Consider the following 72,089-nt stretch of genomic DNA (forward strand, 5'->3'; position numbering starts at 1 on the left):
AGTCTACTCCATCAAAAAGTAAGCACAACTACAAGCCAAGTATACCTTTCTATAGGCCTATATTGCAAGAATACTTAATTATACTTTTCTTAAGTATATCTTGATCAAAGAATTAAGTACAAGTAGGCCTATAAGCCAAGTATGCTTAGACTTTTCTGTGTACTTGTCAGTATGAGTTAAGTATACTTAGACTTTTCTGTATACTTGTCAGTATGAGTTAAGTATACTTAGACTTTTCTGTATACTTGTCAGTATGAGATAAGTATGCTTAGACTTTTCTGTATACTTGTCAGTATGAGCCAAGTATACTTCGACTTTTCTGTATACTTGTCAGTATGAGTTAAGTATGCTTAGACTTTTCTGTATACTTTTCAGTATGAGCCAAGTATACTTAGACTTTTCTGTATACTTGTCAGTATGAGTTAAGTATACTTAGACTTTTCTGTATACTTATGTATACTTTTTGATAAGTACATAAAAAGTAAACTAACTGATAGTATACTCTCTTATTTTAAGTTTAAAATAAGTATACTAATAGCACACTTGAATAAACTTTTTGGTAAGGGTTTACAATATAGGCTATCACGCTTGTTGTATTGTATTGTATTGCGTTACTGCATATTGTATTGTAGTTAATTGTATTTCTATTCTTTTCTTACAGTTTTAGATGATGTGAGTTGTTCGCTTTTGACTCCGAGCTGTCGCATGCTCGGACACCTCAAACACACTTCCTGTCAACAGTTTAATTACTGTTACAAATCAGTGCTCTTGGCAATCCAGCTCATATTTGACTGCACATGCTGTAACCATGGCAACAATAAACCTTGCACAACATTGATGGTGAAACTAAACCAAAGATACTCACATTACACTTGCCAAGATTTTCAGTTTTTTTCTTATCTGCTTCATTTGGTGCAGCTTTCAGTGCTGATAATATCGTATTATTGTTTTGGACTGCATTACACTGAAATGTATAATATTGTGGTGTGACACGGTTTGTGTTGGTTCTGGTGGCGTGAATCCACCTGCCGTCTCTCTCTCTCTCTCTCTCTCTCTCTCAGGGCTTTTTTGTGAATGGAGGCTTGCTGTGCTATGACGAGAGGGATGGATGAATGGGAGGCAGCGACGGACGGATGAATGGGAGGGATGGAGGGACGCGTGTGGCGAGGGAGGGAGAGATGTGCATGGAGGCTACGTCACATTACGTTTCCGCAGTGCATCAAGGGAACTGGTCTGTCTGTGACTCATACTGTCAGGATGGGGCGGGGAGGGGGTGATGGAGAGGAGAGAGAGAGAGAGAGAGAGAGAGAGAAGGGCAGAGGGAGGAGGAAGAGGAGGAGGAGACAGAGAGGAAGAGGATGAGGAAGAGAGAGAAGGAAAGGAGGGGTCTGGTCTTTTTTTGTCCTACCTTTCGTTTTCTTTTCCATCGCTCCATCCCCCATCAGTGATGTAATACAGGTGACCTATTCATCACAGGGAGGAAGCCTTCCTCCTCTTCCTCTTCCTCTCCTCTCCTCTCATTTTATCTCTGTCTCCCCTCCTCCCTTCCTCTCTCCTCGCTCAGCTGACTGGCTGAATGCATGAATGAACAGGCCTCTCTCCTTTTATAGCGGTGGGGGGAGGGGATGACACAGGAAGCCATGAGGCAGATGCAGAGCAGGAGAGGAGGAAAGAGTGAGCGATAAAGAAGAAAGAGAGGGAGGAGGAGGAGGAGGAGAGAGAGTTCCCATGGCATCTCGACGGATACACATCGACTGCTGATCTCATCCTTTACGTGTGAAGCTGTTGCTATTATCTGTCCGTCTGTGCGTGTGTGTGTGTGTGTGTGTGTGCAGGCATACGCGTTGTGATGTATGAATGGATGCAACCTATTGAGAAATCCATGTGCACATTCTCTGTCTAGTGCAGACACTTCCTCTTTGTGTACTGCTTTACAGTTACTATGAAAGAATGAAGTCTAAAATATTGAATGGTGGAAATATGGTAGAAGGTGCAACTTGAATTATCCTACTGTAAACCAGTGTTTAGGGAGTTTAACAGTGTGGTGGAGGAAGGAGGTGCAGCACGTTTTCAACTTTATTCAGTGACTTATATTTATTTATTTAAAAGGATCCCCATTAGCTGAGGCGAATGGTGCCAGCTAGTCTTCCTGGGGTCTGTCAACATTTTTTGCGCTTTGTTCAACCAAACATTCATTCATTTCACATTCATTTACATCATCTATAATTAGTTAGCCTCAAGGGCCATTATCAGGGAAAAATAAGTACTATCTTATTTATCATATACATACTTAATACAACATCACATGTTGTGATATGCTATGTACACGTGTTTCACATGGCCTAGTCCCTTCTAGACCCAAGAGCTAACGTAAGTCAACAATAATACACTACAAGGTTCCCTGATACACAAAAATAATGGAAAAGGCGGCGAAGAACACAAAGATGTAAAGCAGGTGTTTCCTCTGCTGGGTCCTTTACTTTCTATTTCAGCACATCTTGGTGTGCAGTGTCACATTTATGGCCACTTACACAGACAAAACGAGAGCTCAAATTATTTTTAATATTAATTTAAAAAAAATTACTGTAATTTAAATTTAATTTAATTTTAAAATGTCTGTTTACTACAAGTGTGTAGAAATTTAAGCTGCACAAATCAGTGTTTTCCTATTAACAATATGTCAAATATATACACAAAATATATATAAATATAAATAACATGAAATGTGTTGCTCGTTGTGACGAACCCACACAGAATTATCACCAGACTCTGCAGTTCCCCTCAGCTATACCAGCCCGATCTCATTCCCAGGGCGTCAACGCTTTGTCACACCTCTCGCTGTGATACTGACAGACAAGGTGCTCTTTAGCGTCTGTATGAGACGCACTATGTAACCCCATCCGCGTCAATATTAAACGCTCAGAGAAAGTGGTCGGGGAGTGTGGTGGCGTAGTTTTAAGAGCAAAACAACACACATAGGGTGGGCGGGAGTGGTGATGGATGGGTCCACCAAACACAGGGCTTTAACCCAGCAGACCGCTGTTTGCGTCCCGTGCATTTAGTTTCACTATTACTCTACAATCAGCTATTCGTTCATGTTCACAAAATTAAGTTTAATTTTCACTTTACAAATGTAGTAATTTTAAGCCAAACCTTGATGTTTTTTCCTAAACCTAACTAAGTGGTTTTGTTGCCTAAACCTAAGCGTCATAGATTGAAGTGCTGGGCGACCCAGTGCATTAGAAAGTGACGCCAAGGGGTCCTGACAAAGCGTCAGTATGTGACGAGTTGGGATGAGAACATGTTCGCTATACGGAGCATTTTAGTGTCTTTCAGCTCATTGTTTTGGGATTTTACGGCCCACAACTTTACTGTTTCCTTCAGTCTCTTACAAACTTCTGTCCAGTAGCAGCCTGCCCAGCACCAAACAGCAAAGTTAGTGACTAGCTGGTGAACATAGTGGAGCACTTAGCAACCAAAGAGCCAGATATTTCCCTCAGGAGTTGGTAGAGTTGGTTTACAGCTTTCTTCCACTGCCCTGAAGTGGCGATGGTAGTAATGCTTTATGTCCCAAGTTTTTATCTCGCACAATGTTTAATTGTGATGGACTTGAAGCTCAAACTGGTCTTCTTGTATGTGAGTTCTCAACAGCAGATATAGCTGAAGACAGTTCAACTCATGGTTAGGTCCAGTGGTGTTGTGGTCGTTGATGAGATGGGTGTACTAGGTAGATGGGTGGTAGGTTACCGAGGAGGAAGTGGGTGTACTCTCCTATATATTCAAATGGCTTTTTGGCTGGTAGGTGGGTATACTGTAAAACCGTCAGAAAAAGAGGTGGATATACTCCATATACCTGCGTATACCCTCCACTACACCACTGGTTAGACCTGTTTCACCAGCAAGACTTGATGGTAATGGTAGCGCAACATAGAAGTGCTGTTCCTATGGTTACCTTCAATTTAATATACGTTGCGCACTGACTTAGAACAGTGTTTAAACTGTTAACCAGAACTATGCTTGATATTATTCTAAACACCTCTCAGGCAATCAGACATGAATATTTTCAGTAGCCATGGAATAAATCAATTTTAGGTTTATCCAATAACCTTTTGAGTTTGTTTTTTTGAAGGACATAGAAAACAAAAATGTTCTCAAAAATTATCTGAAATAGCCATAAATAAATATGTAATACTGGAAACTGACTTCTGTTTATGGTTAAGTATGCACAGTGCTATATGTCGTATAGGCTATGCATATGTGTATTATGTCCATACCTGTTTACTTTGCTATATAGACCATATGAGTGTATGCATGTGCGCCTGTGTGTGTGCGTGTGTGTGTGTGTGTGTGTGTGTGTGTGCACGCTCATTGCCAGTCTTCAGACCCTGGTTGTCTCTGCCTCCACCTTGTATGAGTCAGAGCTGCAGTACAGTGTGGGAGGGGCTGGGATTGGATATCCTGCTGGTGGCTCGTCCACACATATGCACACACACACACACACACACACACTCACACACACACACACACATACACACACACACACACACACACACACACACACTTTTGTATTGTTATACTTGTGAGGACCTTCAGTAATGGAATACATTCCCAAACATTTAGAAGTGAGCAAGATATCCACTGTGAGGGGATAAAACTCAAGCTGCTCCTAGATTAGATGTAAAAGAACATATGAACACATATACTGTACATGGACACACACTCCTCATGTGCAGGAAGACATACAAGGAGACAAACAGCAACATATAGTCTGCACTTAACACACATAAGCACACACAAACACAGCATGCTGTCACATCCGGCCCTGCGCTCCACAGCGTGGCCTATAATTAGCTGCCTGCAAAGCTGACTGCCTGGAGATGAGATGAGCTAACCAGAGAGAGAAGGAGGAGAGGAAGAAAAGGAGATGAGCTAACCACATGGAGGTAGATGCTTGCTGCTCCACCGAGAGAGGACGTAGAGGAGGGTATAGAGGAAGAAAAATGTTGGGAGGGCGGGAGGGAATGTGAGGAGGGAGAAACAACCAAATAGAGGTGAATCTTCATAAAGGGAAAGCCACATATGATAGAGGAGAATTACAGTACTATGGGTGCACAGTGTGGGTGGCCCCAGCAGGGATTAAACACCTAGCAGTGACACACACTCGTCCACGACCCATTCAGCTATACACGACGACCAAATAAGGGATTGGACATGTGTGTGTGTGCCTTCCTCTGCAGAGATTGGAGCATTTTTTTATGAATGGGGCTCCGGCAGCCAGAGCGGTAAAGTATGTCATAGCACTATAATGAGAGCAGCGATGGTCTCTTAAGTAGCACGATTTCATCTGTATAACAAAAGTAGGCTTGAGACTCGGCTGTGAATGAATGAGTCAGGATCGACGTAACCCGGCTACGTCGGCACTGTAGGCAGGAGGGGAGAGGGCGAGGGAGGGAGGGAGATAGAGAAGGAGAGAGGGAGGGGTTTATGTATGACTCATACTCTCTCCTCTCTCATTGTCACTCCACTGCAGTAGCATTGGAGGACTTCTGGCCTGCTGTGGGCTCTCCCTCCTTTATCTCCATCTCCCTCTCTGTCTGCCTCTCCATTCGCTCCACACACTTTCTCCGCCACTGCATTGTTGCTCTGTCTCATCCACGTGTCTGTTCTCTACTTTTAAGATCTTTCACCTCTCACCGTCATCATCATCATCATTTATTTATTTATTTATATCTCGGAGTGATCATTGAGGACAGACCCTCATTTACAATGACGCCGAGTTAAATAACAGTCAGATAAAACCAAACAAAGTTCACTAACAAAGACCACGCTAATATTGGTATGGGTTTGGAATAGTTTATTACGTATTGGAGATAGAGGGGAGCAAGAGGGGTCGTAGAAGGATGGATGGAGGAGAGCAATGGTGGACTGGTGACGGCTGGAGGAGGAGGGTATCGGGGGGAGTTGAGACCCAATTGTTCCTGTAATCAAATGAGAGAGAAAGAAGGGTAAGATAAAAGAAAAAAAATAGGTTTGAGGGAGGGGGATGTGAAAGCTGAGTCAAGGGGAAGTGAATGGATCAGGTGTGCTTAAATACTTTTGCTGTGGAAATGGGATGTCTACGAGGCGTGGTCTTTGTTCTCCAACTTAGTTATAAAACTTAATTTAAATAATTGTATATAAGGATTAAAAACAATGATAATAATAAAGACAGCTAAAAAACAATTACACACTGACACACCGTGGCCCGGGATCATGGCCCTGAACTGTCCATAGGTTGGAAGAGCACTGATCTTCAAGTTGTGCTGGAGTTCGTCCCATGAGATGGGAGAAATTATTTTTTCAAGAGCATAACGTGTTCATGGGACCTTAAGCATAAAGCCAGTCACGAGAGCATGTTAGATAAGGTCCGAGGTCCCAATCCAGCATTGCTGTGATGTAAGGTGGTAGCAAAAACTGAGCACTTATTTTCATCTAATGTGGTCATGTCTATTGATCACAACGTCATGGTCTTCTGTTCTTACAGAGATTGAGAAATTGCTTAAAACGGATCCAAAACTGTGTATTCTCCTTGTGTTCAAAAAGCAAAAAATGCCAAGTATCATGTTGTATGCTGCACGCCTTTCTATATATATATTTGCAATTGTACTGTTAACTATTTATGTAGTTATTATCATTCTATTGGTGGTAATTTAGATTAAGACTTATTTTTGTAGCATAAGCCTCTACATTTATGTAAACACGTATGTAGGTCTATCATTTATCATTGTAAAATGAATTTAATTCATTATTTATCAAAGTTGATTTTCCATAAACTTTCATTTTTTAACTGATAGTAGTTAATATCAATATACTTTTGTGTGAATAAACAGTAGTAGGTTATGTGTAATTTGTACACATGTAATTTATGTCGTCACTTCCTGAGAGCCTCCTTGCTGGTTGGAAATGTGTAACCATGGTAACCCGTGCAAACCTCATGTGACCAAAATGACGTTTTTGTGAAAATCAAAGTCTGAATTAATTTAAAATATATATTACTTAAAGCAAAGTGAGATCTTATATACTTACAGTTAAATTTAAGTGTTATTGATGTTACAGTGCTGTCCGTCAATGTCCGTTTTGAACGTTTATTCTCACTACCGCACTGCATCGTGGGATATGTATGCCGCCGTAGTGTCCATGGTTTGCATACTGTAATATTTCACCGGAAATAGAATGCAATTTGCATACAATTGGTTACATAACAAGGTTTCGGACGTAGTAAGTATCTCACATACTGTTTTAGCGTATTAAGCGCATCATGTTAGTATGGAATTTCGGACGTAGACTAACCGAAATAAGCCTGTTTTAATGGGTAAACTCGATTTAAGCAACGGCCTCCTGGTCACAATGGGAGTGTCCGATACATCCGGTCCACACGGGGGCGCTAGTGAGCCTGAACAATGGTTGAGTTTAGGCTGTGGCAGACAGAAGAAGCTGTAATTTATGTCAGGTGCTCCAGTGAGTTCTTTTAATTACATCCATGTCCAGTGCTCAGTCACTTCTAGTGGAGTTAAAAACAGAGTCAAATATGTTAGGTTAAAATGTTAAAATAGTTCCAGAGGAGATTCAAATTGTCAATAAAAGCTATGTTGCCGAGTGTAGCTACATGTTGACTGCAGCCAGGTGTGGAAGCTAAAAGAGTGCGACTAAAACAACACATTGAATGGAGGTATGGGACCGGAGATAAAAAATCAGGCATCAGACCCTCGGGGCACAGGATGTGTTGGTTTTGCTGGACCGAAGATGATGGTATCCATGAACTTCTCAGGACGCAGCTGACACAGCCAGGTGTGGAGGTGAGTGGAGCCCTTTGTTTATAGGTGAGGTGGCTGGGTAACAGAAAAAGAGTGGATGCCAGTACAGAGCTAAAAGTGGATGGCGTTAGGTTAGTGCTTAAACGCTAGGGCTGCAGTGGTCAGGTAGTCCAAAATGCCAAAGACTGTCACTTTTTCCTCAATAAATATTGGCATACAAACTATAAGGATGCTGCTTTTTACAGCTTGTACTGGGTTAAACGCCAAGGTTTTCATGGCGTGCAAAGGTGAAACTGCACTTTTCATGGCCCTTAAAGGTGAAACGCAGCTTTTGACGGTGTAAAAACTCATAAAATGCCGCTTTTTACAGCGTTCTGGTGAGGACACTAGGGGATCCTTTCAACTGGTCGCTCAAGTGGTGACGTACCCCAAATGCACCTGATTGGTCCCTGGTTTTCTGCTTGCCGATTCAAACAGGAAACAACATGGGGGCCTGCTGTTAGACTTTCAGTTATTTCATCTAAACAATTTTCTGAAAATATTTACATGAGAAATAGACTATGCCACTGCTGAATCTCGTTTCATTTCCGAATTACATCAATTAGTTTGACAGCTTGGTCCAAGTTTCGTGAGCCAGATGTGTCGCGCTGGACGGGCTCATTTGCATAACGTTGAGATTTATCACTCCCACCATGCACTGGGCGACTGCTTCTTCTGCTTTCCATAGGATCTGTCACCGGATCTGGTGGAAATGCGCCGTTAAACCCACTGACCCTGTTGGTGGGTCAGTCAGTAAAACCTCATTGTCAAAACTGACAGAAATTTTAAATTCAAGTGGAGATATCAAATATGTCAGCCTTGATTTTGGTGAAATTAGTATAAAATTATGCCAAAGATGGGATGGTGCAACCATAAATACATCTTGAGTCTTTAGTGGTGTAAACATCAGATAGCTCCAATAAAGAAGTGGAACAATTTTAACAACTGCTCCCAGTGAAAATCTCAAAGGCCAACTGCTGTCTTCAACCTTTACTGGACGTGTGTTTAACTAGAATGCATAGCCACATGTGCAATGTTAAAGCTTCTGTCTTTCACAGCAACCTTAGCATTCTCCACTCAGTCCCCTGACATCACATGAAATAAATGCTGAATGATAAAAAAACATAAAATTAACACAAACTTACTGCTGTTCAAAGCTGCCAGTGTAGCTGTGAGGAAATCATTTCCCTCTGATTTTCCACTCTCTTAAATGTGCTGTTCAATCTAGCATCTGCCTTGCAATGCCATTATTTTGCCTTTAAATAATAATGATGATAATAATAATAATAATAATAACTGTAATAATAGTGTGGAGTCTTTCTTATTTTATCCAAGAAGGCAGACTAAATACTGGGAGAAGCCAGACGCAGCACGGCATGACATGGTGAAAGACTTTATAGCTGGAAGCAGGACTGCTTTCATTTAAAACAATAATAAAAAACGTAAAAAGCGAGAAGCTTTTACAAAAAACTTGTATAAAAGACCTCAAAATCAGCAGAAAGATGAGCAAACCAAATGCTGGACTACGATCAGACACTGACGTAACCATGGTGATTAATAATGATGATGACAAATATGATGAAAGATGACGTCTAGAAGATGTAAAGTAAAACTCGGAACAACCTTTTGGGACACAGAAATAAGAAAGAAGTGATTTTCTTTTCTGCCGTTGCGGTTGGTCCACGTCATAGCACTGAAAACCTCCCTTCTTGATAGGAGGATGGCGAGATCTGTTGAAGTGAGAGGGACATACATTTTACATGATGGAAATACCTCCTGGAAACTCACCGGTGGTGGCGAAGGCGGTGGTGGTGGTGGTGGTGGGGGGACTTTACTTGCTCATGCGTGTGAGGTGCGTTCATTATTATTCCATGCCTTCCTCGGCTTGACTAATGGGTGCACTGGGCCCTGTGCTTTCACGCTGGGCTGGAGGAGGCATGGAAATAAGATACAGGGTGTGTGTGAGTCAGTCAGTGGTCATTACAAATTAACAGCTGGTAACCTAAAGACTGTATGCAACCAAAACCGCTGATATTCAATTAGGAGAACTTGGAAAGGCGTATAAGTTAAGTTCTGTGTCTCCATGTTCTGTCTGGTGATTAATTATCATGTGCAGGATTGCTAATTATTAGCTATGAGGGAATTATAGGCTACTTTATTATGCGATACAGTGTCAGTTTACTATTGCAGAGAGTCGATTAGTCGACTAATCAGTCGTTTTGGTCTTAGTCGACTAAGATTTCTTTAGTCGATTATTAATTCTTTATGTTTTTTTCATGCTGAATGACTTTTTTTCTTGTGAGCACATCTCCGGTAAACATAAGATTAAAAGTGGTGCTATTGTGTGATTCCTTGTGGAGAAACTCAGTTTTACAGATCTGTCGATGAAATTAACTAATCGATTAGTCGGCAGAATCGTATGAGTATTAGTCGACTAAGAATTTCATTGATCTGGGTCTTTTTAAAGTTAAACCCTTGATTTAACTATTACCATAATGAGTTTCACTGCATTTGGTGGCCTTTTTGGTGACCTCTTTTATCAGGGCACGGGAAGTTATTTTTTTTAACATTTAGCATTTAAGATACTACCTTTCAGTGTGCTCTTTAACATTAAACACAGTATAAAGGCCTGCATATGTTAAATAAGCACCTTAAAAGGGCTCAACTATAAGCTACAATGTCCTTTCTGACTTTCGTTTTCCAGTAGTTATAGTTTTATGCAAGTGCTGTCCATTGGAACGAAGAGAAATGTCCCGAAAACAGTTATATATTTCAGGGAACTTACAATCGGCTCAGTCACTCGTCCATTGATTTGCACTGCGCGTTGCAAAGCGTCGAAAAAATGTTCAAGATAATTCAACTCTGGCAGCGGGCGGGCGTGTGCGGGAGGCGACCACGGCCGGTTCACTGGATTGCGCCCGATTGCGGCTCCGCCTCCGATTGAAAGTGAATTACGAGGCGCGTCAATCGCTCTCTGTGTGAATGGCCCATTATTCAGCGTTCGGTTGTACCTAGCTCCACCCTCTCATGTCAGTTCTGGTTGCAAAAAACCAAGATGGCGATGGCCAAAATCCCAAACTCGATGCTTCAAAACCATGATCAAAACGGTAGTCCACAAACCAATGGGTGATTCCACTTCTTATATATAGTCTAAGGTTAGCATGCCAACATTTGTCACTTTCGTTTTTTCGCCACACGAGAAGCTGTTCAGTGCAAACAGTGTATTTAAAGAGCCACACAAATACTGATCTGAATGTAGGCCTATTTTATATGATTATTATGCTATTTAGTACCCTAAATTTTCATAGGTTGATTTTTCAACATATTCGTGGACCAAGTTCCTGTAGTTGAGCACTAATCACATTATAACCACTGTTCAGTGGTCTTTATTCAAACTGCAGAAGAAACTGATCCATCAATGATTAACTTTCTCCTCTGTGTACACGGCTCCCACGCTGCCTCGCACAGGATTACGTTACACTGCGTTCGTCTGGAACTTCTTCAAAAATCATACAGAGCTTTGGAACTTTAATTTGAGTCACATCGTCGAACTCTATGAAATAACAGAAAACAGACTTCTCAGGCTGATATTGTGTCATATACCAGACCCCAATGAATCATGATTAGCGCTCCGTTTTATAGTTCCCATGATGAGCATCTTTCTATCAGACTGTTTTATAATTTTACCTCCCCACTCGTTTTTGACACGTTCGACTTTCCAGTCCAGCAGAGACGATGTGTAAAGATCTCTCTGGAAATGGAGCCAACGGAGTGAGCCAAAAAGAAAGCTCAAAGCTGATCATTGTTCTCGTAAATTACCCTAGTATTTGTAAAGTGATATTGTTTAAATTATTACCTAATACGACTTATTAATGACTGTGATTTAGTAACGAAAAATTGCCTTTCTTGAAACGACTCCTGACAAAATATGATTTCTGGTTTCCACTGTTCCCTGGCAGACCATAACACAAGTTCAACATAACCCTGCGGTTAATGCTGCGCAGGGCAAAGATCTAGACATGAAACTAATCTCAGGATATTTTATAGTTTAATCGCTTGCGTCAGATTGGATTGCAAGATTTTTCTGGTTTCAATAAATGCAATCTTTTCAGGATAATATAACTTTTTTCAGGGAAATTACATCAAACACACACAAATTGTCTTGAGGCATTTTTTTTTTAAATCGATTACGTGTTTTTGATATGGTTTTAAAGACACATTACTGTGTCGAATACGTTCAATTAAACTGGAATTTGCAAAACGATGCCCCTGCGCAGTAACATAATGCAATGAAAAAAAAAAAAACACACAGCTGGCAAGATTGGATGATAAAATTACATTTCAGGCTTGTCATTTTTTGCAGTGTATAAACAAGCCCTTATAATGATTAACTGCTCCTTACATAACGCCTCCTGGGCCTTATGTGCTCATGTCTTTGTACCTGTTATTTGTCACTTGTACAACAATTTAGTGAGTAACTGCCATAAAGCAAGTTGTCATTCGAGGATAACAAAGCACTACTATGATTATACTGTAGTATAGCTGTACATTAAATATTTTTGCCTATTGTAAAAAAAAAAATAGTAGCTTGCAAGCATAAAATAGAAGCAGTATTGTGGTTTCATTATTTAAAACTTCCTAAATAGGTGCAACATTTATGAGCAGACTGGTCAGCTGCTAACAGATGTGAGGTGTCACAGGAACAGCGAGTCATTGTGAAGCAGTGGCCAGAGGAAGAGAGGAAGAGGAGAGGTAATGAAGGTGTAATTTGCTAACCATCTGTGAGGTGCCTGGCTGCCCCGGGGGTTTCCTCTTCCCCGGAACTCCCCCTCCGCAGGGGCACAGGTGCTGGAGAGAGGAGGAGGAGGAGGAGGAGGAGGAGGAGGAGGAGGTGAAGGCGACTGGTAAAGAGGGAAGGGAGGCGTAAGGTAGGAAATATAAAGGAGGAAAAAACAGGCAGATCAGGAGGGCAAAAGATGGAAAATGGATCAGGAGGAAAAAATGGCAGAAGTGTGAGGGAGGAAATAAGGAAGAGAAGGGAGGGAGGCAACAAAATAGGCAAAAGGATGGTGGGATTATTGGGTTGGATTGATTTTTAGGAAATGAAATGACATCCTCAATGGTCAAGCTATCATGTTGGTCTTTATTGTATAATCCCAATTTTCCCAAAGGCATCATTAAAGGTGCTACATTTGCTATCCAGAGCATTAATATAGCAGCAAACAACAATTTGCAATACAAAGATATAGAGGAGTAATGTCTACCTGAGCAGAGAATGAAGTCACCCTCCTTCTGTATGTGTTAATCAGAGCTTTTCCGTGCTTTGTCGACATCACCAAATATACAAGAGGTATGATGGTGAAGAATGAAATCTAGGAAAAAAATCTGATACGGTCAGAATATTCCTAACACTGGTTTAGTTTTTTATTTTGAAAATGGGACAGGAAGTGGCCTGCACCACTTTGTCCCAGCTGCCGTCAACAGTTCAACTCTATCTCTCTTTTGTTTATGCCTTTACTGTTCAACAGCCAAGCCATTTTCCCTTCCATCAAACCCTCCTTTTCCATCCTTCACCTCCTACTTTCCATCCTTAAGCTCTGCTATAACTCACCACCATCACTTCCTCTCTTCCAGCTCCATCCTATTCCCACCACCATACTGAGCAAATATCTAACAGTACAACTTTGACATTTTTAGATTATATGAAAAATCACACTTTTATTAATAGTCAAAGTCAGGATTTTTTAAAAATGAGAAAAAACACGTTTTTGTTAAATGTTTTCCACATTAAATATTTGTTTACACTGCATATGTGTGCATATCTTGCCTGTTTTACACACTTTGACCAACAGGTGGTTTGGTGTGCACATGAAGCCTTGTGAAATGAACCCTTTTGCGGACCCAAAAGGTTAAAACAAAACAGGACAATTAGTCCATCAGTATAAATATTCTGGCAATTAACCAAAACAAAAGCCCCAACAAACTAATATACTGCTAAAGAAATAAAAAAATCTCTTAACTAGGAGATTAACATACTGGTGTATGTTGGCGATGTGGCGGCACTTGGTACATGATTGGCCATTTCCTGTATTTAAGAGCTCTGCTTTATGGGGTTCATCTTTGGCTCCAGCCTGACAAGATGTCCAACCAGCATTGACACCTTCAGCATTGGTAACTCAAGGTAATACAAACTAGAATAACTTAAGGTGAACTCATCTAGACTATAAAGTGTACAAAAGTGAACTAAATTCATGCACTACAAATAGAAACTAGTATGCTGCCAACATTTATCTGTTTGCTGATGTGTCCATGTGGTCAAAAGTTCAACAAACTCAATGAGGAGAAATGAACTATTAAGTGTAAACTAAAAGGTGTGTGCAGGAGGATTTAAATCAGCTGTGTTATCGGCAGCAGGTGTGGCCATCACACATCCAAACACCCTTGTATTTCTGCTCATCCTCCCTGATCACCCTGCCCCCATTTCACCCTGTAAAATCCTCACTTCCCCTCTGAACATGCATGCTGGTGGAGGTGGAGGTGGTGGCTGGGCTCCTTCCTGCTTTGAAGCGCTCCAGTCAGCTATGTTGCCTCTGACTGCCTCTCTCTGAGGGGCATATAATGGCTTTAAGACGTCCTGACTTCCTCCATAATAACTGCTTCCTCTTGCTCTTGTCCTGTCCTGGCCACCTGGTTGGCTGGCTGAGTGTGTGGGTGGCTGGCTGACCAACGCTTAGCTCACATCTGTAGTATATGATTTTAGTACCAATCGGTCCAAGTAACTTGTCCCTGTGCTTGGTATTGCTCTCTTTATGTCACAAGCTGATGTTGCAAAAATGTCTGCTTGCTTGCAGATTATTTAAGTAGTAAATCCCACTAAACTGGCTAACTGGTTAGTCGTCTTGCTGATTAACCGACAGGATGGATGGCCACTTTACCGCCTGGCTCTTTGACCGACTGGCTGATTAAAAGCTGGCTCCTTAAGTAGCTGACTTATTGGCTGAGGAATGCAGCAGGTGGTTCAAAATCGGAATGTTTTTTTTTTTTGCGGTTGTGTGTGCATACGTGCACGTTTATGTTGTGTGTGTGTGCGTGTCTCGGTGCGTGTTTTTTCCCATGGTTGAAGCCATTGAGTTTGTCTGCAGGCCCTCCGATTGCTTCTCTAATCTGGCATGTTTCACATTCCCAATTTCCTCCGCTGGTGCATGACTCCTCCGCTCTGTGTTTCGACTGGAGACTGCAGAGAGGAAAGCACGACAACTGCCTGCCTGTCCGACTGTCTTTCTCTCTCTCTGTCTCTCTCTCTCTACTCTGCTGGAGCTCTTCCTCCTTGCTGATGTGTCACACCTACTGTATTTGTTTTCTCTAATCTCCTGTTTGTCGATCTGACTGCACTTTAGCCTGTTTTCCCACACAGAGAAATCAGTGGAGGTATAAATCATCTCTTATTGAACGTTATGTTTTTTTGCTTGACAAAGAAACGTTGCAAAGAAATCTCTCTTTGTCTCTACGCTGCACAATAGCGTACAACAGTTTTAAACTGGGTGGATCCACGGAAGCTGTTTAACCAACTTGTCTGCAGGCGTTTAACTTGTATTCAGAGTGTTCTTGAACCTGGGAAAACCTGATGGCCTCTCTTACCTCAAGGCCTTTCCTGATACATGTTTAAACATTTCGTTCAGGAAGTGGTTGTAGGTAATACTTTGACCTTGTGGGAGTGTCAATGTGTGTCCCACGTTCTAAAGCATACCCTGCTTTATGGTCTATTTGACTCTAAATGGGACCATAATTTACTAAATGAACATCATGCTGTATTGAAGAAGACTTGAAACTAGCGATTGAGACTAGGGATGCTAATTTTGAAAACTTTTCTTAACCGATAACCGACCCTTGTTAACCGATTATTAACCGTTAACCAACAAGATTTTTGTGCTACCTTAGGAGCTCTAGCATTGCCAGAGGCTCGCTGCCGCACACGTAGTCTGCGTAACTTTAGCGAGTTTCCAACAGACCGTGTGTGTGTTTGCGGTGAGTGTGAGGTTGTTGGTGGCGTTATAGCTGTGAACGTAGGTGTAGCAGTGTGCGTACAGTTTATTTGTCGGTGAATAAATGCTACGAAACTACAACTCTTTCGCTCCGCTCAAGTGAGGCAGAGACCGGATCCGACTTCCTATATATCCTGCAACTCTGGCTCCGCGTCTTGAAGTGGGCTGTTAAGGTGGACCAGCTTTTCTCCTTAAAGTGACGAGCCGCTCCTCTGAGCCTCTCAGCTTTGTGAGTTAATTATTAACATGTCTTTTAACCGTTTTAACCGCTAGCGTTAACAGTTAAACAGTTAATTATGGACATCCCTAGTTGAGACCGTAAACTCATGTTTACAATATTTACTGAGGTAATAAATCAAGTGAGAAGTAGGGTCATTTTCTCATAGACTTCTATACAATCAGACTTCTTTTTGCAACCAGAGAAGTCGCCCCCTGCTGGCTGTTAGAAAGAATGCAAATTTAAGGGCAGGTCCTCATTGGCTTCACTTCTCAGAACTGGAGGTTGCTGCCGGGCCCAGATTCAGGTCTCTGTTATCAAAGTCCTGCTCTTTGAACATGCACCTTTCCACCCCGACCACCTCCCTACTACTCGTTGCTCCTATAACACTTGAAAATGTTTTGAGACAGAGCATAATCCAGGCAGCAAATACATTTCTCTCAAAATGATTTATCAAAAGTAGCAAACATAATCTCTAGGAGACAGTGTTGCTCCAAATATACATTCATGTGTACACACATAAGGATGTAAGATGTGGCCTGGTTGTGGCACAATGGGAGATGGAAAACACCCACTTAATCACAAGTATTCATGCGTGCACACACACATATCCACACACACATACATACAGATCCACTTTATCATTAGGTAAACAAAGGGCAGCGGAAGCTAAGGAACACTCTATCAGCAGGCTATCTACAGTACTGTTGACTCTACTGTCCCTTATCTGTTACATGAACTCTACTCTGTCACATAAACATGCTCTCTCTCTGTGTGTGTTGCATATTTGCATGTGAATGTGATACCAGCGTTTTTTCTGATGCAACAGCGCTGCTGGATTCATTTTGTGTGTCATCACGCCCATTACTTCATCCTATGAAGGGGGAGATGTTCCCGCACAATGTCATGTTCTGGATGCATGTAGTGAGCTGAAGCAAAATGAATTAACAATCCTGGTAGTTGAATAATTGCTTAAGTCAACTATCAAGCAAAAAAACGAATTCTCTGGTTCCATCTTCTCCAATGTCAATTTGCTGATTTCTCTCTTTTATATTATTGTAAATTGAATATCTTTTCGGATTTTCGTCAAACAAAACAAGCAGACGTCGTCTTGGAGTCTGGGAACTTGTGATTATTTTCTTACATTTTATAGACTAAAGGATTAATCGAGAAAATAAGCGATAGATCGATTTAAAATGAACGAGCCTCCAGTGTCTAGTGTGTCTTCCAACACCCATAAAACTCACTAATTCACACACTATATCTCATTTGTTTAATATGTCAACCCGGTCTCACGGGAAGGCGTATAAATAGCACAACATTACAAGGATATTCTGCGTGTCATGAGGACGCATTTTTGGCTTTTTTGCATGTCATTTGTACGCCACGCAACAAAACTACGGTAACATCCGCAGTTAGGTTTAGGCAACAAAATCATTTAGTTAGGTTTAGGGAAAATGTCATGGTTGGGCTGTTTCCCCCTGTTTCCAGTCATTATGCAAAGCTAAGCTAACTGTCTTCTGGCAGTAGCTTCATCTTTAACAGACAGATATGAGAGTAGTATCAGTCTTCTCATCTAACTCAGGAAGAAAACAAACAAACGTCAAACTATTCCTAAATGTTCTTCCCTTTTATTGTGCTGTAGATCAATCCATTATGTTTTTGGGAAACCACATTCAAGTGTTAGTGTAATTGCATATATACTGTAGGTGGAGAGGAGAGGTTGACTGAGATTTCTGGAAACGTTTCACTTGTTGCTCATTTTGCTTGTTTGTATAGTGATTTGCCAGGAAAGGGTGACCTGCTGTTCTTTCAAAGATATCCTAAAGGGAATCCAAATACACCAGAATTCATCAGATGTCTGTTGCAAGTCAACTTATCACAGGACAGAGGGTGTGCCACATTATAGTAGAGGGTAACTGGGGTAGCCTTTTATGCATGTAAATAAGAAAAATCAATACACATCCTGTATTATCAGTTCTGTAGGTCAGACAAAAAAAAAGGTAACACTTTATAATAACCATCATTAATTAATAGTACAGTGATTGTTAATTAGATTTTAGTTTAGTATAGTTATAGTTAGTTTACTGTGAACAAACAATTTAATGATAATTAATGTTTACTTATTATTAGTAATGCTATAATTTATATTTTAGCAGTTTATTGTTGCACATAACATTTTATATACAATATTAAGTATTCGTTAATGATTAATTAATGTTTTGTAAACCATCTATAAACATTATTTGGATGACTATTATAAAGTTGATGATTATATTACCTTGTTAAATGATTAATAAATACTTTATAAAGCATCTATAAACATTATTTAGATACATAGTCAATACTTTGTCAATAGTTAATATTTGATTTCTGCTCCATCTAGCTATTTAATGTTTATAGAAATATAACAAACAATTTCTAAAAAGTTTGCAAATTATTTGATAATCATAAAAAAATATTTAAAATATTGTATATGAAATGTTATAATGTGTTGCACCAATAAACAGTTAATACATAGTTCTAATGTAATCAGAATGCAATAGTTATAGTCTCTTATTAGCTATGATACAATCTATAATTTATCAATTGTTTCATGTCACACAAACTAATGATAAAATAAACATACATTATAGCATTATTAAGAATTAGTAAACATGATTAATTATCATTTGATGGTTTGTTAACAGTAAAAAAACTAAAGTTAATATTCTATCAATTTACCATTTATTAATGATAGTTGTTATAAAGTGGTACCAAAAAAAATAAGGACACTAGATTTCTCATAAAGTAGACGTCAATTTTATAATATAATCCCAAAAAAAGACGATTACATCTTTCTTCATCATTTTCTGTTTCCAGGGCAGTCACCTCCTTTTCCCACTCACCTCTCTTGTTTCGTCCTCCTCTCCCTTTCTTACCCCCTTCCTTCCTTCTTACTTCCTTTCTCTTCTGTCCCCATCCTCCATGCTAAATGAGAACCAGACGTTCAGTAGACCTAATCAAGATGTCCTCAGCTGAATGAGCCTTATTATGGGATGGGTAAACAGTGAGTTCCGACGTTGCCGGGGGATAAAGTCCCGGGACAAACCGGGGGTTGATTGAGAGGAACGATACTGACGTCGCACAGTTGTCAGTTACAACTATTTGTTTATGTCGGAGGCGGAGCATTATAAAAGGATGAGGATTAGTAAACACTGGTTATCACAACAATTGGCATAGCAACTAACAGTGCACAGTATGTTTTATATAAATGATCAGCTGGAGGCCTAAGTTAGGCTGCATTATATACCTTGAAATAGTAGCCTATATGTTTGTTGTTACTCTCCTGAACTCTCAGAGGGGTTTTGTGCGGTTTCCTGTGGATTGCTGACTTGAGTGGTCGTGCCATAAACTCTGAGTTGTGCTTGTTTTGTCCTTAATGATGAGAGGCCATTCATACTAACAACCTGTACATAAAGCATGGCCGTAAAATGCTGTGTGGTGAGGCTGCTCTCCAGTGTTAACTATGGATCAGATTCCTCGTGGCAGATGTCTAACCCCAAAACATTCACTGCTGGGGGAGTTTGTTTCCAAAATGTCTTTGCCTGAAGATTTAACATCAGTAAAACACTGGAGGTTCAGTGTGAGAGTCAGCGAGCAGATAACTGTCCTTTTTAAGTAAATAATATGATATACCTCCTATAGGGTAAACGTCTGCCTTGCTGCAATCACTGTCTCCTCCTATACTACATGCATTTTACATTTCCTGCTCTAAACACTCTGATGTGCAGTCGGTGTTAATTGGCAAGTTTTGGGATTTTTCGCTGCAATACCGCGAGTGGCCACTGGAAAAATAGTAAGAAAGGTCTTATTTTACATCCATGCTTGAGATACCATAATGAAATATTAACATGCTTACGTAAGCATGATAAGATGCTAATATTTTAGATATGGCATGCTAACTGTCAGCATTTAAACATTGAATAGATGCATGTATGTGAACATGCTATATACATTTTACTATATATATTATGCTATACATATTTTGTTTATCAATTAATAGCCTGCGATTTAAGATTTATAGGCTACAGGTAAAGTTAAAGGTTCATGTTAAAGTGTCTTAAGGCCGTTACACACCAGCGTTTTTTCCGTGCGATTAATCACACGTGAATATATCTTTTCGAACTATTGTTTTTTTGTCATGAATACTTTCACACAGACAGCAAATATAGGCATCAACCAATCACGTTGTGCGGAACGTATTGAGTTGCGCCTACATTTATGAAACAACACTCCTTTTAACCTTGACGAAGGCAGCGCAGCCCACTCTTTTTGTTCTTACCTTTCACAATAAAAGCCCTCGACATATAATATTCGCAGGCGAGTAGTTCGCATTTTCGTGTTGTTTATTCATCACGCCCCTGGTGTGTAAAAGCCTTTATAAGATCTCTATAAACTTTCCATAATTTGTGGTACAATCCTGCACAACAAAGTCCACACTCATCTTGCACCAAAGTACGATTAAAACAAACAACAGAAATGATTCTCCCGTCCTGTTTGACCCATCTGGAGTGTACTGTACCAGCCTGACTCGAATCACCAAGAGCAACAGCTAGGTTTTTTATAAAAAACTACGTTCCCCACTGTGGCCTCTCTGTTGACTGCAGCTTAACTGGTAGTCAAACAGAAAGCCCTTATCATAGGTAAACATTAAGTGGCCACTCAGCCATCCGGCTACAGAGATAGGCAGGGAGGGATAAACATCTCTGTATCACCACGCAGAGCTGCGTTCAAATCGAATTTCCGCTCTCCAATTTGGAGGCTTGTTTATATCCAAAAGCATCTGGAATATTAACATGCCCTTGAAAGAATTTCCTGGCATGCCTCATGCAGTGGCCACATGCGTCTTTGAGTGCCATATTAATGCGAGTGTGCGCATGTGTAGCAGGCCGTGTCCCAGTGTATGTTTCTCTTTGTGAGAGTGTGCATTATTGGTGAACATGTTGAACCTGAATGTGTTCCACTACTGGTGCAGAGCCAAAGTCCTCATTACTGTAACACCCTCAGATATGAGAGCACTTGACAACCTCTTTAAGGTTTGTCATATTTGACTTTTTGAAATTGTTTACTAATTTCTTCCCAATTGTTTTCACTTATTGTCCCTTCAATGATGACGCTGGTGCTATTTTACTTTCGTATTTTTCTTACTGTTAACAAATGTCAGTACTTTTTGACTTCTCTGCTATGACCTCAAGGCCATTAGTTCCTACTGGAGACCAAAATCTTTAAAAAATATATGTAGACGAATCCGGCAACCATGTAGCGGCACCAGCATTACTGCGGTGGCAAGCCGTAGTGACTCTGCTGTTTGCTAACACTACTAACTGGGGACTTTCAGCCGAAAGCGTCCGTGGTTTCTCGTAGTAACTTGCGTGAATCGTTGCCGTAGACAATAAATGATTAAAGTCAATCTGAAGGCTTTTACGAGGACACAGCTGCCGACGCATTCGGCAGAGTCACCACCTATACTGCGGTGTTAACTGGTGACTTTAGCCTGCCACTAAGCAGTGTTTACTTAGCTGACGTTAATTGTTTCACCGTGTTAGGCTACAGTTAGGCAGCTGAGAACTGCTCAGGTACTTCCCGAACTCCTAAACATTGTTGTCAAAAGTAACGTTACATGGAACGTAAAGGTAAAAGTAGAAAAATGTACACTTCTTAGGACAACTTACACTCAAACGCTCACACAGGAGTAAATGGTCCATTTGTCGGGGTACTATTTTCAGCTGCGGATCACTGCGCAATTGGTGCACTAGTGAGTATTTACGGCACCAGAATGATGCATGTGGGATTGGCTCAAAATAAACTACACTACCCATGTTCATTATAATGAGGGAACATGTGACTCAGCGCTCATTGATGTGTTTTTAATAGTTTTTGGACAACGATGTAGGTCTATTGTACAAGGAGTAAATTCTATTACGTTTCTGGCAATACAGGCAATACTTGTTAGCAGGATAAATGAATTACTGGTGTTAATGTTTTCATGGGATTGGTTGACAATAAGAAAACTATAGAACATTGCCAGCCTGCTTTTTATGTCTAAACAACACCTGTTCCCATGTGAAACTGGCATCAAATTCACAACAGCTGAGCAGAACTCAAACTAACTTAATACATATAAACCTTCATATTCACGTTGTCTATGCATATGTGTTCATTTTTAAGTTTTTTTTGGGCATGTATGCTCCCACACAATGCCTGCTCCTTACAATGAACCCGACACCAGAGCAAAATGTGGAGAGAGGGACGTTGTAAAAAATCTAAAAACAACTCCCTGCACGCTTATTTTGCTCTTGTTTTCCTGCAGCACACCAGTTTTTCATTTTGGGGAGGGATGGAGCGAGGAGAGGAAGGCGGGATAGAGTGCGTAGCGCTGACAGTATTTATAGCCCGCTGTTCTGACCAAAATTATCAGTGTACCACAAAATAACTTCCTCTGGCCTCACCGCCAAATAACAGGAAGCCTTCAATTGTGCGTATTTATTAATTCTAACGCACACGCATGCAGACACACACAGCCGTGCACACGCCTGAAATTTACGCACACAAACAGCTCACACATACAGCACATGAAAACATGCTCTTGTGTACACACACACACACACATGTACACACACATATGTAGTGAGGGTTTGCTGCCTTTATAAATAGAGCAGCTCCTGGAGCTCTGCAAAGTCGGCTGTGTAAACTTCCTCCACTTTCTGGAGTTGGTTTTTCTTTGTACTCACAAACTCTCTCTTTCCTTTTTCTGTCCGTCTGTCTCTCTCTGTCTGTTGCTCTCATGCACATACAGATGGACTCACGCAACCGAGTATGAGCGCACGTGGAAACACACACACAAACATGCACACAATCTCAAAGTCTGGCCTCCATTAGAGAGCCATTCAGCGGAGTTTGGGCCGGGGGGTCAAAGGTGAGAGTGTGTTAATTGGTGACGTGGGGGGTCTTTTCTGCTTGACTGACCATCACTGCCATGTGCACACACACACATACACACACACACACACACATATATATATATATTTATAAATTATACTTAATTCCTACTTTCTTTTCCAGCACTTCTGTCTGTCTCTCTCTGTCCTTCTCTCGGTGTTTTGCCTTTTGGGTCTGTAAATCACAGGTTGGATGTTTCAACGCAGCACAAAATACAATCACAGATGCTGCACCTGGTAGACATGTTAGTGAGCATGTGCACATGTGCAGCTCTGTGTGTGTACATGTGAGAATGTATGAGCCTGCCAGCCGGTGACTCTGTGATGGCAACTCTGCTTAAATAACGTAAAAAAAAAAAAAAAATGTAATTGAATTGAGCAGCATTAAAGTACTGAACATATTTGGTGTCATCTCTGCCAAAATGGTATGTTTTATATAAATAAGCCTAATTAGGTTTGTTGAAACTAATACACGCAAACATATATAACTGTTAAATGAAGTGTAATGATAGATGTCAAAGTCATGACGGTCAAAGAAGTCTACACACTGGTTTACTTAAGAACCACATGGCCTGCAGGACATTGGAGGATAAATCAAAACTGGAAGTTTTCTACCTCTTGTGTTTATGTGTGTGTGTGTGTGTGTGTGTGTGTATTGAATTACAAGCATGTGTTGTCCACTGGTAAAGCAGCATATTTCTCTCCCATAATCAGTAACAATAAATAAATCCTCGATTTCTTTTTGAAATTGCCAAACTTACTCAAAAGCAGCCGTCTGTTAACTTCTCTTTTTCTGCAGCAAATCGATTGGATTAGGTACAAAATTAGTTCCTCATCTCCAGCTACTTCTGCAGAATTGGTAGTACAATATTCAGATGTTGAATCCCAGAGAGTCTTACAAATTTTGAGACTACCTCTCTTGAAACGTTGTCTAACCTGCCTCCTTTACCCCCTACCAGCTAAACTTTTTAAAAGATTTCTGACCTACAATGCTGAATATTGTTAATTTATCATTTATGACTACTGGAACTGTCTACACTAGCTTTAAAGGTTCTCTATACAATATCCAGAGCATTAATATAGTAGCAAACAGCTATTTGCTATGTAAAGATATAGTGAAGTAATGTCTCTGTCTGAGCAGAGAATTAAATAACTCTCCCTCTGTGTGTTGTAATCGGAACTTCTCTGTGCTTTGTTGACATAGCCGGGCCGGCCGCATGTGTCAGTCAGTGGGCTACCTCTGGGTCTGAAAAGTGAAGCCAATATAGAAGTGCCTTAAACTTGCATTCTGTCTAATAGCCAGCAGCGGCAACTCGTCTGGTTGCAAAAAGAAGTCTGATTGTATAGAAGTTTATGAGAAAATGAAGCTTCTTCTCACTTGATTTATTACCTCAGTAATTATTGTAAACATGAGTTTATGGTCTCAATCGCTAGTTTCAGGTATTCTTCAATACAGCATGATGTTCATTTAGTAAATTATGGTCCCATTTAGAGTAAAATAGACGATAAAGCAGGGTATTCTTTAGCGCGTGGCTACCTTGTGATTGACAGGTCGCTACCACGGCCTTGTCTGGTCTGGGTGTTGTCCACATTTTCGTCTCACAACTTTAACCCTTTCACAGTGTGTTTTCAGTTCATGAAAGTTAAGTGTAACATTTAGGTCGCCTAAAAATGTCTTATTCAGCGTTTGGTTGTACTTAGCTCCACACTGTCGTGTCACTTCTAGTTGCAAATAACCAGGATAGCGACGACCAAAAGCCAAGATGGCGACAGCCAAAATGCCGAACTGGAGTTGTATCAGCAGCTTTTGACCCACATTTTTCACTCTTAGATCTCAGTGCAGCCTTAGTGCCCCATGGGTCATTGTATACTTCTAAAACAACTGGAAAATCAATTTGTAGTAAGATAATACTCCATCTTATGTGAATTATGGAGTACCTCAGGGCTCTGTTCTTGGCCCTCTGCTCTTCTGTCGTTATATTTCACCTCTTGGCCAAATTATACGCAGTCATGGAATCAATTTCCTCTGCTATGCTGATGATGCTCACCTCTATGTGCCTGTAAGCAAGATTATTTATGCAACGAAAGTGCAACCTGGATTGATCGACCACCATCTAGTGTTGCGATGGTGGTTCGACAATTGCTGTGCCAAATCCTTCGCGAAGTGCTAAAAATCAACGTGTGAACAGGAAACACAAATCCGTCTGTTCTCTACATTTTGTGTTTCGTGACAGAAGCCTTTAGAGTGTGCATCCATGTCAGACAGATTAAACGGTTAGTTTTGATTTGTTTTGTACGTATTGTGCGGAGTCAAAATCCCATTCAGCTGTTGTTAGGACGCTTGAATGTGCCTGCATACTTGTGAGTGCGTCTGTTTTCTCACCCAGGTGAGTGTATTATCTGTGTGTGTGTGTGTGTGTGTGTGTGTGTGTGTGTGTGTGTGTGTGTGTGTGTGTGTGTGTGTGTGTGTGTGTGTGTGTGTATGTGTGTGTGAGAGAGAAAGAGGAGTTGGCTGGCGTTGCGTAACCACCATGTGCCTGGGTGCCTGGAGCCGGCAGCTCGTTAACCTGCCTTCCTTCCTGCTGTCACCTCAAACTAAATAAACACAGAGGCTATCTGCTGTGCATGCACATGTGCACTAACACACACACACACACACATAGGACTATATACATACTCTTACACTTGCGTTCATGCATGTGGACATTTCTTTTTCTCCTGAACATATGAGCTGTGCACGTACGTCACCGGAGGCTCTTGCCTTTGGGGAGGACAGATCATATATCTCTTTCTGATCACACACACACACACACACACACACACACACACACACACACACACTAACGTTGAGCTTTTATTTACCCTGTGGGGAGGATGTTACAGTTAGGATGGGATACAACATGTCATTAAGGAATCCTGCCTCTGACAGTTGAAAACAAGCTGCCGGGTCTCTGCGGACTTTAACCTCTGCTTGGTGTTTTTCAGCGGGTGGCTTATTGGCACCCAACCGAGGTTTGCAGATGTTGTGACAGGGCAACCGAGATGTTATGAAAATAAGACATGCGGCTTTAGGCCAAGCTAAAATGTGGACGTGGTGGTGCCGGATCGTAGCCTCCAGGCAAACGCTCGTTACTTGGTCTGAACTTATACTGAAATGATGCAAAAAGGTTTTAATCAGGAGTTTTTTTTTATATTTTGTTTTACGTTGAGCAAACATGGCTGTAAATTCTTCGCAAGTAAACAACGACAGAAAGTGTTCCTCTTAACTTTACTGCCACACAGCAGGCTTACCTCATTGTTTTTCCCTATCCACATTAAACAGCAAGGCCGGCTTTTTCATATTTATCCGTTTTTTGGGTGTGAAATTGATGAGAAAATAATGCATTTTCAGATTTAGCCAGCTTAGATTGGATGCAGTCTATGAAATCAATGGGGATAACATAAATTGGGAGAAGACTTGATGTATACGGGATAAGAGTTTTTTTCCCATGTTTCCATATAAAAATTTTTGGACATCCTAACTGATTACAAGACGCTGGTCGGCAAAAGATTGACCTCATCCGATTTCACTTTCCTCGTCCTGAGGCCTTTAAATCTGTTTAATACCCACTTTGAAACTTCAGCTTTTCATTCCACAAACACAAAACATATCAAACCACATGTAACAAACCCACATCAAGGACTCATGTTTGTTTCATAAAAAGTAATCACATTAACATACCCTACCCCGACTTTTAATCTTTTAACCCAATGTTTCAACATGAAACTTTGCAGGGCCTCTCAGTCCGTGAGGGTTTTTGTATTAGTTTCTTTCTTTTAGAAAATAACACAGGAACATGGGGGGAGGAGTAGCAGAGGAGGCATTAATAAACAAAGAAATAAATAATGTTTATTGCGAGGCAGACATCACAGTGGGTTTATGGCTGGACTGTAAACTAGAAGAACCGGCTTAGAATTTACATAATTACTTCCTGGTGTAAATTACTCACCCCCTCCCTCTCCCACTCTTCATCTCTCTCTCTCTCTCTCTCTCTCTCTCTCTCTCTCTCTCTCTCTCTCTCTCTCTCTCTCTCTCTCTCTCTCTCTCTCTCTCTCTCCTCTGGGTCATGTCATTACTCTTAATCATAACAGTATTTTTTTCAGTAGCACTTATCACCTATGGACAAAGTATTTCTGCATATTCCAATAGCATATATTAATTCTGTTTTCAGGAATATATGGTGTTCAATTATGAAAAAAATAACAAATATAGTTTGGTGTTGATGGAAGAACAACAAAAAACAGTTACAAATTATTTGAAAAATATTGTTATTGTGGTGTTATGCAAATTGCTATTTGTGAAGTTTTAAAATTCTGTGCTCCAATGTTGTGAAATTGATCGATGTCCATCAACATGTGACTTGAAAAAAACACCCTGGCCCCTAGAAATTACATTTATTTAGAGCACAGTTCGTCAAATAGTCACAAAATTGAATTATTGATTCATGTACATAGACACGGATTTCCCATTTTTTCATGATGATCAACACAGGTATTTATTACATGGCTTTGTTGAATACTCGATTCTGATTGGTCAGCCACAGCGTTTTACTGTCTGTTATTTCTTTATAGCAGACCGTTGCTACGGACATAGTTCTGATGTCGGACTCTAGTGGTCCGTTTTTGTGTCAAATTATTGATTTCATAAGTAAGTAGCCGTTTAATTAGCGGGATAATGTACATCTAGCGGGTCATTGTCGTGAAATAAACTCCTTCCCTTTTTGTACGTTGATAAATTATAAAAATCGTCCAAATCCCTGTTGATCTTATCTATTAAATATTCACCCAGGTGTCATGCTTCCATCACTGTCGGTCAAAGTTGGAGCCGATAAATATCCATGACTTCTGTAACCTTTCCCACTGAAGACAAGAGCCATGTTAGTGGATACACTGATGTATTCTTAATAGAGCTTTGACCAAGAAGTTGCACCACAGTTGTAACAAGAAACACATTACATAACTTCCAGCTATAGTTGTTATTATCGTTTGATCTCACCATGATTACCCTTTTACTAATATAACCTGATTAATGAGAATGCCCTTCAGTTCGGGCTTGATCAAATGTCTGCAGAGTTTATACAGTGACAAATGTACTATTTTGAAAACGTACCATTAGTTGATAACAGATACTCTTAATGAACATTGCTGAAACTATTTAAAAAAAACTGAGCATCAGAAATCTATTTTTTGTTTTACACAATGAAACGACAAACGACTTTACAATGAAAGCCTTGAGCTGCGAGCTGCAGGGAGTGTTTTCTGTCTCTGGTCCAGCGTTGAATTGTAAAGCACAGGGTTAGGTTAGGTTAGTGGAGGTCAGGGAACACAAGGACAAATTGCTAAATGAAACGTTTCTCCTCCTTTAGGTCAGACTCTTTGCCTGTGTGGTGTTTATGTCCTGGGCTCGAGAAGAGACGGGTGGAGGGAGGAAGAACTGAGGCCTTCACTTTCTCCGGTCTGTTTGCACTCTCGCTGTGGTCATTTCAGCCTCTTCCTCTCTCTTAACACTTTCTTCATCTCTTTCTTTTCTCTTTTTTCACTCTTTCACTCTTTTCCACCCCCCTCTGCTTCTCTCTTTTCTCTGTCCTCCGTTCCCACTGGGACCGTAGCCATGTGCTTTGGAGGCCCTCAGAGATGAAACCACACATTGGAGCTGTAGCAGGGGGTAGAAGAAGAAGAAGAGGGCTCCAGAAAAAGCTCTGCCGGCGCTCCCAGCCAAGACACCAGCCAGAAACCAAACTGGATGTGGTGAAACTGTCAAATTACTTAAGGAAACTGCTGCAAAACCTCAGGAAGCGAAAAACAGAGAGGGAGAGGGGAGTTTTTTTTTTCATCGTGTTGCAAAACAAGCAAAGCGAAATGGTATTTGTAAAATAATTTATAATTTTAAAAAGCTGTCAGTGGGCAGGCCTGGCTGTTATAGAACATATTTTCTCAGTATCTTTCAGTGTTCTTCCGTAGTTTAATTAAAAAGGTATTTATGAAATGCATCTTTTGATTCAAATCCAACTGAGGACCTACCTCTTGCACATCTTTCTAACCATACTTCAAATCAGCTCTCTAATAAAAGAAATAAAATGCACTGAAATACCAATTAAAAAGCTATTTACTTGAATGTATTTCAAGACTTATAGGCCACATCCACATTAAAAATGCATTTGTTTTCTGGTCATTCTTTTGGCCACACTAAGCCAGCGAAAAAACAAAACTTTTTCAAAAAGATGTACCCAGAAGTTGAGAAGTTTGAAAAACAATCACGATACTTGAACATAACCAACAACAAAAGCTTTAAAACCTTATTGTAAAATGTTACAAACCTGTCTAATTAAAGGAGTTTACCAATTATTCAGTGAGGGAAACCAACAAGACTGCATCCATTTACAACCCTGCCCCTACAAAATTACATTCATATAATACCAATTTGTTTTGGCAGTAACGTTTTGAAGGAAACATAATTAATGCCTCGAGTGTATTCAGTGGCAACATTTCTTTTAGTGAACTGTAGGAAGTGCAACGTTTTTCTACCACATGCAAGTCGTGGGGAGTTTCCTGATGTAGATGGAGGGCGTACAAAGACTTTCAAGGCACCAAATGTACTTTGGTTATGGTTGGGGAAAGATCTGAGTTTCCGTTACTTGTCATTAAGGAAAACACGTCATGTTTTTCACTTTTTTTTTTCACTTTTTCAGTGTTTACCAAAGACTACAATCTTTCTCTAACCTTAGCCGAGTGCTCTTAGTGCCTAAATTTAACCATAAAAAATATAATCATGCTTTAGTTCTATACGATCGGATGTTGTTGAAAAACAAATTAAATACAGTACGTTGTTGGTGAATGTTTTGCAGATATGTCCCGCTTAGTATGAATATATTGCGACTTGCCAGATACATTCATTGTTGGTAATTCAGGTGACATTAACTTTCTTTTTTTTTCATATTTGCTGTTGTAATTTATTAATATATCAATATAATTTCTGGGAGACTGTGGATTCTTATAAATGCATTAATACTGACTACGTTTGCATACGATACAATACAACTTTATTGTCAGTTTGCACTGAAATTCATTTTGCATCCTTAGGCAGTTTCGTTCAAGACATTTACATACAGGTTAAACATACATTCACACTTTAGTAAACGTACAAAACCCAACAGTTATGATAATTAGACATATCACATGCACACTGTTTTTGGTTAGCGACAAGATAGACTGATGTCTAAAAGAATTCTTCAGCCTGTTGTGTTTAAATGAAGAGACTCAAAATCATCTATTGGCGGGAAGAATTTAGTATTCTCCATTTAAACATGCAAGGAGTCAGAAGAAATACTGTTAGTGTATACTGTTATATATGTATATAATATGACAGTCAGTGGTTCATATGCACCTCCACAAAAAGAGAAAGCATTTAATTACTGCTCCACTCAAAATATGCAACACTCTCAGCACCGTCTTGAATGTGCAAAGTGACAGTCATGAGAAAAAGAAGTTCTCAGTTGCATCAACTTCCTCTGAGTTAGTTTGCTGTTTGTGGAGTCCGGACCATGGATCTATAAAGAGAACTGGTTACAGAACACGCTCTTTACTCTGCTGGAGGTATCAGCTTCTACGGGATCTTATCCCCCCCTGTACTGTATATTTTAATTTGTGAAAAAAAGTGTACAAACTGCCAGTGTTCCTGAAATTTGCACTGAAAAAAAAGGAGGGCTTTTATTTTGACATGGCTGCCGGTTAAAACTGATGCAGGATTCCAGTTTCCTCTCATTTAAGAGGAAGATGTAACATGAAAACATTGTAAGAGTTGACATAAGGGATGAATCAGCTCAAGGCCTGAGTGGATCATTAGGCCGCTATAAATCACGGCTATACGTTTCACATAAAGTGTTACCATTTGTGTGTGTCTGTGTGTGTGTGTGTGTGTGTGTGTGTGTGTGTGTGTGTGTGTGTGCGCGTGCGTACCCTTGCACCGCGCTCTGGCTCCACTGAGACTCCATGCCTAGCAGTTATAGACAGCAGACATGGCTTTAACTTCCACTGCCTCTCTCTCTCTCTCTCTCTCTCTCTCTCTCTCTGTCTGTCTCTCTCTCTCTCTCTCTCTCTCTCTCTCTCTCTCTCTCTCACATGCACACACACACCTACACGCACACACACCTCCTCCTCACTCCATAACAAACAGCAAGAGTCTGGGCCCCCAAGGCTTCCTGTATCCTACACAGCCAGCAAATAAACACAATCACATTCATTTACCCCTACACACACACACACACACACACACACACACAAAAGCATTCATTCGTGCACAGTCGTGCTGCAAACAGACCCCCCCCACAAACACACACGCACACACTCAAGCATTCAGGCGTGTGCAGCAGACACACAAGCACACACACACACACTCTGCGACTGAAAGAGGACTCAGACCAAATGGGTAACCACTGCTATTTCTTCCCTCATTAAGCAGCGATATTACGAGCTGACACTCTGAGAGGCCTGTGGGCTTGGACTCGGTGTCCCGAGGTTTCCACAGTTAAAGGGGGGGAACGTCTCCTTCTGTTACAGGAAGAGCGGAGAGAGGAATCAGAGGAGATAACCAGCGATGCCGCAAAAGATTTAATGACCATATTTTAGAGGTTAAATGAAGGAAACTGTGCGTCCGCAGGAAGATTAAGGTCACAGAGAAGTGGACGAGTTTTCTTTTGGCGTTCTCGGCCTCTTTGTTTCTTACAATTTAAGTATTGCAATTGCATTCCCATTCCCTGCAAGTTTTCCAGTCAGAATAGCAGCATTTTCTATCACTATCATTATGAATTAGAGCTGTCAATCGATTCAAATATTTAATCGCATTATTTGTCCGTAGTTAATCGTGATTAATCAGAAATTAATCACACATTTTTTATCTGTTCAAAATGTACCTTAAAGGGAGATTTGTCAAGTATTTAATACCCTTATCAACATGGGAGTGGGCAAATATTCTTGCTTTATGCAAATATTTATTATTGGAAATCAATTAACAACACATAACAATAACAATATTGTCCAGAAACCCTCACAGGCACTGCATTTAGCATAAATAAATATGCTCAAATCATAACATGGCAAACTGAAGCCCAACAGCTTGAAAATCATCACTTAAACATCATCAGTGTTTCATTTAAAATTCAATGTGCAAGAGTGCAGAACTAACGCAACAACAACAATAATATATGTCACCGTCAAACTACCTATGGGCTGCACCCTAAGTATCTTGTATAAATATTAGAAAGAATTGATTGTTTTATCGACTTAATTCACAAACCGGGCCGGAGAAAAGATTTGATCGGCGCTGTGTTGGCTGAGCATTTGTGAGTTGGGATGGAAAGAAGTGGTTTCTGGGAAACCATAGCTCGCGTAGGGGCCTGCAAACAAGCCAACGTGCAAGCCTCCAAAATCTTAAATATTTGTTGTGCAAATCTGTGGTTCTTTGTGTCAAACAATCTGTGATTAGCCGAGCGGGGAAGGAGATCGTGTGGTATCACTGGGATCACGCCAACACTCAGCATGGGACTAAAACAAACAACCCAACGCTGAGTAGTTATTTGTTTTTTCATTTGTCTTCATTTTATGTATTAGTATTGTTTTAATGCATTCACATTTGACACTACGTCTCTGTACACACATGACATCTCTGCATTATGTATGTTTGCAGGCTTTATAGAGGAGAGCTTTGTGAAGGTATTTACTATTACAAACTATTTCATATGAATAAACTGGTTCCAGCTTCTAATAAGAAGCCCTTTGTAAAGGTTTATAAGTTGTAACTAATGGCTTTATTATTAGTTATTAATCTGTCATCAAAATAGTTGCTTACTAATTTAATAGTTGATAAATAATTGATTAATCGTTGCAGCTCTAAATGCCTTATTGATCCTTATAAGCCATTATTAAGAACTAATTCTGGGTTGTTGGCTTACAATTGATCAATAAGGATATCTTATTAGACAGTGGTACCAATAAAGTTCCTTAAGGTCTGTTGGCAATTTTAATATTTACTGCAGTGAGCAAGCGGTTAACTTAGATTGTACATATTTGGAAGTATTTTGCTTACTCTAAAGCCAAACCGATCTCACAGGTAGGTGTATAAATAGCACAACATTACAAGGACATTCCCTCGTGTCATGACGGCGCATTTTTTAGGCTTTTCGCGTGTCATTTTTACATCGTGGTTGGACTTTAAATAAGTACGTAAACTAAGTAAAATACATACGAAAACATGTCACAAACATCACTAAAAAACATGTCAAAACGTGACTAACGTAACTTACAAAAAAAAAAAGTGTTGCATATTTACACGGATGCATTTACATTGCAGTCAGCACTACATTGCGTACAAATGACATGCCAAAACCAAGAACGACGTTCTTATTGCACGCTAAATGCCTTGCTGATTATCGTGTCGTTCACACGCCTTTCCATGCAACTGGGTTGCTACAGCAGCTCTGAATGTGCATTAAGGTGTTAAATGAAATAGTTTTTTTTGTACTTAAGCAGCAAGAATCTTTATTGTGGAGTACACGCACCACTGAATATAAAATGGTGCTGCATGTTTTTAGTGTTTTTAGTCAACATGTTTCAACAAAGAAAGAAACGACGGACAACTAAACTTTTAATGCATCAAGAGAATGTGAACTGTTGCTACTATTTTGTAAACTCATGTAAATTCCTTATTTTTAGCCCCACCAATACTATATTTTTGACTTCACCTATACATATAGCATGTGTTTATAATATCCCTTCCTCTCCCCTCGTCCTCCTCCTCCTCGCGGGCGTGTGAAAGGAAGATACCAGGGTAGCAACAGAGGAAACATAGCAACCACATAATTGGAGGCCAGGATCAAACTTCAATCACATCGTCCTATCGGCGAGGCTCAGTACCCTGCTCTTTTCCCATATATCTTGTGCCATAATGACTGCGACACAGCTCTGCTACTACAGGCTTCGGTTGAGTCGAAATGTATGTAATTGGTTTACAGAAGTTGCATTTAAGGGGAAAAGAAATTTGCAAGGTTGCAAGTCACTGACATGTACTCACTGTTGTGGTGGAAACAGATTTTGCTTATCCGCCTTTTAGGGTAACATAAATCATCAGAATGCATATAGTGTATAATAAGTTTTAAGTTACATAGAATAGTTTTAAGTAGAAATAAATTGTTTCCTTGTGGTCACAGTGGCCTATTTTTAATATACGTCGCTGCATTAACTATAAACAGAGTTGCTTTATAAACTAGAGGTTTACTTTTTGGCTTGTGTGAAGGAAAGTAATGTATTCTTTAGGGCTTTCTTTAGTCAATTAGTCATTTTTTAATGTGTTTTTCATGCTGAATAACTTGTAAACAGCAAACAGTGGTGCTTTCGTTTGATTCTTTGTGAAGAAATTGAGTTTTACAGATCTGTCGATTAAACCGCGTTAATAACGCATTAACGTAAATTTGTTTTAACGGCACTAATTTCTTAGGAGTGTAGCAGGCTCAGTTTTAGTGAAGCTAGAGTGAAGATACTGGTATCATATGAAACTAGAAAAAAACCTAAGAAATCCATTGGTACCAATGGTATGTCATTCTAGCTGGTCAGGAAGGAGGCTAAATAACGCTCCAAACATGCTCTAAATTTTGGCGAGGAAAAATTGTCATGGTCATTTCCAAAGGGGTCTCTTGACCTCTGACCTCAAGATATGTGAATGAAAATGGGTTCTATGGGTAGCCACGAGTCTCCCCTTCACAGACATGCCCACTTTATGATAATCACATGCAGTTTTGGGCAAGTCATAGTCAAGTCAGCACACTGACGCACTGACAGCTGTTGTTGCCTGTTGGGCTGCAGTTTGCCATGTTATGATTTGAGCATATATTTTATGTTAAATGCAGTACCTGTGAGGGTTTCTGGACAATATCTGCCATTGTTTTGTGTTGTTAATTGATTTCCAATAATAAATATATACATACATTTGCATAAAGTAAGCTTATTTGCCCACTCCCATGTTGATAAGAGTATTAAATATTTTTTGACAAATCTCCCTTTAAGGTACATTTAGAACAGATAAAAAATGTGTGATTAATTTGCGATTAATCGTAAATACATTTTTTAATCGATTGACAGCCCTGGGTTAAACATAAATTACAGTCTAAAATAAGGAATAGATCTGCTGTTTTATTGATTAAAATTGGGGCCAGCTAAGCTCTAATGGTAAGTGTACAGAGATGTAAGTGATTTCAAGCTTACAAAAACAGTTAAAATATATTTATAAGTTTGTAAGCAGGAAAAGGAGGTCAGGAATTTTATGCCTTGATTTCCTTGAACTGTGCAGCTATAAAAATCCAAGGACGGGTTTGTTGATTTTAGAAGGTTGAGTCTCCTTCCTGTTATCAAAGACAGACATTGAGGTGGTGGACAATTATGTAATGCTGAATTTCACAGCGGACCTGTTGCTGAGCTGAAATCTGAGGCCAAAGAAAAAGAAAAATCCTTTGATGTAAGCTTTAATGTAATGTCCCCATTTTCAAAATCCCTTTCTCTCTCGTTTTGACCTCCTATTGGTAACTACAGTATTTGAGAAATGCTACCTACATCTTCTATGGCCGTTGAGCTGTTTCCATGGCGATGGTAGTCTCAAGTTTAGCATCCAAAGTTTAGCCCTGAAGGGGGAGGGCGGCCAACTTTTGTGGCTCGTAGTGAATCTAATTCCTTTTTTTTTTTGCACCAGACTCCTATCTTCTCTTTTGCGTTTTATATCTCGCAGACAAAACAGGAATTCTACAAATGTATGATGATTAAAATGCATTAAAATCTGCAAGAATAGGAGACAAAAAGCAAGCTGATCATCTTAATCAGACTCCAAACTCCACCAGGAAACAATATGTTTCATCTGAGGCAGTTTAAAATGACAGAAAGAACCAGTTTCCATGAAAAAAAAGCATTACATTTACTTTACTACAAACTAAAACTTGTGCAGAAATGTTTCTCTCCGGGGAGATTACTACCCACCGCTGTGTGTGAATGAATAGAATCAGCCTGCACAAACAGCTAGCTTGCTGTGCTGTTTGGTCGTCCCACCAGACACAGGAAGTTACAGTGTCCCGGACGTCATTGTACTGCGGGACAGAGGTGTCTTTGTCTGGGCCCCGAGGTCGCTGAGCAGGTGCTCTGTCTCTGTTCCCTCAGTGGTTCTCACTCACTCTCTCTTCTCTCTCCCTCCGTCTCTGTCTTTCTCTCACTCTCTTGCACTATTATGCACATTAAACACATGAAATTACAAATGATTAAAGATATCTTCCTGATATGAAAACCACAAAAGTGTACAGACAATGGAGCATCTCTTGTTATGTCAAGTTTGTTAACTTCCTTTTCATTATTTGGCTTTTATGTATACAGTAATTAAGGCTGTCAAAGTTAACGTGATAATATCGCCTTAACGCAAATCTGTTTTAACATGGCCATTTTCAAAGGGATCCCTTGACCTCTGACCTCAAGATATGTGAATGAAAATGGGTTCTATGGGTACCCAAGAGTCTCCCCTTTACAGACATGCCCACTTTATGATAATCACATGCAGTTTTGGGCAAGTCATAGTCAAGTCAGCCCACTGACACACTGACAGCTGTTGTTGCCTGTTGGACTGCAGTTTGCCATGTTATGATTTGAGCACATTTTGAATGGCTAATGCAGTACCTGTGAGGGTTTCTGGACAATATGTAAGGGATAATGTACAGCGAGCCGGTCATTGTTGTGAAAGAAACCCCTGACAGGGCGATGCCGCACCCTGACGCGGTGTGGATGCTTTAATTAAAACCCGCTGATGAAAATGCATCTGACATTTTTCTCATAGTTGGATGGCAGCGAGGACGTACATGGACGTTTGGGCCTCCTGTTTACTGCATCGTACGCCATCGGCAGGAAAGGAAAGGATGAATCGGGACAGTGAGGAAGCATTGAAGAAGGCAATTGTATGCAACTACACACAAAAACACACACACACACACACAGACACACACACACAGACCCAGGAAAGAGGAACGTGAGAAAAGAATGAGAGGGAGATTAACACACTAATCCAATATCCGATGCTCCTGGACGGAGGAGCGGCTGTTGAATGATGCCTCTCTCTCTCTCTCTCTCTCTCTCTCTCTCTCTCACACACACACACACACACACACACACACACACATGCAAGAAGACACACACATGCAAGATACTGCAGAGGGGGGGTCTGAAGGATACGTCCCGTAAGCATTTCAGTGAGACCAACCACATCCTTGGCTAAGCCACACACACACACACACACACACACACACATACACAGGAATAGTATTGTGGGCCACAGGGCTTCGCAGGCCAGACCACTTCTCACAGACAACACCACTGCCACAAAATTTACAAGGCTTGTTGCTAATATACATTCGGCTGCATTTGCACGTCCATGCATGAACGTGCGTGAGTGTGTATATGTGTGTGTGTGAGTGCGTGCGAGTATGTGGTGTAGCTTAACTAGTTCCTGTAGTTCCTAGAGATTCCCTTTCTTGGAAACCATTAACTAAATCACTTTTCACAATGGCTGGCACGAAGTGAATCCAGCGGGTTTATAATTTGTTTCCTCTCTCAGAGGTTCTATCCATTGAGACCTTTTGATTGACAGCTTGATGCAGCACTTTGTAGAGTACGATTAAAAGAGCGGTCCGTCAATTTAATACTGCACATCCCCTAAATGAGAAAGAATTCTTAAAATTGATGCAGTAAAACCAGAGATTTCCTCTTCTTTACTTCTTTGATGCTTCCTTCTCTTAAAACAAAGCAGTGTTTTATGAGAATTGGATATTGGACACCAAGATGGCGCCCACTTGTTCTAGCTAAAGTTGCTCACCCAGGACGTACGCTTGCTGGTTGCTTCTGTGTTGTGGTGCCCACTTCAAATGTGTATTATTCCGTGTTTCCACTCACTTTTGGTACAAGGTCTTTCTCTCTAGCTGTGTTTCCACTGCAGATAGTACCCCTTCAGTGTAGGCGGGATTCTCAGCTGATCGTCATAGCGATGGCGCGTGAAACTGCCGTGACATCATCTTCAACGGAACACTTGCTGAATCATTTCAATGGCAACCAAACAGAGAAATGTCTGCACTTCTTCAATTGTAGAGTGTATTGTTGCAAGCTGCCGTTCTTTAAAATCTGGGTCACTCAACACGACTTTCAACAACGTTTTTTTCATGCGTTTTTTTCTATGTCCAGCAACACGGGACACACGTGTCAATTTCCGCTCCAGTCTTTTCAAAATAAAACTGCACATGAATGCCGGTCACCTGGGCGAAAGTCTGGTGTTTTTTGACCCACGCATCCACCACGACCTTCTCCCTTTTCGCCGTGTGCCGCGCTCTATACTTCCCAGTTCAAAATTGCGCGAATTACATACAAATTAATTTTGTGCTGAGCATCACAAAAGAAATTTGAAATTCATGTCTGTGTACATGAATCAATACATTCAATTTAGTGACTATTTCACAAAATGCTGTGCGACTGGGCTGAATTAATACCATAATATCCCTTTAAGGTTTTTATCCCAAAATTTTACATGTCCATGGACATCCTTGCTTGATATTTCAATAACCCATTTGACTGCATGATGAAGAAATCTCTCCTTTTTTTTTAAAAAAAACAGTAACTTTAACTAAACTCCAGCTTTACTGTCATGCAATCAAAAGCATACAAACGATTTGTGCTAAATATTTGCCTCCTATTTGTGGGATAATACACCTCTTTCTAAACTATCATACTGCACAACTGGCTTTGACTCAGAGACCTGTGACCTTCGAGAACAGAGAATGCATGACAGGAACTTCACAGGAAGAGAAAAGGTCAGCCAACAGGAACACGGGAGTGCCAACAGAGCTAAAAGGAAACATTGAACCGTGGTGAGACATGCCAACATACCCCGCCTTCAGGTCCTAAACATGCAAACACACTTACACACACACACCAACTCTCATATATCTGAGAAAACATGACTTGACCTCTTTCTCTTTGCCTATAGGTGGGCTACTGTGAGAGGTGGCGGGTTGTTTCTGATGGGTTGCCGTGGTGATTTTGCTTGTTGCTCATGATATTGACTAAACAGATGTATGTTAACAGGAAGAAGAGAGGGCACTTCAGAGTACAGCTATGTTAGCGATCAGCTGTAGAAGATGTGACCATGTGAAAGTTACAAGAGGAATGTTTCACGAGAGCAGGGTCTCTCCTCTCCTTTCCTCTCCTCTCCTCTCCTCTCCTGAGCCGGAGAGCGAGTTGGCAGATTCAGAGGAGTAACAGATGTGTGTAACATCATTATTTCAGTCACTGGCACGACCACTGTTGGATTTGTAATACAAAGCTGCTGTAAGTTTATCACAACACATCCAGCCTTCACAACTAAACTCTACAAGTCCCCCAGGGTGTGTGAGAGTGAGTCCATATTAGTGTGTATGCATTCATAGTCTGTTTATAGCATGATGAAGCAGAGGCTATAGGCTGGCATGGGGGCATACCCAGAGGATAAAGTTCACATGAGCTGGCTGTGTCCAGTGTGATGATGTCTCCTCTGGTTCTCGTCCACAGTGAGTCTTTGGAAGTTAATTCATTTCCTATAAAAGTCAGCAGACAGAGATTCTTGGTCATGATGTGGGCTGTCAATATGGCAACCCAATCTCATTGGAAGGCCTATAAATAGCACGATATTTTAAGGACATTCCGCGTGTCATGATAACGCATTTTTAGGTTTTTCGCGTGTCATTTCACGCCACGTTGTGAAGTGGCTTTTGTCATTTAAAGATTCTCTATATCATATTCAGAGCATTAATATAGCAGCAAACAACTATTTGCTGTGTAAAGATATATAGAGGAGTAATGTCTACCTGAGCAGAGAATGAAGTCGCTCAAGTGCGTGTTGTAATTAGAGCTTCTCCATGCTTTGTAGACATAGACGGGCCTTTTCTCACTTTTTTATTCTACGTCACTAGCTCTGAACATAGCATATTCACATGGAAGCGTTTACATCGCAGTCTGTACTACATGGTGTATACATGACATGCCATAAGCAAAAACAGCATTGTTATTGGAGGAGAAATGACTTGTCGTATCATTAATACGCCATTTGGTGAGAGCTGCAATATGACCAGAGAATTTGGCCATGACTGAATTCATGCACATCAACTGTCCTTATTAGTGCTGGAGATTTCGTTTGACAGCATTTTAACCCACAAATGTAAAAGAAAAACCTCAGGACAGCAGAGAAATGTCAGTAAACATCAAAACCAACACCAATATTTTTGAATATAATAACGCCAATCTTAAAATCAAACAGTACCATCCCCATCGTATACATCATGCATTTAGTCTGTGGTCCAATCAGTGTACCGACTAAACCGAGTCCAACAACAAAGCCTCATTGTGGACCACAAAGCTGATACACACACACACACAAACACACACTGTTACGACATGCATACATGAATGGGGACACTCACACATATGCATACAAGATAAACACAGCCCAGGGAACAAACAAACAAACAAACACACACACACACACACACACACACACACGCACACAATGGCGCTGACTTCCTGTGAAGTCATACCTGTTACATAAGTCTCTCTCTCTCTCTCCTTGTTTCTCTCTTTCTCTCTCTGTGTGTGTGTGTTTGGCTCCTTTTGTGTTTGTCCTGACAGAATAGAAACTGGATCACGGACAGACAAGCAGACACGTGAATGAAGCACATTTAACCTTCAAGAAGCTCAGTAGGAATTACATGAAGAAGCATGAGTGACTTTGAAGCCAAATCTAGGAAAAAGAACACCATCATGTTGGGTTTTTGGAAATTATAGCTGCCACCTTTCTCTATTTTCTGACATGAATAATTAGTAAGAATGACTATTAACATACACTAAAATCTAAATGACTTCATAGCTGATAATGTCCTGAAAGTTTGTTTCTCTTCCTCCCAAAACAAAAGGGTAATAATACATATCTTTCGTTTTTAAAAATACATTTTGTGTATTTTTTATTGACATTTACTTTCTTTGTATTTTGCTAAATCAGGTTTGAATTTTTAGTTTAGTATTTTTTCCATATGGCTTCTCGACCTCTCCTGTCACATTTGTTTTTATTTCTGCTTCACCTGATATAAGGCCCAGACACACCAAGCCGACATCAAAGAACTAGCAAAGAACTAACATTCTCACTGCTCATGGCCTTTACAGTGAAACAGATAATTCAACTAACAAGATCAGATTTTTACTTAATTGAAAACGTAATAATTGGTACACACTTTTTTCTTGGATGCGGTAAATGTCTCAAACTGAAAAAAAAGTTTTGAGAGTCCCGTGTGAAGAGACCAATGAGGCCGAGGAGGATAGGATAGCTGCGTCCCGTAACGAGAGGAGGTCAGGATGAAGGAGATGTTATTCGCTATCTAGTGAAGTCGTGAGAGGGAAAAAAGTCAGTGCAACAGCTTCACTTTAGAAAAGAGAAAACAAGATTAGAGAGAGAACATAGATAGGAACACTTGGACAGAGAGGAGGAGAGCAAAGACAGGTATCAAAACAGTGTTCTGCAATACTTTTTTCTATGTGTGCATGCATGTACATGCAATGTCTTTTCTCATGCATGCACACGTGTTGTCTGTTCTCTGTTTGTGTCAGTACTGAGTGTAAGAGAGACTCCAGCCAAGAGATAAATGTATGAAATGTTATTGTGGCGGGGCTGGCCCTGCTCCAGAGGAAGTGCTTGGCTTTGACAATGCTCTCACCAGGAATGCACTGCAGGCCGCCGCCAAGTGGGCGTGTCGCTGCTCCGGGGTCGGAAGCCAAGTTTGGTCGGTTCAGTTTTGGCCCCTCCGACGCCTCGGGGGACCGTTCTGCTCCGCTGTTGTTCAGAACGAGGGAGAACGAGGGAGAACGAGAGGGGAAAAGGGAGAGAAAGCGGGGAGAGAGAGAGAGAGGGTGTAGGTTTGTGTGTTCTTGTAAGCTCACTTTGTATAGATTTGAATGAGTGTGTTTGTGTGTGTGTTTTCCCTTTTGAGGGGAGGATCTGAAAGGAATGCAACTGTTCCTTTACACATGTCCACCCCCCCTTTAGGCCGCCACAGGGCCTGTTGAAAACAGACACGCATCCATGACACACACACAAACACACACACACACCCACACATACACACACACACATAGAGGTTGTGGAATGGAAGGAAGTATCAAACTACACCGGCTGAATACTTATCAAGACTGAGGAGCAAAGCTGCCCATTAAGATTCCAGACTTTCACTGCTTAACTTCTGCAATAAGGAAATAATACGATCACAATACAACACAATAGAATAACATGTTTAATATATATTTCTAGGCTTCAAATGTTTCCCCCTCATGCCTATACCATACACTAGGAGACTGAAGTCTGACACCCTCTCACATCTAAATACAATGTTTCTTAAGTCATAGAGTTTTTAGTCACAGACTATAATGGGGATCTTGCAGGGTCACTATTTACAAGACGACAAGTAGATTCCTTTTGACATTATGTCCCATCCTGCTCCTGGTGGAAATCAAGGTTGCCAATTATGCTTATTATAAGCGACTTTGGGCTTGTTTGCCGTTTTTATAAGTGTGATCTATACGAACGAGCACATCATGCCGATCTGGTTAGACAAGAAAGAACAAGAAAAATGTAAAGTTACTAACTAAAACTGGATGCAAAAATGACTTTAAACGTTCAACTTCTTTAACTTTATAACAGGAAAAATGTAAAGTTACAAACTAAAACTGGATGCAAAAATGCCATGTAATGCAATGCAAGTGATAAAGTGGCCACCTCTCTCTCTCTCTCATGTTGTGTTTGGTAGGTAAGGTTGCTTCTTTTGGGCTTGTCTCTGTAAACCTGGTTGCTTGTTTCTCTCTCTCTCTCTCTCTTGTTCACTCCATGACTCCACCAGTTTCTCTATGTTTACTTACTTACCCCGTTTGCTGCTTCCTGTTTGGTGCTGGAGAGAGCGCTTCTATTGGTTGTTGACAATGTTCGCGTCATCGAACAACTCGTTTGATTTTTATCAAAATGTCAAGACGAGAAAAAGACTGACTCGGACTGAGTTTTATGACCACCTTACACTAAACAATCAAGATCACGGGGGGGCGCGCCGAACTCTAGAAAAACTTGTGTGATTTTATTCCGACATTGGAAATATGTCTTTGACAGTGAAATTGCTTGAAAAGTTGTTTGGGTGTAAGGAGTCCACTGAAGTCCACTGACAAGAAGAAGTGCTGTTTGATGGGTTTAATTTGTTTTTCTTTTTATGTGCTGCCCCTTTTGTTGACACTCCTGAAAGCTGAAATCAAACCCTCCCCCCCCGGGTACAGGGTTAGTATAATGGTGGTATAATGGGAGAAGGCTGTAACAGAAAGCGGTGTGGTGGAGGCCTCGGTGTGCTGCAGACTGGCAGTGCCTGGTGATAAGAGGCTGCGGCCTGGATGGCCTCTCTGAGGGGAAGTGATGCAAGACAGTAGCTCTTTGTTTAGTGGCATTACTTGGTCCCATGCCAGTGGCCCCGCTGAATGAAATGGACCGGTTGGCTTGTTTGCTGGCTGGGTGACTGGCTTCATGGTGGACAGGCTGACTGCCTGGCTGACTTGCTGGTAGGCAGGCAACTGCGGCACTAAAAATCGTGGCTAATCTCTCTTTTCTCTTCTTCTTTCTTCCTTTTTGGGCTCAAAAAGAACATTTAAGCCGTGAAAATATTTCCTTCCATAAAAAAAACAGCACCGCTGCTTTGGTTTTTTGACATACTGGAAATGAAAACTATTTGGATGTTTGACAATCGCTGTCAAGGCTGACATTTTTCATGAACAACTAAGATGTTTTTAATTTAATATCAGCTCTCATTGACCATTTTTAGGACGGATACACATTAAATCAGACAAGCTTCTCAGAATCCCGAACAACCGCTCCTCCTTTGCTCCCTGTTCTCCTCCGACTGTCCCGGCAGCTCCCGTTCCTCTCCGCTCTGCTTTCCCCGCCACTTCCCAAGTGTTGAAATGTGTGTTTTTCCTGCAGCTCAAGCCGTCCTGTCACACTTAGGTTCATTTTACTTTTGAATTCCACAGAGGAAAGAGAGGAGGGGAAAGAAGGGAGGGCAGAGGAGAAGATACTGTGTGTGTGTTTGGACATCTGTGCATGAGTGTGTGTGTGTGTGTGTGTGTGTGTGTGTGTGTGGTTGGAGGCGACATGATTTTGCAATCTGCAGGTCTAAATGTCAGGGGTTCCATTTCCAAACAGCGTGCACTTGCCATGTCTGCCCCATATAAGAGCGTGCATTCCTGCAGGATCTCATTCACCCATATGCACACACATAGGCTTTATACACAGACATAAACTCCTCCTCACTCGCCATCATCATCCTGTTCCTGAGTCAGTGCAACCAAATTCTCTTATATGCGTTTTTCAATTTGCACATAACAACCTCAGTGGAGGGTCTGCCTGGGTAGCCAAGTGGTTACAGCGCTTGCCATGTAACCGCAATGTCCCAGGTTCGATTTCACCTTTGTTACACATCATACCCCTTCCTCTCTGTCAAATAAAGGCAAAAATGCAAAACCCTCAGTGGAAGCACAGGAAATTCCAAAAATAGTTGAAATATTGTAAAAAAAGAAAAAAAAAAAAAAAAAGTTTTTACACTTTGGCTGAGGTAGAAAAGTTATATTGTGCCATATTTCCATCACATTTTCCACATTGTTTTTGTTCATTTGAGATTTGATTGGTGCTATTTTCAATACGCCATCTCGTTGCAATGTCTTCTTCTGCAGTGGTCTATTGGCACTCAACTGGAGAATTAGCGCCACCAGCTGGCAAGCTCTTAATATTCACATACCAGTAGTGGATGGAAACCATAGACTGTATATAAGAAGTGGACGTAGTCAACGTGACGTCACCCTTTGGGTTTTGGACTGCTGTTTTGAAGCCTTGAGTTTGTCATCGTCGCCATCTTATTTTTTGGAGCCAGAAGTTACCATATTTGGACGAGAGGGGGGAGCTTGGAAAGAGCCACTGCCCGCCATTTTGAAACTGAAAACGCTTATTATATTTATAATATTGCATTGTTCAATACAGGCCATTTCAGTAGAATATGACAATAGAATAGAAATAATTTTGTTTTACTTTTGTAGGGTAATTTTTAGGTGGACGTTTTACTGGCGTCCGGTAGTCGCTTTCAGTCCAAAATGCCAAAATGGTAGTTTTGCCGCTGGGCCCTGATGTTGCAATGGAACGACCAATTGACTTTCACTTCTTGGCAATATACGTTCTTTGCCCGGAGGTTGCTGGTTGATGGAAACGTGCATTAATTCGCATTTTCTTTTGCAGAATTTCTGGAAATTCGGTTAAAATGTGCGCTGCATGTGGATAGACACTTGATTTCGGTCTACAGGTTTATGCGTAGAATCTTTTTCCCAAATGCTATATTTCTATTTTGAGACTGAGACATTATAAATAAGCAAACCTTATATATTTGACTGAAAAGTGACTGAAAACAGCTCATAGTGTTAGCATTTCCAGATGGTCACACTGTGTCAGATTAGGTTATCATGGTGCTGCCGTAACTTGGATGAGAGATCAATTAGCCTATAGCTTGCAGTCTTGCACGACCTGCAGGCACAGAGCGAGTTGTGACTCTAAAATTACAAATCATTGTGTCTGGTGCTCATCATAGTTCGTTATGCCACATATCTTTTGGTTCGGGCCATTTTGGGGCCAACATTTTGCAGTGTTATCCTGACTTTACCAACAGTTTTGTCAGACAAGGATGGCATCTCATGATGTTTTCTTGCCCCCACAACTAAAAATCTCTATCAACGACAGATCGCCAAATTGTCACACTTTTTTAATATTAAAAAAAACGATATATATCTGCATTAATAGATGTTCTGTGAACAGAGAAATAGAGAGAGGGGAGATGAATGGGGGTGAAAGGAAAAGTGAGTAAAGTGTGTGTGTGTGTGTGTGTGTCTGGGGGTTGTCGGCGGTGCGAGGGGGTTTGGTTGAGCGCTACACCAGATGTGAAAATGACTTTTGCAATATGTCATCTAAACAGCAAACTGCAGGGGATTTACTTGAGCTAACTTGAAGCACATAAGTGCTGGAAAGTCAAAAATTACAGTTAGCTTCTTGAAAATCTCAAACGGATCCAGAGACCAGCTGAGGGGAAACATCATTCATTGCAGGAAACTGGCATGCGGTTTTCCCCACGGCCTCAGAGCATCGGTCTAACACATGCTACCCAAATGCAGATTCACGCTGGAAAGCGGGGAGGTTTTGCCCCTTTAAGTGGTAATCTCGGGTCACATCGACGCGCGGCGATACGGTGATTTAGCAGGACGAGTTCTGCCGGTTGTGAAACGCAGCAGATAAGGAGACAAACATGAGATGGGTCAAGTCAGATTATGTAGCTTGGAGGTTGCACCTGATGATCCCTTTTGTCCTGCGTTATCGCAACACAACCTGTGTTTTCAGCGGGACTCATATGTAATGATGGTCACACACACACACACACACACACATGAGGTCACACGTGTCCTAACTGGAACAAAGTCCCATCCAGCCTGAGGGCCACTGACACACTTCTCTTTCTATCCCATCCAGCCTCTTTTTTAAAGGAGCACATTTAATGCATTTAAATGTCCTGTTCTCAGTTGATAATTAAAAAAATTAAAGTATTTTTTTCTTGGATGTAACATACTTGGATTTGAGTAATAAATTACCAGCAGAACAGAAAATACTCTGCCATAACAACAGCTGATATGTGTGCGTGTGTGCAGGGTGTGACGACCTTATTCTCTTGACATTGTACAATAACGCAGCGGATGAAACAAAAGCACAAACATGCAGCAGCAGTTCCCGCCCCACACAATGCTTAGCTGAATGAAACAAAAACAAAGTACACACGCAGATTAAGGTCTTAAAAATATTAAAATATTTGTTTCAACTGGCTGGTGTTGGTTGCATTGTAAGCAGCAGGCCAAACCACAGCACAAATAATTATTTGCATACTCAGTTTCTGACCCAGGACTGGTTCCTCAGTGAATCCAGCCTGCTGGCTGCCATAGCCGATAATAAATGGTTTCTCCTTCACCTGCCTGTGCCGAAGCTTCCTGTGTTGATGATATGTATGCGGCCCGGTGGGGTGGAGATGACAATGTAGGTGTGGAGGAAGTCAAATGCAGGTGTGTGTGTGTGCTGTCCCAGGTGGGTGCTGACAGACCGGCAGGTAAACAGACAGGTTGGTCTCTGATCTCACCTGTTGGAGCAGACACTGCAGCGCCTGCAGGGCTTTCTGCAGCGGAAACATGTTCTTTATGTGATGCTGGAACTCCGCTCTCCTTTTTTTGTGCCATCTCTTCTCTACCTTTTCTCACACACTTGCTTGATTTCTCGTCTCCCAGGTGCACTCGGGTAAACACCCAGGAAACAAGCGTGTATATATATATATATATATAGAGGGGAAGGGCGTAAAGGGAGGAAGAGCGCCTCGGGGATAACAGCAGCGCAGGTGGGCTAGGAGGTTGGGGGGTGACGACAGTGGGTGTGAGAGGAAGATTTTGTGTGCTCCAGCTTCTTAAGGAGGTGCTTTGGAGAGACAGGAATGCTACACATCCAGATTATAACAGACCACCCCTATAAAGTAGAAGGCAGTCAGTTTAAGCACACACACAAACACAGCACCCATCAAGAATAATCTCTGATATGAAGTGAAGCGTCTGTTTCATATTAGATCATCCAGAGGAAGTCGTCCAGAATTATTTCCTGTTAACTTATGTAATGTTTTCTTTCGGTTTAAGGTCGAGCTGCTTTATTTGGCCTTCAGTGACCTACCAGTGTTTTATAGAGAGCGATCCATTCAGACACAGGAAGCGGGGGACCTCAGGAAGTTGAAGTGTTGATGTAAAACAACTAAAGCCTGTAAATGTTCCTGCACAGAATGAGTAATAGTTTAAGTAATCAGCATCTAGAAACTTTAAGTATCATTACAGAGACATTAAAAGCTGTTTAAAAAATGATTTTCTGTACTAAACTGTACTGTACATGTGCACCATTACTGCAGGAGTTAAGGATTTACTCAAGTTTTTATAGTAGAAAATGTTGATTAGGCCATAAATGAAGCTAAATTCATTTTAACGCCACGAATTTCTTTAACACATTAAAGCAACTGGCGATTTTTTACTTCATGGCGGGCTCTTTAAAGCTAGAGTAAAGATACTTACATCATATGAAACTAGAAAACCTAAGGAATCCATGGTACCAACCAATCATACTAGCTTGTCGCGAATGAGGTTAAATAACGCTCCAAACGTACGCTAAATTTTGGCGAGGAAAAACTGTCATGGCCATTTTCAAAGGGGTCCCTTGACCTCTGACCTCAAGATATGTGAATGAAAATGGGTTCTATGGGTACCTATGAGACAATATTTGTCATTGTTTTGTGTTGTTAATGGATTTCCAATTATAAATATACATACTTTTGCATAAAGCAAGTATATTTACCCACTCCCGTGTTGATAACAGTATTAAATACTGGACAAATCTCCCTTTAAGGTACATTTTGAACAGATAAATTGAGATTAATCGCAATAAAATATTTCAATCACAGCCCTAATCTTTACATGAGTATCGTATTTTTATCCAAAATCCCTCTTAATGTCTCTATAGGTGTGTTCTGAAGGTAAAGTGCATGATGTGTGTGTTTGCATGTGTGTGGTATTTGGGTGAAAACATACTCACAAAATTAACGACACAACAGCCTGGTATATTTAACAATATATATTTCCATTGTCAATGTACATTCCTTTTCGACATAAGCTTTCTTCACAAACAAAAAAGTTGGCATCTAAATAAATACTATATAAAATAGAACTTCAAAATAAATATATCTATAAAGGGAACCTTTTATATGAGATTTTTTTTCTTTTTGTTATATCTAAACAAAAAAACAAAAGCACAGATCTCGTTCTTAATCCCCAACGTTGACGTTGCAAAGGCATAAAGGAATGGAGTAGCATCACCCAGCTGTATGAGACTTTTCCCTCTTGTTTGGGTTTGAAAAATAAAAATAATAAATCAGTGCCCATGAATGAGCGACACAAAGGGGGGTACGGGTGTGTAAAAGTCACAGCATTGTAGCAAAGGCAACAAAAAGAATAGAAAGGTTTTAATCATTGAGTTGTCGTCGTTGGATGATTATTCCACACCTTGAACAGGCTAGCGAACACATGTAAAAGTATAAAGCTAATGTGCAGTGACTAAAAGTAAAGAAAGGCAGTTTGAAAAAAGAGGTCCACTGGTTAAAAAAGATGGCACAGAACTACAAATCGAGAGGGAAAAACAAAGACGGGGAAGGGGAGGAAAACGGACGAGAAAGAGAGGACAGACTTGTCTTTCTCTGCCGTCTCTCTGTGGTATGACAAGTTTATGCACAGCAGCTGTGTTTGTCAATCAAGGCCAGGGGTGTTTGTTGGACTATTTCTCAGGGAGGAAGAAGGGAAGAAGAGGAAGGAAAAAAAAAAGCAAGAGAGAGAAAAGAGGGGAGAGAGCTGAGACACTGAGCAGTAACAGCAGGAAATGGGTTGATCCGGATAGGGGTAGATTGTGTTCCCTGTGTGGATTCAATGAGTCCACAGTCTTTAGGACTCGGAGAGGAACCAGGGAATTAGCTTAGCCTCTCGACTGCTAATGAGCCATGGATAGCATAAACAGCAGGAGTTTTTTTTTTTTTTTTTTCCTCTTCTTCTTTTTATTGCCGGGCACACTTTTCTAAATCAAGTGCTAGTGATAGAAAGACCTGTCATTTTTTTGTTACCCCTTCCCGAACCTTTCCTCTCGCCACCCTCTCCCTTCTTTTTTACTTTTTTTTTCTCGCAACCTCAAAAACATCTTACCCTCAAAATATATATCTAATATATTCTCTATATATTTTGTACTGAATTGTAGTTATAACGTACCATGCAATCTTTCAAGGACATTTAAAAGTCTCTTCTAAAGAACACAAATGTTGTGAAACTATTTACAGCAAATAACATTTCACCTGCATAGCTCTATTACTAAATATATTGTCAAAACATTTGTGATTTTTGCCGCCCACACCTACATGTTATCAGGCAAAATTTGCCCGGTCACACAATCATTCTCCGATTTTGGCACCTTCCTCTCGGAACTGAATTGCTAGGTTTTGAAAATATTGCCTCATACATTCAAGGACAGTGTGTTTTTTTTTTTTCTTTCCTCTTTTTTCAGCTTTGTGCAACAAGACTATGAGCAAAAAGTTAGGCGCCCTACTGGAAGTTAAGGGTTCCGACGTGAAAGAGAGGTGTGTGTGTGTTATGGAGCAACAAAGACAGTATGCCAAACAGAAAAAAGGCCATCTGTATTAAAGGGCAGCGTGCCTTTAAGAACCAACTGCCGTCAACTCCATTTGGCAAAGAGTGCATAACAACTGTGATCACTCAGACAGCGAAAACAAGCTACTGTACGCTAGCTTCCTTTGGCAAAGTCCTACGAACATCATGCAAGCCACAAAAATAGACTTTCAGAATAAAAGACAGACTATCTGACTAAGCTATGCAGCATAATGGTTAGAACGAAGACACTGTGTGTGTGTGTGTGTGTGTGTGGAGGTGGACTGGGGGGCTAAATGTAGTGCACGCGAACGTAACGTGAGATAGCTGAGGTGGTTAATACTGTGCTTTAGTACATCCTTTAAGGGGCTTCCTAAAAAGGTTGTGCAAGTGGCAGGTTTGATTTCGACAAAGATACAACAACAACTTTGCTATGCCTTCTCTCCCCCCCCCCCTATTCACTCTCTATCACTTGCGTCCCCTCTCTCCTCCGGAAACATTATTTTCTGGCCTCTCACTTAGCTTACTTCGTTTTTAAATTATTCACTATTGCCTTTTTGCCCCTAAATGTTTCTTTGCCTTCGTGTGCAAAGAGGAAGTAGGACCAGGCTCTTAGGCAGTTTTAGAAATCGACATGCTGTAGGCCAAGTTCTAGAGAGGATTACTGAAACAGTCCCTGAGAAGGTTGGGTGTACTTTTTTTGTTTTGTTTTTTTACAGATTTCTCTACGACACATCGACTTCTAGCATGGTGGGTTAACCATTACACTAGAGCATGCAGGTCATGACATGCATTACCTCCGAGGTGATTGGTGAACAGCATTCAAAATCTTTTTTAAGAATCTCTGGGCTTCACCCCCCCCCAAAAAATAGGAAACACACCGTAAAGTGACTATCTCTCTCTCCGTACAACTGCTTATGCACAATACAGAGTTGAGGATTTATGGGAATTATCTTAAAGTCTCGAAAAAAGGTTTGTTTTTACAGCTTAGAACTCAGAGATACAATGTTAGCGTTACCAAGCCCGCATCTTTAAGCTAAACGAGGAAAAAATGGCGACACTAAAAGATGGTCATCATCGTAATAGTGGAGAGAGTGAGCGAGTAAGTGGTGGTTTCACTCTCGCAGTGGCCCATCATAAAGCCACAGTATAGGTTTGTTTGTTCAGACAGAGGGACACTGGGCTGTGCTTTCGGGGGGACGGGTGGGAGGAGGGGGCGTACAGATATTTATCTCCATCAAATAACTTTTTCTGTTATCCGAGGATCTGCAACCAGCTTCTGGTTAGTTACCGTTACAAAATTAGCTGAGAAATACAGAGCAGCAGAGAGGTACAATGACTTTGTGCCTTCAGCCAAAACAACACAGTCCCACAATCTTGTCTCTTCTTCTTCTTCTTCTTTTTCTTCTTCTTGTGTCACGCTTACAAACAAACAAATAAAAAAACATCTCAGAGGGGGCCTGTTAGCTATTCTCTCAGATTAGGCCCCATTCGATCATCCACCCTATCAAACGCAGGTCAAGAAGCCATTTAAGTACCTTTTTGTTTTACATAAGTCACCTTCCAGCAGATTAATGGGGTAGTTTAAGGGGTTGGTGTTGGATTGTCCTATCCATAGAGAGCAAGCAAGTATGGTCCTGTCCAATTTTTTAGCGAAGGCCTGTTTGGTCCACTATCATGACCCCTGCTGCTGCTGCTTCTCTAGCGTCCCGACTTTTGCTTCCACGCCTCCGTTTTTACACACGGGAGCGCCCACGCCGCCCTGCGAGTTCTTGCAGCGGCACCCGGGCCGGCTAACATTGTCGTAACACTTCTGTCCGAGTTTGGCCAGGCCCGTGGCCGGCAGATAGCAGACCAGGCAAGGCAGGACAACTGAAAGGGCCGCCATGAAGGACCAGCGTGCGCAACAGTTAGCCTGGGAGCACGAGCAGGGCTTGTCGGCGCAGGAGCCCTCGTCGTCCTCGTCCTCGGTGCAGTGGTAGAAGATCCCTTTGACCAGGCACATGCAGGTGGCTGTATCCACCAGGCTCTGAGCAGAGCACAGGCACTCCTGGTTGCAGACCCAGCAAGAGGGTAGGGTCCGGGGGAGCGTACACTCCGTGCATCGGCACTTCCCGCAGTGCTCGCAGAGAATGAGGTGCTTCTTCTCGGCCGGGGAGGAAGGGATCAGCCCCGGCCCCTGCTGGCCTCCGGTGCTGCACACGCCTCCCGCGGGCATCTTTGCAGACTTGAGGTCCAGCGATTTCGAGGAGGAGGAGCAGGAGGAAGCAGAGGAAGAGGAGGTGAGGACTTTCGATTCAGAGGAAGTGAAGCAGCCTGGAGTTCGGGTTGTGATTGTGTTGACGGGGCCCTGGTGGGGGTGCAGGTTCGGGTGGTGGTCCACCGTCGGGGTGGGCGCGGCGTGGTCCAGCAGCCTCTGATCGGACGAGGTGCTGCTGCTGCTGCTGATGGAGCTGGGCCTCCCGCTGAAGGAAATCCAAGGGTGGGTGGTGGTGTCCTGGTGAGGGTGCATGGGGTCGCACCGGCCCTGCTGGTGGTGCTGCTGTTGGTGATTGTGATGATGGTTGTGGTTCGCCCCCAGGAAGGACTCCTGATTCTGACCGAGCCAGGTGATCCTTCGGTTCGCAGACTTCTGGCTCGGGGGCTGCTGGGAGACGACGGCAGGGCTGTCGATGTAGTCGTTCTCCACATGCGAGGACTTTATCTGGTCGATGGGGTAGATGGTGAGAGGGTGCTGCAGGCGGCCGTAGGGCACTCGACTGTCCAGCAGGGGCTGGGAGATGAGGGAGGAGGACACTCCGGGGATGTGGTGGGGAACCCTGGACTCCATGTGTAGGCTGGTGCCTCGCACGTCTTCACTCTAAAGCAGCATTTAGCAAAACTGCAGAAAGACAGATACAAAAGAGACAGTTAGGACCGGCTACATCTGCTGCTCTTTCTCTTTTACCCTCTTTTTTTTCCAAACACCTCATCTTAAGCAAAGTATATTATGAATAAAGGATGAAAATAACATTGTGATCATTGCACAAAGTCAATAAATCACAAAACTGTCCAAAAATGACAGGCAGGTTCGCTATAAAGAACGAGAGTTTGAATACGTGCCTTCCTTTAAGTTGTCTTTAACCAAACACCAGGAGGTTAAAACCTTCATTTTATTTGACATAAAATGAGCAGAAAACATCCTTTGCATTTATTCAACCTTGTATTTAATCACACATGTTAATGTATAATGGAGGGTCACGTTGTTAAGTGTCATTTTTACTCTCTGTGGTATAATTTCAGTCTTTTGCGTTGCTTCTGCTGCTGATGACTAACCACTGCTTTATGTCATGATTTAACAAAAACTGCTTTCCCCACATGATTGAGACCTTTATGATTGTAATAAATCATACAATGACTATCTAAAGGATCACTAGGTTTCAAATCGACACCTCGGACATATTACACATAGTTTACTTCATGCAGGACAGTTATTAAGTCTTTAAAACCAGAGTGTTTCAGTCTCTCAACGGAAATCTCTCTCACTGCCGGATCTCTGCAATAATCTGAATGTAGAGTCTCCAAACGATCTTGATCTTTCGACTGAATACCAACAGGGTTTCAAAACCTCCTCTATTCTAACTTTGACATTAGAACAATAGAAGTTGGGCTCTCATCGCCTCCCTTCCCAAAAGAGCAGGGAGCACCAAGAGAGCAGGGCTTGCATGCAAAAAAGATTCAAAGATGCAAAAAACAAGGCAGAGCAAAGAGAGGAGGAGGTTTGCCAGAAATGGGACAAAACCAAAATGAACGCAAAGGAGGCAATGGGAATACAATAATATATTTGTACTTCTAATTGTATATGTTGTAAATTCTCTCTCTCTTTATATATACACAGAAATTTGAATCCGAGAATCTTTGGGATTTTGTGAATGGATGTGATTTTTGTGAACTGCAGGTTTTTTTTTTGTGAATGAAAAAGCTGCTGGCTGCACTCGGTGTTGCAGGCATGAATCAATGCGCTCCAGTCATGATGAGCTCTGAATGAAATCGGTGTCATCATTCATTTTCATAGATGAAGCAAAAGACCTACTTTACAGAAAAAAAACCCCCAAAAAATGAAAGATGATTCAAGACAAAACGACGCAGCACCAGCAGACATTTCCACTGACCCACATCTGCTGTAGCTTATTGCAAAATACACAAAACCCCACAAGCTCATTCACAGATTTCACACCATAAGATGCATTATGGTTTTCCAAGCACCTTAAAAACCTGTCATGTTGTGCTTTATAACTGCTGACTGGTGGTCTATTTGATGTCAAAATGCAGCTCGTGTTATTCTCCTTTTTTTTTTCCTCGGATTTTGCAAAAAAAAAAGAAAAAAAAAAAAAAAAGCCTGCTTGCTTGAGAAGAAAACCTGTTGCGACATCGCTGGCACCGACACAAGCGCTTGTGATCGTCAAAAAATCTCTAGACCATTATGAGCTCCCAAAGCCGGAACAGTGCGTGTTCGAGTGCGTGTGCGTGCGCGCGTGTGCGTGCGCGTCCCTCCCTTCCAATATATGTGAATGGACTGAGTCATAAAAAAACCGGAGGCGGTTATACTCGGCATATATATATACACTCAAATAGCATGTTCATATAGGCATTGTAACCACGTATGTGCAACACCTCGCGCGTAATAATGTGGAAATTGACAAAATAAAATGATATTAATAAAGAAAATGATGGTAGAATGTGTGATCACCAGACAGACTGGTATATAGAGGGGTAGTTTTAATGGATAAATGCGTAGTTTTGGTGCGTAAAGCTGGATCGCTCTTGGCAACCAAAAGAAGCTGATTAAATACATTTTTTTATATATTATCTTGGATGTTAGATCAGATGGGAAAAAGCTAATGGCAAAAAAAAAAAAACACCTGACACAACCGACACGGTGCGCCAACAACCAGGCAATTGGTAGAAATTCATTTTTTTTTATTCTTATTTTATTCTAACGTTTTTATCTATTCTTTTGTTATTATTATACTGTTTTACTTGCACCAACAAAATCAAAAAAGCAAATTCCTAGTGTATACCTCTTACACCTGGCAATAAGCACCATTCTGATTCTGATTCTGATTCTAATTCTGATTCCGAACCGAACATTCTAGACTCCAACATGAGAGTGGAATAGGAGGTTTTAGACATAAGATGGAAATGTGGATCTGCTGTCCCAAAAAAAAAAAAAAGCGACATTTATACGAGCAAGTTACGCTTTAAAACGCGACGCTTGTTTCCCTCCGATCTCTCTCTCTCTCTGCGCCCTCACAACGTTGCTTTCGGTACCAAATCTGGTGGTTAAATATTTACCCAAAGTGCAAACACGCTTGTTGCAAAATCGAGTTATATAGCAGGAGCGTTTTTCATGCTCTGTCTGCGATCCAGTCCAGTGGATCGAGAGAGGAAAAGGACAAGAACATGGACACAAAAACACACCAGAGGACGACTTACTGTGGTTTCAGGATAAAACTCTCATCTCTTCGTTGCGCACGACGTTATTGCGCGCAGGTTTTTATTAGTCCAAGTCCAAGCAAAGCGAGTATAGCTCCACAAAATGTTGCGTAAAGTCCAAATTTGTAAGGAGATAATGCGAAAGGAGAGCTGCGCTATATTCTCCCCTCGCTGGTGCGTAAAAGGCGACTGCGGTTGTGGACGCAGAGCTTTTGGATGTGATGTTGCAACCACCACAGGAGGAGGGAAGTGAGTTTTTATGAATGGGAGGAGGTAGAAGGAAAAGGAAAGGGGACGTTCACTGCGCAGATGCCTCAGCCTTTTTTTTTTTTTTTTTTGTGAATGGGAGGGCAGAGCGACTCCTCGGGAGGGCTGAAATGCGGAGGTTACATTTTTATGAATGGGGAGGACTCCGATTGGCATTGCGCATGCGCGGTGCCAAGAATTTTTATGAATGGGGAAGAAATGGCGAATGAGGCGTGTGTGTGTGAGAAGAGGGAGGGGGGGGGGGGGGATGAGGAGGTGGGGTTTTTTTTTGGTCACAAGGGCAATGTCAGGCCTGATTTCCATAAAGAGTCGGCTCATCGGCCTGTTAATTTATTTATCTATGCAGCTTCCTGCAACATGTTTAGAGGAGATGGTGGTTTTTGTGTGAGAGATGAGATGTGAGGGGGGCTAAATCTGCTATGAGTTAATTTTTTTTTCATTTGCTGGCACCATCTCTTAATATTCTTCTGATTCTGATAAATGGTGCCAAATTGTCATGAAAAACATGAAGATCAGCAGTCAACAAAAAGCCATAAATCTGCAGGATACAAGTGGGTTTAATGAAATAAAATAAAACAGTGTAGTATATGAAGGCTATTTTAATCATCATCATCGTCGAGGAGGAAAATCATGATGCCTTTTTGAGATCACATGCCTCAGCTCGATTATAGGCTAAATAATGTCTGCTTGTGTTCCTGTTCCTATCTAAAGCAGTTTATTGCAAACAAGGACGTGCCCTTCCTTCCTCTGCAACAATGTGAGGTATGACTACAGCTTCTATGGTAGTGTAAAAAAAAAAAAAAAAAAAAAAAGAGGAGGAGAGGAGGAGGGGGGTGGGGGAGGTTATAACGCCTACTCTGAAACGCAAACCAGCATGAGGGCAGGCAGGATTCACAAAAGGACAGGATGTTGTTGATTTGTACCGAAACCACACTGGAGGAAATGAGTGTGAATTTCCTTTCTCTCTGACATCCCCCCTGTGTGTGTGTGTGTGTGTGTGTGTTTGTGTGTGTGTGTGTGTGTGTGTGTTTCCCTGCAAACCCCCACCACCACCACTACCCTCCTCCTCCTCCTCCTCTTCCTCAGCTTGGGGGCTTTTAACCAGTCAAAGGTTAACAGTTGCCCCATTATCCATTTGCACACATCACCATGGAAACCACTACACCTCCAAATTGGGATTATTGTTTTGGATAGACAAGCTAGAGACAGAGAAAGAGACAGGGAAAGGGGAAAAAAAATATTTGGATGAATCAGCAATAACTGTCATTAAAACACACTGAAAAAAAATTATTGAATCAACTGAATTTGACTTAATCACACTTTTTCTATTTCCTATAATATCTTTTCTATTATATGGCTGTAATATTTACTGGGCTGCTCAGTGACTTTATCATGCAAGTGGCATTTTATTTTTTCTCTTAGAGCACAATTTTAATAACTTATTGGTATATTATTAATAATAGCCTATATACTGTATATGCTGCTGTTCTTCTGTTTTATGTGATTTATTGTATATCATGTACTTTATTGTGTTACGGCAAAGAGATTTTGTTCTCAATGGGACTTCCTGGTAAAATAAAGGTAGATAAATAAATAAATAAATAATATAGATAGAATCGAATAGAATAGAAAATACTTTATTGCCTACTTTTTGTGTACAAAAGGAAGAAATGTGTCTTTGGTTTGCATGTGCAAAATCTGCTATTAAAAAGGTACATTTAAAACACAAAATTTCACATCCAGACAGGACACATAAAACGCAATACACATAGAAACTACATTAAAAATAGCACCGGGGACTGAATCAAGGTTAAATAAATAGATATAAAATGCTTTGTGCTAAGGTAGCAAGCTGGCTTCAAAAAGTATCCGTCTGTGTTTTGTGTATGTTTTTAGTAAATAATACCAGTAAGTAGGTAGAACTAATGCTAGAGGGTAGGTGCTTGTAATGCCCTTCGAGTTATTTTTTTTTTGTAATTACTATAATTTATAATTTATTGATTTATTTAACATTGTCATATTTTGGTCAACAAATCAAATGACTCCTATAAGCAAAATAATAATTATGATAATATAATAATAATAATAATAATAATAATAATAATATTAATATAAAATATAATATCTACAAAATCATAATGAAATACAAAAAGAAACAGAAATCAGATACATATTCCTATGTTAATCTGCATCATGATCTCTTTGAGGCAAATTTGTGATTTTGTGCTGTAAATAAAATACACTTGTCTTTATTTATACAGCAGCACTTTCACACATATGTAAAATAAAAGAATACCTTTGAATGACTATATTAATAGGCTCTAATGGAGACTGGTGAGGTTGCAGTTCTCATATTGAATGTCGATTCCGCTACAAGTGTCTTGTGGTAAATATTTTAAGCCATAGTAACTGCAGGCTTTAAATAGTATCACTCAAATATCTACAGTACGCTATTACAAAAGATGATGCAATGCAGGACTGCTAATATGGTTTTATTCTCTGTCTTTTCAACAAAAAGTAACTAAAATAAGTAGAGCTGCAACAATTAATTGATTAGTTGTCATCTATTAAATTAATCACCAACTATTTTGATAATCGATTAATCAGTTTGAGTCATTTTTTAACAAACAAAAAAAGTCAAAATTCTCTGATTCCAGCTTCTTGAATGTGAATATTTTCTCGTTTCTTTATTCCTCTATGACAGTTAACTGAATATCTTTAACATGTGGACAAAACAAGACATTTGAGGACGTCATCTTGGGCTTCGGGAAACACTGATCGACATTTTATGACATTTTATATCCAAACAACTAATCGATTAATCAAGAAAATAATCGACAGATTAATCAACAATGAAAATAATCGTTAGTTGCAGCCCTGAAAACAAGCTATTTTAAAGATGAATCATAAAAGAATGGAAGCTTTCATAATATACCAACATATACTGTACCTCTTTCCTTTTCCTCACATTTTTATTATCTCTCTCTTTCTCTCTCTCCCTCACACACACACACACACACACTTAGGGATATGCACAAAGACACATACTGTTGATACTTGCAGATTTCTGTGCGCAGCTGTGAGGCTCGCAGGCATGGCCCACATGAAGTGCTTGTTGAATTGTAGATTTCTTGTCGGTGTGATCATCCAGGCATACATGCACGGAAGGGAAGGCCTAGATTTCTCTCCAGAGTCTTCCCTCCCAGCCTTCCTTCCTGCCACATCTGCTGGCTACTGCTGTGAGCTGGAGATTTCTAATGGACAGCCCCATCTGCTTAAACAGCAGTTTGACATATTTTTTTTGTCATTCCACTGTGCAAACCTAACAAAACCTTAATTATTTGTATTTTTAAGCCTCTTCCTTATTTGAGTTTCTACTAAAAACGTCTGGTTGAACTGGTATTCCCGGCTAAGAAGTTTTTTTTTTATCCAGACTAGTCCACAGACATGTCTGTCTAAATCCAATTACAATGTCAATAGCCTTTTTGTTTATCACTTTAGTCTATCACTTGATGTAATTCACTAATCTATTGCTGTTTGTCAGTCTTGTATTTCCTCCCAAGACACAATAACTTTAGAAAAGCTGCTAATTGTTCAGTGCATATGTGTATTTGTGTGTGTGAGTGCTTAAATGCAAATCACAACGATAGTGCTCAAAGCTCACATCAAAAGCTTCCTGTTGCAGGTAAGCCATCATTTACTACGACCCCCTCTCAACACTTCACAATACGCATCTCTCACCAATTAACAGACGTGTGGTTGCAGTCGACAGCCTGAAGATTTTGAATGCCACACCAGGACACCATGTCTGCAGCTTTTCTCACAGACGTGAAATAAAATCCTGAAGAGAAAAATTTAAGTGATTATAACGTGAAAACGGACCTATAAATGACCCATAAAAAAGGAGGTATAATGCTGGTTTATGGTGTTTAATAAACATACACCGATCAGCCATAACATTAGGACAGCATGGGCATCCTGACCGGTCTGCGGCTACGCGGTCCCATACGCAACAAACTGTGATGCACTGTGTGATCTGACACCTTTCTATCAGAACCAGCATTAACTTTTTCAGCAATTTGAGCTACAGTAGCTCTTCTATTGGATCTGACAACACGGGCCAGCCTTCGCTTCCCACGTGCATCAATGAGCCTTGGGTCTGACCCTGTCGCCGGTTCACCGGTTTTCCTTCCTTGGACCACTTTTGGTAGGTCCCGACCACTGCAGACCGGGAACATCCCACAAGAGCTGCAGTTTTGGAGATACTCTGCCCCAGCTGTTTATATATAGTTAACTATTTCAACTCTTTAGCTAACTAACTATTTCAACTCTTTACCCATTACTTTTACCTCACTATTGTCCATTCATTACTTTAGCCAACTACCGGTACTGTGTAGTTATAGCAAAATATTTCAACTGCTCAACTCAACCGGTAAGAATGTCATCATGACCAAGCAGCAGAGTTGTTGTGATATGTTGAAGTAGTCGCCCTTCTGGACGCACCAGAGGACCAACGCTCACAGCTAGAAGGTAGAATAGGATTGCTCAATGTTCCTTAACAACACAAATATTTACAGGAAGCAAGCGAAGCAGACTTTGCCAACTCAGGGCCTGAACTCTAAAGAGAGATGGAGTTTTCTGTGGGGTTGCAACTGGTTTTGCATTTAATCTTAAACAGCCATTTTTACTGCTATTATTGAGTCTGATACTACTTTTCTTCCAGCATATTAATGAATAACTCTGCTCCACAGCTGTTCCAGAGACATAATTAAAAATAAAAAAAAGTAATAAATTGAAAATAGTGAGCTAAAAGCAGCCTAATGGATAAATTGTACCTCCAGCTTCTGCCACTCCAAGTGGTATTGCTATCAGAACAAATGCAAACTTGACCAAAGCTATCAAATACTGACATTTCAATTGTATGGAAAAAATAGAAATATCCACTTAAATGTAATTAATAGTGTTAACTAGCATCCAGTTTATAATCAGTTCATGAGGACATATTTGGGATATGACGGGTGGTGAAGATGAAGAGTATACTTGAGCTCATGTGAACTGGCTGTGGGGGCTAGGAACCACTGCAGTAGAGTATATTACCAGTACTTGTGTTTTTGTAAAGTGTTACCGTAAGGGTGGGTTTTTCTTTTAAACAGTAGGGAAGGCTTTGGGCCAAGAGTAACAGAATTAGCAAATGTAATGACGTGTTTTAACCTACAGTAACACTCAGCAAGCTGAGAGCTGCATTGTAGGAAACTCTATAGTTTGCCTACAGTAAGAGGCGTATCTCGAACCACGAGGCCAGGTAGCTTCAACTCAACAAATATTGACTTCCTTCCTCGCTGCCCGCCTGGTCAGGAGGTGTGTTTGTGTGCTTTGGAGTCAGGAGAGGTGTGTGGTAAGAGAGGTAGGAAGGGGGGGCGGGGGCGCATGTACGTGTGGTTGTATGAGTCTGTGTGTCCACATCCATCAAAATAAAGAGTTTGATGACTTTGGCCTGCCCTCATTGCACCATAATAGGATACATTAGACCTAATTCACTTAGAGCCATTAGAGAGTTTAAAAATCCCTGTAAAGGAATAACAACACAGAGGCCAAATGAGCTGCACCACCTCAGCTCTCTTAGGAGTTTTTACAACAGGTTGTTTGTAACAATTTCCCAACTATTATATTACTTTTAATCAAAGTTACAGTGATTGGAAAAAGGCTACTTCAAAAATAAGTAAAAAAAACAATGAACACAAGGTGTTTTTACTTGTAATAGGTAAAACAATCTTCCCTTGAAACAAGTAAAAATGTGCTTGGTAAGATTTCTTGCAATAACATGTAATATTTAGGCCTTTCAAGATTAAAAAGAGATCTTAAAATTAGCTGGGAAAACTCATATATTTCACTAGTATTAGGAAGTGTTGCGTGTCATAATAAGCCTGTAATGCTCAAAAGTAGTATTTTGTTCACTTAAGATATTCAAGATGATGTATCGCACTAAAATGTTACTCGATTGTGTCTTATATTAAGTGTTATGAGATATTTGGACTAGTAATTACACAAATATACTTTTAGATTTTGCATTTTTGCAGTTTGTGTTCTACAGATATATCAAAAACAAAGATGCAGAAACTTTCAGCACATGAAAAAATGATCCATGTATTTTTTTTCTCCTCTTTAATTATTATTTTATCGTGTTTAATCAGTGTCTACACAGGTGCACATTCAAACAGACCAGCGCCATCACCAGAATTAAAGTATTTTTACTTAAACCCCGAAACAAGCCACTCTTTTGTCGGTAGAGTCAGCTCTTACTCAACTTTATTCCACATTAGTCTAGAGGAGCTTTTACATGAGCGTTTGACATTTTGAAAGGAAATCTTGTGACCAGTAATTTGACATGGTTACGCAGGAGGAAATGGGTTTTGTGGCTCCAGATAGTCACACCCATTGTTAGAAAAGCCCAGCAGTCTGTCCAGATCAGCAGGACGTTGTTGTTTTTTTTGTTTCTGGGAAGCCGTCCCAGGAAATGTGGCCTCACCTGGTCTGGGTTGGTCATACTTCAGACAACTTTGAGTAGCATATGCCATTCAGCAGAAGCTTTTCTTCATGATATTATGGGCAAAAGTGTTACATTGAGCATAGAGCATTCAAATAGTGGCCTCAAAATAACGTTACATTTCTACATATTGTTGACAAGTGAGAAGAGAACTATACTTTATTTGGTGAAAACAAAGATGTCTATAAGTAATGATGCTTACACATGAGAAAAAAATGCTTGGAAATGAAATAAATATGACATAAAATTTCGCCGGGTATTCTCAGGGACACTTGAGGATCCCTGGTTTTGGAAACCCGTGACCTCGAGGTCAGATAGACTATATTTTCACCGGATGACCCAGACACGGTGTCCATGTTGACAAGCATCTGCCCCGCTGAAATGCTCTCGGGCGAGACCCTGAATCCATGTCAGCTGCAGGGGCGCTGCTCTGTCGCTGACCCCGACCTCTGAACTTCCTGTGTTGGTGGAAGAGCGATGAAAGAATTTCCCTGTAGGGATCAATAAAACCATCTCATTAAAACACTGTGATACATTTTTAGCAGGGGTGGTCCTAACAGGAATCGTATGCCATGGATTTAGTGGGCGTAAATGCTTGATTTCTTCTATATCATTGTTTATATGAATCCCTGAGTTCATCAGAGCAGCACTGGAAACAGCAGTGTAGTTATGGATGAAAAACAGGAAGACGTACTTTCAGGGTAAAATGTAAACTAGGTGTCTTTTTGAAGAGCATTGTTCCTTTGTGTATGATGTTGGCATTTGAAACATTTGAACTTTGTTTCGGTCATTGCGGGATTGAAAAGAGGCTGTCCAAATCCTTTCCACATTTTCCTGCCACAAAGAGAAAACATGGGAGAAAACACTTTGCATCTTTGGAACTGAGCATCGTTAAAACACTGTGACCGCATGATGTAGATCAGGACAGTTCATGTTGTAGCATCAAAGATCAACTTGATGAAATGTCATGTACTGCACTTTTTGATCTTCTCCTTTTGTCTGACTTCACATTGACTCCTGACACACAAGAACATAAATATACGTGCACAGAAAGACACGCATTGACATTTATGGACATACAGTGCATGCAGAGATCACACACACACACACGTGAACACACACATCCCTAACTTGGCCTTCCATCCCTGTTTCCATAGTCAACCGGCTGGTTGATATTATGTCTAATTCCAGGCATGTAATTAGTGTGTAGCCTGGTCTGGTTCTGTCTGGGTCAGTGTCGAGACTGTGTGTATGCGTGTGTGTGTGTGATTGGTGTGTGTGTGTGTGTTGAGTGTGATGTTAGCCAGCACCACAGGATGGGATGCGGACTGTACCGCTCTAAGCCGAACCACACAAGGAGGGCAAATAAAAAACACGTTACTGTGCTAACACACACACACACAGTAGGTCTATCCTTGGTACACTTGTGCCAAGGATACGCAAGTAGTCACATGCACAAATACATAAATAGCAAAGAACAACCAATATGGGGCGAATGCTTTTTAGCAGGCAGCCGCAAAACGTACACATCACTCACATTAAAACTCCTGAATGAGCCAAACTAAGCAGACAGACAGACAGCAGCAGAGTTTTGACTTTTAAATGTAGTGGTAATGCTAATGATCCCTGTCCCTGCGAGTAGTAATAGGGCACATCAAAGACAAAATAGGATATTAATAACAAAAAAAACAGCATGTGTGGGCTACATGTTGCATGTATGAAACTAATTCTGACATAAGTAAAAATCTTCAAATATTCATGTCAGTTATAGAGGGGGAAACAATTTCTAAACACCATTTATTGTTGTTGCCATTTCCATCTTTTACCGTCCATAAAGCAGAGTTGGTTTTGTGATCAAAGATTATATGCTTGATTTTGTTTATACGAGTTCTTGGTGATATATTGCAGCCTGGTCGCACGAAAAGGCGTATGAATGACATGATAATGTGGGCAACAAGAATGCCGCATTTGTAAGTTACGTTATTTTGTATAGGACGTTTGTGAAGTGTTTTTTAGTGACGTATTTTCTGTACTTATGGTATGTTGTTTCTGTACGTATTTTACGTACTAATTTTAAGTCAAATTAATTTTTGAAAATGTTGTGGAGTTAAATTATAAAGTGGCATGAAATGGAAATACTAAAGTAACAGTACGTCAGATTTGCCCTTAAGTACAGTACTTGAAAAAATGTAGTTTTCAGTTATATTTCACCACTGAATCTGTGTGTAGTACATGCATGCGTGTATGTGTGTGTGTTCATCCCGGGGGTGTCTGGATGATATGTGCTCGCAGCGACACTTGGAATGCCCAGAATGTGAGGGGTGGCGAGGGGAAGCGAGGGCCTTTGTAGCCACGCCCCTGACGGCAGGTCACGCTTCAGTGATTGGTTAGTCCCTGGAGGTCGGAGTGCAGTCGGGGTCCTGTCACTCCTCTGAAGAAAGGTCGAAGGTCAACTTCCACCGGAGCTCTCCTTTCCTCCCCTCGCCCGGCGGGGTTCTTCCAGCTCAGACGAGAACCACAAAGTCAAAACTAAACCGATTTTTTTTCAGGAATTTTTCAACTGAAACAGAACAGGAAGCCTTAAAATCCATAGATTTGTCTCAACTTGATATTTTGACGCTACTTAGTTACCCCCAACACTGGGAGAGCCATCACGATACAAACACCATTTTTTATTTTAGAGAACATGTTTGATCTCCTACTCTTGATGCAGACTTCTGGGTGTGAGAGTCTGGAGAGTGATACACACTTTCTCTTTGGAGTAAGAGGGTATTTAAATCAGATGAATGTATCTGAGAGAGGCCACTTGGTGATATTCCTCTCTGAAATTACCTGTCACCGGGTAACGCAGATCCTGGGTCCGGATTCAGCTCCTTTGCTCTGCTACCCTGGTTGTTAGTGCTCTTTGTGTTTTTCCTACATGGTTATTTTATAAGATAGATCACACTTCTTGTGGAACAAGACATAGTGCCTCTTACTGTCATTGTTTTTCCTGTTATCGGGTGGGTGTATGTGGTACACTTGAATGTAAAATGTACATGAACCACACAGATAATTCCCATGGCGGAGGATCAAGGAAGGTGGTGTTTTTAACAGGGATGAGATCAGATTTTACCAGCATTTGTCTCAAGTTAAGGAGACATTTGTACACTTGGGTAAATACATTTTTAAGTAGTGGATCAGAGCTCAAAATGTGCCAGTGTTTTCCTAGGACCATTATTTGGTGTATTTTCCTTTTTGATAAGGCCCTCTTCCTATGTTACAGAGCTGAACCTGTCTCGGCAACTTTGACCCAACTTTCATTATACCGTCTCTCCTTGAATCTGCATTCTAATTCATCCGCTTGTTTGTCATAGTCAGTGGCCATAGTAGTTGTCTAAAATCAACTTCACTTGCAAGAGCTTTTATAACTCCAGACGTGTAAAAATTAAGCAGACAGTCATACATTACCTTTGAACAGCGTTTCTTTTTCTAAATGCAGCACTTGCGTCATCAAATTGGGGAAAATGTTTCCATGATATCATTGTGTTTTGTTTGTTTGCATGGCAGCCTGTTCTCATTGCCAGGGCGTCAAATACCGACACACTGTCACGGCCGCCTACGTTAAATAGCAGCGCACAAGGCACCTTTTAGTGTCGGTATGAAACGCACTGGGTTTTCCATCAACTACAATGTAAACCCATTTGCGTCAATATGAAACATTCAGGGAAAGCACACTGGAAGAGTGGTGATGTAGTTTGATGAGCGAAAGAGACACACCGGGTGGGCGGGCGGGAGGTGATGTGGATGTGTCCAACAAACACAAGGCTTTCATCCAGGAAACCGCTGTTAGTGTCCTGTGCGTTCATTTTCACTTTCACGTTAAAATGTCGTGTCCTGTGTTCACAACCTTTAGTGGCATTTTCACTGTACAAACATAGTAGTTTTCAGTCCAACCATGTTGTATTTTCCTAAACCTAACTATCGTGGTTTTGTTCCCTGAACCTACGCAAGTGTTTTTGTTTAATTCACAACATTAAGCACGTTGTTTACTGCGACCGAAAAGTGACGCGAGGGGTCTGAGAAAGTGTCAGTATGTGACGAGTATGAGAACGCGTTGGCGTTGGTGTACGAAATGGCAATCATTGAAATAAAAACTTAACTATATTATATTAGGAGGTACATTTAGCAGCAATGATGTCAGAGTCAAATTTAGAAGCCAGCCTGTCTCCGAGCCAGATAACACATTGGTGAAATCCACAACATGTTCCGTATTTTTAGATTGTCTGTGAATCAAATGTATTTCAGCCTATTGTTTCTCTGCTTTTTACATATTTGAGTTTAAAATAAAGGTGAGAAATAATCACTTTGTCATGTGAAACAGGCACAAATATATAGAGACAAACAGTGTTGCGGGCGAGTTATGATGGCTGCAGCATCAGCAGTATCCAACTTCAGCTCACAGACACTCTGATGACAAGCTTAAATTAAGCCTTCAGAGGAGGGACGGGAGGACAAGAGGAGAGGAAAGGAGTAGAGGAGAGGAGGAAAGACAAGAGGATCAGGTGAGTGGAAAAAAAAGGAGGTAAATGAGAGGACAGGGCAGGAGGACGGAAGAGGGACAAGATGAGAGGGGTGAGGAGATCAAAGGAGAGGAGGAAGGAGGTGAGAGGAAGACGAGGAGGAGATGAGAGGAGGATGAAATGATCGGGGGTGAGGAGAAGAGAAGAGTAGCAGAGGAAGGAGACATGGCAGGAGGAAGGACAGGAGGAGACGACGAGGGGTGAGCGTGACACAGCTCCAGCGACTTCCTGTTAGCCATCAGTCTGGAGAGCAACGTAAGGAGGATGAAGTGGGTGGCAGACAAAGGAAAATCAGTTTCATCTTGTGAACAAACCCGCGAAGATTTCCCAATTTAGTCAGCGGTGAAGTGGTCATGCAGGCTCATGAAAGAATGTCTGGGAACAGGAAATGTTAGACCAATGCTGGGCTTTTATTAAATACCTGATGTCAGTCAAAAAAACTTTATTTTCTCATACTGTCAGCCTGAATATGCCTGTATTTACCCTCTGTCTGAAACGCTCCGTTTTAGCGCTTTTTGACGGAATTGCAACAGAATTGCGTTGCTAGGCAACAGCTTGGGTCCATGTGTACTTCCTGTCAGCTGATGTCATTCACACACACTGCAACGAGGAATAAACTGGGACATATTTAGAATGTTTACGTTTAAAATTATGTCAAGGGTTTAAATATTGTATATTCGTGACATCACGAATGGGCAGAAACCATGAAACCTACTTTCACCTGATTTTACTAGATGCTTTTTTCAACCTGATTTTACTTGAGTTTCTTTTTCATTCTTTAATTTAATCTAATTTAAATGTATCTTATTTCTGATCTGGTCCAAAAATATGAATTGAATTATATTAGTCTTATCATTAAAAAAGCCAAAGCTTGTCTTCTTGAGTCATAAAAACAGTGAAATTGAAATACATTTTTGTCCATTTATGGAGCTAACATTGCACTGGGTTGGCCTTTTTCAGAATGATCTATAGCTGTTAACTATAAACACTCTGTGGGATTATAACATAGAAACATCGGTAATCTATAAAGGTGTACCAATCTGTAAAGGTGTATGTAAATCAGATTCAGCCCCTGAGAGCCGGTGTGTGTTTGTGTCCAGATGTGAGTGTAGTGAGTGTGCTTCACAAGCCTCTGATTAATACAACAAGATCTTCTCCTGAGAGGCTGAGAGGATGTGGCTCAAGAGGGATGCTTTGACTCACGGAGCCCTTTTATTGTGATGGATGATGAGGTGGTCAATTTCCGAACTAAGGCTCAGTCAATACAGGATATGAATCAGGATCCGATTCAATATGAACAGGAAATAAACAGTGGCTCTTCACTATGGGGTCTATTTTTACATGATACGATTCTCACTAAAATGAATCATCTCAGCTTCAGGAGCTGAGTCAGTGATAATGATTAGATCCTGACAGTCTGCTCATTGTAGTCTACAAAGAGTATTTTTTCTGCATCAGATGAGCTGTGTCACTCAGTGCTTTTACATGTGCTTCTGTACCTGGTTACCTTCAGCTGTCTGCAGTAACTGGATTCCGAAAACACGAGAAATCTGGTCGAGTAACTACATTGTAATGTATTATAATCAAGTTATTATATGTTTATATGCTGCTTATTAGTTAAAGGAAGGGTCCATTATTATTGGGTTTTTAGGTTTTTATACCATTCTGTAGCTTCCCAGTTATGTTCCTTATGTATTCAAATCCGAACATTAAAATTTTGGTCAAAGTATGCATGTTTTAGCGTCAAAATACTATTTTCCCAAGCCCTTCTAACTTTTTACCACGTGACCTGACGTAGGTTTCTGCATGATGAAGCTCCTTATAGTCAGTGTATTAACAATACAGTAACTTAGATGGCGGTTGGCACGCTCCCTGTTTGGAGAAGCAGACAGGAGTTACTGCTGTGGATGCCGCAGATTAGTTCAGATCCGAAAGTCACACAATAACACAAACAAACTAACCGATCGATGCAGCGGTAGACCAGCAACTCTCATGTTCTGTGAGGTCAAATTGCCACTTCTGTGAATGGAGTCTGGTCTGGCTTTGAAGGCCGAGATATAACAGCTTCAGTTCCCCGTCGGGAAGGTTGTCTGATGGCGAGGTAAAGTGGGGAAAATATTCTAAATATAGCGTACACCTAAACTGATGATGATTTTTTTATGTAGCTGAAACACGTTTTTCTGCTGCTCCCACAGCCGCTGTACCTCGCTGTCAGAAACGCCGTTTCCGACGGGGAACTGACACTGTTATATCGCTCCCTTTCAAAGCCACCAGACTACATTCACAAAAAGAGTAATTCTACCTCGCAGAACGCAGGAGTATACATAGACCTCCACTTTAAAAACATCGGAACAATTTCCAAACTTATAGCACAGCTAACTTTGTGTCAGCTACTGGTAGCTTCGATCAGCTTATTTTGGTAACCTACGTCAGTTTATTTTTCTGAGGCTAACACCAATACGCTCACCCCCAAGCAACTGTATAGTTTATTTGTTTAGTTGTTTTTTTACCAAAAGCTCGGCTTTTTTTTGTTTCTTTGACCCTCTGTTCTGTAAAAGGTGAAGTATTGGCATAATTGACCTGTAAATGTGACATTTCATTTTGGACCTCACCTCTCCTTCTCCACCCTCCCTTCATCACCACACCTTCATTTCCTTAATTGATCCCCACATCCTGCATATCAGGCAGATTAGCCTCGGATTAGCCAGGTAAACACAGCAAAGGGTGTGCGTGTGTGTGTGGGTGTGTGTGTTAAACCAGAGGGGGAAGTGGAGTCTTTGATCAGGCTAATGAGCTGCCAGTCCTCCCTCCAGGGCCTGCTGGTTGGCTGGGGGTGTATGGACACCTGAAACAACACGGAGACCACGCATAGCCTCCGGTGACACACACACACACACACACACACACACTCACATACCCTCGTCAATGCAGCACACCCGCATCCTGCCACCATTATTCCGTGCCTGCCACCTCCTCCCACCCCCTGCTAGTCGTCTCTATCCATGTGTCAGTCACACCCTCACTTCACCTCCACCTCCTCCTCTGCAGCTCCCACCCGACTAACAGTAGCCTATCCTCTCACAATGGTCACACCGCCCACCTACCGCCTCACCCCCTACCTATCCTATTTTCTGTCACTCACACACACACACACACACACACACACACACACTTCCACCTTCCCCTACCATCCCCCTTTCACCTTCATCTACTGTTCTTCCTGTGGCTTATCACCCATGTGTCAAAATACCTCTTGAGAGCATTTTTCTTCTCCTTTCTTTCTTTTTTGTTTAACTCTTTATTATTTTCCTATATATCAACGATTGAAGTATTGTCTGACACATCCATCATATCTTACCAAATTACTTCAGCAGACTGTTCTCATACACTGTTCGTAGCTATACCTACAAACAGTAATGCACTATAATTGGTATATAACTCACGTAATCAATTGGTAATCCACATAATCGTGAGCAGGAAGGATGACGTAATATAAAGAGTGACAAAGTCCGCGTAGGGTGGAGGTCGGTTTGAATGGGTGGGGTCTAAAAACAGCAGACTTTCACCCAGGAGACCGCTGTTTGTGTCCTATGTGACACCCAGAAGTCAATGTTGACTTATTTGTTACGTAACCCCCGCACTTAATATATTAACGTAATAACACCACTTCCGTAGTTATTTTAACCCAAATCACAATCTTTTCCCAAACCCAACCAAGTAGTTTTGTTGCCTAAACACTGCAGATGCTTGCGCAGGCGCATTCAAAGGAAAACGCAGAAAAACATAAAAAAAAAAACCTTTTTGTAAGATATCATACAAACCGTTATATGAGGATACGTTGAATTCTGGAGAGATTTCTGAGAATGATTTCACATTCTAACAGACGAAATCCCTCTGCATCCCTGCTGTCTATAGATAAAATAAATGATTTTCAAACACGATTGTTTATGTTTAAATACATGAATCGCAGGCAAGATCTCTCAGATAGATATTGTATCTTAAGACATTTATATTCAACTAGACAAAAAAAATATTTCCATTTACCCTATTGTCATACATCAAGACATACATTTTTAAAAAAATCGAATTTAGACGTCCACAGTTATGGAATTCACTGAATATGACATAATCTTATGGCATTAATGAGATAAAGAAATGTTTAGGCCTCGACTAGTTCCGGGTTTAGTTCCTGAGATTCCGTTTGGTCAAACCTGTCCTGCAATCGCTGCTTTTATAGTTCCTCTCCGAGGAAGTTTACAGCTCCTCACACACACCCACATACATCACACGTCCTCACCCCTGCTGACCCCTCAACCCCGATGTGTGTCACTCAAGGTGCTGACAGTCAGAGATGGCGCTGCCGACATGAGGGCACTCAAGCGATAAGCATTTGTCTTTTGCCCTCCTGCTTTTTTCCCCTTCTGTGTCTCTCTCTCTCTCTTCCTCTGTGGCCTTTGCAGCCTGTTGCTATGTGACCCATTGACCCATGACTTGATTGGTCTCTGACAGCCATCAAAGTACTTTCTTATTTCACAATGACAGCTACAAGACAATATATGACTTTTAAAAATAGAACAAGGACGTAAGTTAAAAACAAAGAGCTGCTGGGTGTTCTCATTTCATAATAGCGCTGCTGTTTAAAGGTATAACCTAGAATTTATTTGACCATCTGAAATTGGTTTCTACTCACATTATAGTCTTTGCGTTTGTTATG

At 40.9% G+C, this 72,089-nt stretch overlaps 1 protein-coding gene and 1 long non-coding RNA gene across 4 annotated transcripts; one reads left to right on the top strand and one right to left on the bottom strand.

The window, feature by feature from the left end:
• The first annotated feature begins 7,464 nt into the window (after positions 1–7,464).
• On the top strand, positions 7,465–41,134 carry LOC119475229. Of its 3 annotated transcripts, XR_005203741.1 has the most exons (4): positions 7,465–7,835; positions 28,477–28,565; positions 36,966–37,083; positions 40,832–41,134. It is a non-coding gene; the product is annotated as an uncharacterized LOC119475229 (long non-coding RNA). The 3 variants fall into 3 exon arrangements; XR_005203743.1 differs by lacking the exon at positions 28,477–28,565 and having other exon boundaries at positions 40,832–41,128; XR_005203742.1 differs by lacking the exons at positions 36,966–37,083; positions 40,832–41,134 and adding an exon at positions 28,720–29,911.
• Positions 41,135–49,865: 8,731 nt separating this feature from the next.
• Positions 49,866–56,551, bottom strand: spry4 (sprouty homolog 4 (Drosophila)). Its single transcript, XM_037748772.1, has 2 exons — positions 56,003–56,551; positions 49,866–53,408 (listed from the first exon to the last, which is right to left on the bottom strand). The coding sequence occupies exon 2, from the start codon at positions 53,355–53,357 to the stop codon at positions 52,203–52,205; it is 1,155 nt and encodes a 384-aa protein (XP_037604700.1). The 5' UTR covers positions 53,358–53,408; positions 56,003–56,551; the 3' UTR covers positions 49,866–52,202.
• Positions 56,552–72,089: the final 15,538 nt, after the last annotated feature.

Source organism: Sebastes umbrosus, chromosome 17, assembly GCF_015220745.1.
Source record: "Sebastes umbrosus isolate fSebUmb1 chromosome 17, fSebUmb1.pri, whole genome shotgun sequence".
Taxonomy (NCBI): domain Eukaryota; kingdom Metazoa; phylum Chordata; class Actinopteri; order Perciformes; family Sebastidae; genus Sebastes; species Sebastes umbrosus.

What these genes read in the sequence shown, in the direction of transcription:
- spry4 (XM_037748772.1), bottom strand. Translation starts at nt 53,357, where the DNA reads ATGGAGTCCAGGGTTCCCCACCACATCCCCGGAGTGTCCTCCTCCCTC.